The sequence below is a fragment of the Amphiura filiformis genome, chromosome 12, assembly GCF_039555335.1.
Source record: "Amphiura filiformis chromosome 12, Afil_fr2py, whole genome shotgun sequence".
In the NCBI taxonomy this organism is placed as follows: Eukaryota; Metazoa; Echinodermata; class Ophiuroidea; order Amphilepidida; family Amphiuridae; genus Amphiura; species Amphiura filiformis.
In genome coordinates, this window is record NC_092639.1 from 66859128 (window position 1) to 66931216 (window position 72089).

The following is a 72089-nucleotide window of genomic DNA, read 5'->3' on the forward strand; positions in this document are numbered from 1 at the left end:
CAGTGACTCAAGACAAGCGGTTCAGTATAATATGATAGGAAATGAGGTACATCCTAGCGGTACCTTATTTCTTATCATAAATACCGAACCGCTTGTCTCGGGTCACTGAAATTCCAGTGTAGTAATTGGATTCCTTGCCCCCATAATATACTTAACTTTTGTTACCAGTGTGTTATTAGTTTTTGAGAAATATGCAAAAATATACACAAATTTATCGAGGGGTGTAGTACCCCCTTAAGTTATATGGCGATACTGCATATTGTTTCTTAACATCACTAATTTTTTTCTTAATCCTATCTATATAATAAATATCTTTTAATAGCGTATTATTGAATTTCCAAAAGCCTTTCTCACGTTTAATAGGAGACATGTCGAGCGAAAGACTAATAAGAGAGTGGTCTGTTCGATATCCAGGGTCTATTTTAGATTTCACTAAATATGTTGTAAGCTCTTCCGATATCAGAAAAAAATATAATCTGGACTGTTTTAAAGGAGTTGGTTGACGCCAGGTATATCTGCGAGCGTTTGGGTTTTGAAGTCGCCACGGGTCTATCAATCCAAGTTCTTCTTTCATTTCTAAAACAGTTTTCTCGCTTTTGAATTATTTATGCGAATATAATTTGAGGTATCTAATTTTGGATCTTGAACCAAATTCCAGTCACCACATAACACACAATGGGCATTATCAAATGCTTCTATTACTCTTTTGATGTCGTGATAAAAGTTTGGCTTGTCATCATTTGGACCATATATTGATATAAGTGTTATACGAACATTGCTAATAGATACATCTAAAGCTACCCAATTTCCTTCTTCATCATTTTGTGTTGTTTGGACTTTAAAATCTAAATTGTTATTGAGAAAAATGGCAACTCCTCTTGAATTTGAGGCAAAAGAGCTAAAATAAGCTTCACCTCCCCATTCAGCTTTTACCATTACTTCCATATTCTTATCAAAATGAACATCTTGCAAACATAATATTGAAACACTTTTGTTACGCAAATAATGTAAAACATCTCTTCTTTTTTGTTTAGCATTTAAACACCGGCAATTCATTGATAGAATTTTAACATCATTTGCCATACTTAAACATTTTCAATATCTATAATGGTATCATGTGTAAGCTTTATGTATAAGCATATTATTATAATATTCTTCATGGAACACATTTGTACATAGAAAACTCTAGACATATATATATAAATTATACTGTGATAAATATGGCCACTCACCCGCACACACAAACAGAACCATGCAAAAAAGAACATGTAAAAAAACAAAGAAAATTGAAACGAAATCTTGGTAGATACCCAAAAAACAAACATAAAGAAACTAAAAAGTATCTACACACCGCACTCATCTCCGAGCCGACATGGAAACAGCATTATTTTAAGAAAGGCATATTTTTTTGTCTTTTTTTTTGTGTGTGTGTTTTTCAGAAAAGTAAATTGTAGCTTGTCTTGTTTCTATCAATCAAGCTCCAAATATTAATCATTTTGTTCAAATTCATTTTTTTTTGTTTCAAAATCATACATAATTTAAAGTTGCATTTTTGGAATTTGTAAACAGTAGTATTTACATAGGTTTCCTATAATCAAAATTTACCAGCAAAAGTTACCTTTCTGCAGTATCCATGTAAACTATTAATGCATTTAAACCACTAACGTGGTATGAAGCTATAGTATGAAACGGCCAATACATATCATAAAGTGGATAACATTGGAAACTAATTATATTACATAAGTATTTTCCTTTCACCAAAGGCATTCAGACAAGAATGGCCTATGATTTCACATTTTATTTTGTTTACATAATAATCATAGATTGTTATAACATAAACAATACACAATTATCATAAAGTGGATCCATTGGAAGCTATGTGACATAAGTAGTTTCCTTTCACCATTGGCATTCAAACAGAAAATGATTTCACATTTTATTTTGTTTACATATTCATATATAGATTGTTATAACATAAACAATACATATCACAAATTGGATAACATTGGAAACTATGTGACATTAGGTATTTTCATTTCACCATAGGCTTTCGAACACAAAAAGGCCTTTGGTTTCACATTTTGTTTTGTTTACATATATATTTTTTTATAACACAAACAATCCATATCATAAAGTATGTGATGAGTATTTTCCTTTCACCATAGGTATTCAATCAAACACAAAAAGGCCTAGGCTTTCACATTTTATTTTGTTTACATATTTATATACAGATTGTTATAACATAAACGATCCATATCATAAAGTATGTGATGAGTATTTTCCTTTCACCATAGGTATTCAATCAAACACAAAAAGGCCTATGATTTCACATTTCATTTTGTTTACATATTTATATAGATTGTTATAACATAATCCATATCATAAAGTATAAGATGAGTATTTGCCTTTCACCATAGGTATTCAATCAAACACAAAAAGGCCTATGATTTTACATTTTATTTTGTTTTGTTTATATATTTATATATAGATTGTTGTAACATAAACAATCCATATCATAAGGTGTGTGATGAATATTTGCTTTTCTCCATAGGCATCCAAACACAAAAAGGCATATGATTTCACATTTTATTTTGTTTACACATTTATATATAGATTGTTATAAGCTAAACAATACATAGAGTAGATAACATTGGAAACTATGTGACATTAAGTATTTTCCTTTCACCATAGGCTTTCAAACACAAAAAAAGCCCATGATTTCACGTTTTATTTTGTTTATAGATTGTTATAACATGAACAAATATTTTACAATATATCATAAAGTGGATAACATTGAAAACAAGTATTTTCCTTTCACCATAGGCATAAACATCATAAATGGTTTTATATAGAATTGCAAATTCATAAATGGTTTTGTTTGTTTTTGGGTTTTTTTTATATCGTCGTACACATTTTCTGACTTTTCTGGCTTTTATTTTTAAAGTTTATATTTTACAATTTTATGATACGATCCGAACACAGAAAGTGATTTTTTTTTTCAACACACAATGTCATTTTTTCACTAATGTCATTACCTGTACTACCATAACTTTTGAGACTTTCTTTTCCAAACCCAAAGTTGTACATAAAATGTATATGGTGTGCACATTTTATTTGAAACCAATTAAGGAATGGTTCATAATCAGCAATTTTTTTTTTGTTTACTTTCCAGCAAAATGAATATTGTTCGATATAAAGGATGCCGTTGATAATCTATCAATAGCTTGTTAGCAGTGTCAAAAAAAAGACTTGCTATATATATATAGCATAGCTTGTTCAATCATTTGGTGTACATCTTCCAGGCACTGCCTTTTGCTTCCTTGGCACGATATTCTAAGTACACTTTCACCCCATTTACTCTGATCCGTGTTGAATTCCCTTCATTCCGTAGTCTTCTTGCTTCAGTAATGGATTTTATACTAAGTATTGGTAAATAGTAAAACACAGAAAAGGTATTGAAAAAAAGGACAGAAATTTGGAGTTTATATGAATAAAAGATTTGAGAGGAATTCGAAGGAGTTAGATTGTTATGGACATGGTGGGTTAGTAAGCGGAAAATGTTGAAGGTCAGGTCAAGTTCATCCGAGGTGAATTAAGTATAGATTGTCAGATTGTGGATAACAATTCTGCCCGAAATTGTTAAAGGTCATTTGAGGTCGACTAAGTATATATTGTGTTGGATTGTCAGAATGTTCAAAGTGGTGTCAAGCGCATTTGATGTCAACAGAGCATCGATAGTCTGATTTTCATAAAACGTGGTGCATGTAATCACAATTAGGCCCTAAGGGTCAAAACCATCAAGGTCATATCAAGGTTAACAGTTACTGATAATAGATAGTTGGATTATCATGAAATTTGGTTGATATGAAATCCCTTAATTAAGCAGCAAACATTCTTAAGGTTATCTGAATATAGATTGTTGGATTGTTGTAAAACTCAGAGGATGTGATTTCAATTGAGCCGTTTGTTACAAGTATGACTTAAATGTAGACCAATTTCCAATTCAGCTTTCGACATGAAAATTTTGAGTATTTCCTAGTATGTCATTGGTGGTATTTACCAATAAATGCCAATATTTCGCACCCGGTTAGTTGTGCCAAACATTCAAATTTACTAGCTTTCCAAGTACTTGCAATGCAAAATTATGAAACATGATCTTCATCCATGGCGTTGTCTTTTTAAAGACATTTCTTGTTATCTATCAAGATAATTTCTTTAGCCACCAGATAAGCTCTGAATAATTGCCAAGCAACTCCGCCTCATATTGTTTACAAGACGTCTGATGCGTCTCTGGCCTATTTCTGCCCATTCCCGTCTCAGAATTGGTTCCAGTCCAATGAATGTTTTTGTTAGCTTGATCCTCTTTGTCTACTCGGTTCAGGTCTGGAGATTTGGCAGGCCATAACATACGATTGATGCCTTCTTGTTCCATAAACTGGTTGGTTATCCTAGCCCTATATGGAGTTGCATTATCGTCCATCAAGATGAAGTCTCTTGTAACCTTGCATGTTCAAAAGGTGAGATGTTACGAAGATGACCAGCCTAACCTGACGTAACCGTTGAAATGGACAACTTGGCGGGGCATTTAAAATGTGTTAAATCTTCATGTTTCAACTAGGGATTAAGTGAACATTAACCAACGATATGAATAATGAATAAACAATAATGATATCGATGTTCCCGACATTTTGAACCCCAAATGGACGAAACAAAACGAAAATTCCCATGAAAGCAGAGCAGATTTCCTTCCATTATACTGAATACATATCAATAGAATTTACTGCAACTTTCAAATCTTGGGTTACATTGATTAAAATGTACGCTGCGGTGTCAATATTTAGACAATTGCTACAAATGAGGTGTCAAAATGCGCAGAAATACGGAATCTGCTTCCAACGTATTTTAGAGATTTGTAATACAATTGCCCGTTTTTGAATAATGGCCATTATTTAAGGGGGTTAGTTACTTTGTTTGAGATGTTTATAAACATATCGTCGGACGCATCACATACTGGTCTATCTCGAAAAACACGCATTTCGAGAAAATCGCAATTGAAAATCTTCGTATTAAGTCTACCGTTCTATAATTTAATTAGACTATGGATTTGAATGAAAGTGGTTTTAAATTAAAGCATATACTTAACAAATTTATTTAAGTGGAATCTTGAATTATATTTATGTATGCAGTATTGCTTAAAACTACACTAAAGTTGTAGTTCTGTATGTGAAATGGTTAATTTCCTGATATCGTATTTAAAGTGCATTTCATACTGGTCTATCTTGGGGGCTATCTCGATTTCGCGAACAATGATATGACTTTAGACGCATCACATACTGGTCTATCTCGAGATAGACCAGTATGTAATGCGCTTTCAATACGATATCGGGATATTAACGATTTCACATACAGAACTACAACTAAATACATGAAAAATAACAGTTAACAAATAAGTAATATAAAATATAAATATCCAATGTGGTCATATAAACCAGATACAATAAGAATTAATAGTAACTTTGCATAAGATGTTTTTAAATACATGGCGGAATTGATTAATTGATGATGAACTTTTAATGCTGTTATCAACATTATTCCATAACTTAGTAGCTGCATATTTAATAGATTTTTCACAGAAAGCTCTTTTGATAAATGGAAGCCTCAGACGATCTTTATTTCTGGTGTTTAAGTCATGGATCTTAGACTGTTTTACAAACAAATCATCAAAAATACTTGGTAAAAATCCATTATCATGTTTGTACATAAATAAACCAAGTTCAAATGTATACATATCCCTGACACTTAAAGTATTATACCTAATCGGTAAGGGATTAGTGCTACTTCTATAATCACTTGCACTTATAATACGAAGTGCCCTCTTTTGAATTTTAAAAAGATCATTTATGTATTTAAAAATCATACACTAGTTATCACTCACCATTTATACTCCTAGGTAGGGAAAAAGCAGTAAAGTTATAGATGGGAAAGGTAATGTTTTAATTTGGCCTTACAGTGAAATAATGTTTTGACTTTTACTCGGTCACTTGTCACAGATTACAGATAAATTTAATTATACCTGTTTTATACGAGTGGCATTGACTAAAATGTATTGAAATTATTTGATAAGAAATTATGAAAATGTGTTAAAAACATGAAAAGAACTATATTTCTAAAATGTATTAAAAAAATTATTGCCAACCCAGTAATTGAAACCAGATATTTAATTTCAATGTTTTCAAGTATTTCCCAGTAATGTCCGGTATCAGAGATGCTACTTTTCCTTCTCATGCCTGAATTCCTTGTTTTATAAATTAGTCGAAATGTCCGCACAGACCGCACTTTTGATTATCTTCAGCCCATTGTTGGGACTTTTTATCCAAATTTACACACTATTACAATCGGGGTTTTTTCACGAATTTTCAGGGTTTTTGAGTGGCCCAAAGTGGCATTTCTGCGGTATGTTGGTATTTTCAACCCAAGCCGATAAATGAATTTACTAGAATTTGGCAATATATGGACAACCCTGAATTATATTGACCTATTTCCCAACTATAATTAAAATGCTCATTTTGCCAAATGTTATCATTCTTATAACATATGCCCCAATAGCTCCCAATGTTGCACAAAATAATCAAAACCGATGTAGAATCACAGTCGAAAGGTGTAAAAAGTAATGAACAAAAAAATGACATAACAATTATATTGACCTATTTCTTCCTATAATTAAAATGTTTACTTTGCCAATTCTTATATATTAAATTTAATAACATAGGCCCCAATGTTGCACAAAATAAAGACACATGTAGAATCACCGACCTGTGTAAGAAGTAACATGTATTCTTTCAACATTTCTAGTTTAGATTGATTGCCGGGAACCATTTTCAAAATACTATTACCTATTAACCCTAACCGCCTAAGGGCTTTTTGGCGACAGGAAGGGAAAGAAGGAAAGAATAAAGAGAGAAAAGAAAGAAAGAAGTTGTTTGCTCTGGGTGGGATTCGAACCCGAGACCCCTCGCATGCCAAGCACTCGATCGGCGACACTTTGCCACGGGTCTTGGGCTTCGCTGGCCAGTGAAACCGTGCCTATTATAGGGCGATTGCGTCATCACACCACGTGGGATGCACGCACCAACAGCGCATATATCAAGTAGTATTTTGTAGTATACAGGAGGGTTAGGATTAATGCATGCTCAAAGACTTGAAATGAGCAATGTATAATGATGAAGTTTCAAATAATGTTTCAAGTCTTTTAATTAAACACGCCTTATTCAAGAATATCCATATTTATGGGCTCATAAGATTTATTTCAGGTTTTGTGTGGAAATTGCTCTTTCCTATACCATTTTGTATTGTGTGATAAATATTCCTACTCTGAAGTTCATGGTAAATGAATAAATTGGAAATTATTAAGCCACATCACTTTCAATATTCAACATCACTTTCAAAATGCAAGTTCATTTCAAGAGATGCAGGTTGGTACTAGTTTTATGATAATTATTATATATTGCCCAATTTTTTTGGGGAAAATAATTTACTGGGTGAACACTTTTGGGCAATGGGCAAGTTGAATTTACTGGGTGGGCATTTGCCCACCCAGTTAACATGTTATTTACCTCCCTGATTAGCTCAATAATTATGCAAATATGAACAGCTACACTATATAATGCAGTAGAAAAAAATTAGAAACACTGTGACCAAGTTTCAAGGCAAAAGTATTCAAAATAAAAGTACCCTGAACATGAGCCTGTTCAGTAATTTTAGCTTATTAACTATATTGGTTATAAAACAATAAGATACAAAGATAATATGATATATTATGAATCAAAATGTACGTTACCCCACTCAATTTAAGTTTAAAACTTGCTCAGAAAGTACCCCATATTTAACCTTCAAGCCTCAAAAAGTTACCACGGAGTGGAGTAGCAATCTAGACTTTAACAATCGACCCCGGAATTGAGACAACACAAAATAAAACAAAAACAAAAACCCTCTATCAATATATTACAGGGATGGTATATTTTGCTGTTAACATTCAACAATAAAGCTACAATCAAGTGCAAATTTCCCTGGGACACTTGTTTATATTTCGCGCTCTCTGTTCAATAAAACCGGTCATATGAAGTTCACCATATGATATTTTATTTGTATAGTTTCCAACCTATATCGAATCCCCTCCCTCCCCCACCAACCAGTGTTGGAGCAAAAATATAGCCCATTTCAAAAATGAGGCGTTTGCTATACAACATTGAATAAGGGGAGCGGGGAGGGTCATTGAACTATGGAAGTGTCCCAGCAAATTTGCACTTGATTGTAGGTTAAATCGTGATGGGTTTTGTTTCTTCATATAAATTTGACAATATCAATCTTTTTTTCTTAAATATTAGTCATACCTAAACAGCAATTGTCAAGTACCTCGGCTGGATAAAGAGAAACATATTTCGTCAACGGGTGTCTCGTGTCAACGGCCTCCACCAATCAAAGGATCTTGCGATATAGCTCGTCGGGTATTCTTCTCTGAACCAACACCAACATGCTCACACCAAACCACTTACGATATATGTCGAATCAAGGTAATTGACATTATTTATAACTACTAGCACCATATGCGCGTGCCCGTATGTATGACAACACATATTCATCGAACATTTGGTATTTAATGTAATTTAAATTTGGTGTAATTAGTTTAACAAGTTTATTCCCAATTTTGCATGCTTTGACATTTGCCCCTATTATGACCTTCGACCTTGAATGATTCCACTCACCAAGTTTCAGCCCACTTTAAAATGGGACCGTTGACCTCCGCGATTCCCTCATATTTAGTATTCCACTCATCAAGCCCAGTCAAAGTTTAAAATTTGACCTGACTCGGACCTTAGACCTCCGACTTCCCCTTATATCAAAAATTTCACTTACCAAGTTTAAGACCAATCGGACAAAGTTTTAAATTTTACCTTTGACGTCTGATTTTAACAAAATGTAGTTTATAACACTCCTTGTGCTCCTCGATCTCCCATATGAATTTGGCGAAGTTTAAGGCCAATTGGTTCATCGGTTTACGTGACAAACAGTGTAGGTCAGTCAGGGTCGGAGGTCAATGAACTGTGCAACGCCCTCTAGGTAATCAAGGCCTAATAGTCACGTACCGATATGCAGCTGTCAATCAGCATGCGCAACGAGTGAGAATTACTGGATTGAATCGGTAATAAAATGATAAAAACAAGCCTAAATCGGTAACGCTACCACACATTTTGTTTTAAATAATCTATGAAAGAGATAAGTACTTAGAACATCCGAAAAGATAAGAAAAGATGTTTTTATTGCGGCGTCGTTGCCAACTAAAGCCAGCGTAAGAGTGAAAGACTTAAAAAGACCCACTAACTGCTAAATTTGGATATCCAACTAGATTAGCCCGCAGGGCAACAAAGATCCACTAACCGCGAAATATGTATACATCCAAGAAGCTTAAACTATGGGGTAAAAGTTATAAAAAAAAAACACATTAAAACATTTATTCTATGTTGTCAAGGTCACTGGGCTTTACACACATACCACCATACGTACATACATAATCACATAGCAACATTAGCCAAATTATAGTAAGATGAAATGGGTGTCCTGGCCAAATTATAGTAAGATGAAATGGGTGTCCTGATTTGTACCAATCGATTAAAACTTTCACTATCCTGCTTTTGGAAAACTTATTATTTTACAGCGTTATTTAAATTGATAGTAAATAATTAGCCCTATACCTTGCGTACAAAATAATGGCTTTATTCAAATGTCTCTACTTACCTTAAGGGATGGGGTATGAACGTTTGGGCAGTATTTATTGCATTCTGAATACGAAGAATGTCCTTCTGATATTAAATAATTTTGATTTTTTGAAATTCGCAATGTAATACACATTTTATGGCAAATGATTAAAAATTGATATTTTTGATATTTAACTGTACTCGAAGTAAACTTTATAACTCTTATGATTTATACTTAAAGTGTATGTAGGTGGGATGAAAAGGGATGAAAAGCCGATGATCAATTAAAATTTTTGACCTTTTGTATTGAAGATATGGATTTTTTCCCAAAACACACACCAAAAAAAAATTTGGGAAAAAAGGTCCATATCTTCAATATGAAAGGTCAACATTTTCAATTGATCGTCGGCTTTTCCTCCCAGCTACATACACTTTAAGAATATATCATTAGATTTATAAAATTTACTTCGAGGACTGTTATATATCAAAAATATGAAACATATGAAAATTTAATAATTTGTCATAAAATTTGTATTATATCGTGAATTTCAAAAAATGAAAATTATTTGATATCGGAAAGACATTCTTCGTATTCAGAATGTAATTCGATATGTCTGATGTGCTCTCATGTCCCACAAAAAATACTGTCGAAACGCATTCCAGATCCCTTTAAGAATGTTTTCATGAAAGACAAACAAATAAACAAATAAGCAATTTAATTTTTTTTCATGTCATCATTGTGGAGCTCAATTTCTTTAGTGTTGAATGACTTGAACTCGAAGGAGGCTATTACTGTGGTATCTATATTCATTATACTTAATTTTATTATTATCAGTAGGTTTAGAAATATACTTTTTGTATAATTTATCTTTAATTTTGATAGTTTATTAGATCTTTAGTAACCCACGGTTTTTAAGGAGTATTGTGGAAATAAGATTTAGTCACGTCGGGTACAGCAGTATCGCCAGCTATTGATCTTGTTAAAATTAAGGTTCAATGCCTCATTTCAAATATTGAGTTTTAGTTTTGGTTTTGGTTTTGGTCACGTGGTTTTCTATTGTCCTGCCTAACCACTTGAATCACAAGATATCGAACTCATTGTTTCTACCTTTTGTTTAAAACTAAACATTTGTGACAGGTAGTTTCGGTTTTGGTTTCAGTTTCTTATAAGTGGTGTGACGAATAAAATTACAGGATTTTCGAGTTACCTGATCTAAGTATACAAAAGAAATGTTTAAATTTCGCAGTGCAATATTCACGAGCAGAGAAGTCGAACAAAGCAGTCTACATTTGAAAGCATTGATTTAGTTTGAAAGCATTGACTTGAGACTACGAAATAGCCTAAGCTGATTTCACTGTGAAAATATATAGACCATCGAAATATTTGCATTCGACATTACAAAAGGGGCCACTATTGTAATTGTATAGGTGCTATAAACAAACTCGATTCATGTCCTTAATCCCATGTACCAGAATCGATGGAAGGCCATTATATGACCTCTAATAACCTAATGACTTTTACTGAAGCAATTTTTACTGCAAAAAGTAGAAGATAGAGGGGAGAAGAGATTGTGTGATGTGTGTGGGGTGTGTGTGTGTGTGTGTGGGGGGGGGGTTGGAGGGCAAGGGGATATGGGCCGGGAGAGAGAGAAACATATGAGAGAGAGCATTGGAAGTGAAAGAGAAGGGGAGGAGAGCTCGAGATGAAGATATCGAATGTAGGGGAGGAGGAGGGGAAAGGGGTAATTTAGGGAAGATGTGGTTATATAGGGAGGGGGGCCCCCTCTTAAAGAGGTATGGGTTGTGCTTCCCGGGGATAATAAACTAATTCATAATCAAATCATCTCCATGCATCGTTTATGTTTCATACAAACAAACAAATCCCCCACCCCACCCCATCCTTCAATATACGCGCATGTATATGATTTCTAGGCCTAGAACTCGTGAGTGTAATATGCCACCTACCGTCGACAGAGAGCATCAACTGTCGTCCGCGGGATAGATTTACGATATCAATCATGATAATAATTATGTTAGCACAATAGGCTATTGTATACTTCTGGTTATATACCCTATACTGTGTCCTCCCAGCATAATAGTGTTATGATTGCAGACCAGATCAGCTCTACTTTTTAATCCCTTGATTTTTGGTTTCTGAACAAAAGAGAAACCAAAACTATATATTTGAAATGAGGGAGTGTGTCATCAAAGAATTGATTATGAGAAGTTGAATGAAAACACATCATTACAATACAACATTGCAATACAAATTAAACGGTGCTGAATGACCAGTGCAGATGGGTTAACCCATTTCCTCGAAACATATTTATATTGTAAGGATGCGTTGAATCACTAGTACAGTTAAATATATTTCGCTCCTATATGTTATACTCGAACAATCAGTACTATATCTTGTAATGGTTTCACTGAGTTTTATTCTTACTATATTTAGTTCTTTTATTTTTGGTTCTTGCGGGCAGTGCATTCACCATACAACAAAAAAGATAATTCCATAATCCATAATTCACAAAAATTACACAAACATAAATTAAAAAACAAAAATCAATATCACACAATAACAGTTTTTACAAACGAATCAGTTAAGGAAGTCACACCTTTACAAAGAATTGTTAATGCCAACCCCCACCCCCACCCCAAACCCCCCCAAAACAAACTAGAAACACAATGCTTAATAATTAATCACATTTTGAAATAACTTTGTATCACACATTGATAATGTATTCAACAACACGGGTAAAGAAAACAAAATGACTTATATAATGGGTGACTTAAACATATATCTCCTCAAAGATGATAATGGCAGACCTATACTCACTATTACTTGGACCTCATTTATTCTCATTCCTTGATTTCAACTATATAAAAACCAACAAGAATTACAAAAAAGTACAGCTATAACTATTGGTAACATATTAATAAATTGTGATAATATAATAAAATCGACTATTTTGGTTACTGATACTAGTAATCACATGCCAACAGTAGCTGTGAATAATTTGATTGGATAATACAACTATTAATAAAACGTGGAAGACAAATTAACAATATTATTGGCCGAACACAAAAACAAGCTCTTTCATACAGGATGTCCCTGAAAGAACTGAATATTGTACGGGTACTTTAACGCATAAACCAAAAAAAACACAACTAAACAGCTGATATGGTTGAGAAATATATCAGCTATCACATATTTTTTGAATTTTGACAATTGACTGCTCTGTTTTTTAAATAAAAGAATTTTACGAAACTACCTCATTTTCAGCCCGTTCCACGGAGTCAAATATCTGTCAATGACAATAGACGCCTCGTGCACTAATGATACGCAGTGATTAGCAGTCCAAATATTCGTTCATTCATTCATTCATTCATATTTTATTTCCATAAAAATATAGATCATCGATGATCTGTTTTTTTGATATTTGAATCCGTGGAAAGGTTTGAAAATGAGGGACTTTCGTAAAATTCTAATATTTTACGAACGGTGTGGTCAATTGTCAAAATTCAAAAAGTATGTAATAGTTAATTTATTCCTCAGCCACACCAGTTATTTAGTTGTGGCGTTAAAATACCCAAACAATTCCCAGTATAAACGGTGATTCAGGGTTATAATTACAGAGCAGCCATACTAAATGAATTGAATGACTTCTTTGATGATGTATGACTAAAATTAGCGTCACAAATTGTAGGGAGGCAAGTAGTCTGCTATTTTGGTGACAACAGATAACCCAGCAAACACAAAACGTTTTCGACATCATTCGCAAAAGGCTATAAAAGGTTGTCAGAAAATGTTTAAATGTCGGGTTATATAAAGGGTATATTAAGGGTATAAAACCTTTTCATAACATTAAAAAACATTTTTTGATAATCTACTGCCTAACAAACACAAATTTTTTTACATAAAACGTTTAAATGTCGGGTTATATAAAGGGTATAAAAACGTTTTAATAACATTCCAAAACCATTTTTGAAAACTTGGTATAAAACATTCTAAACAGAATGTTATTTTGAGGTAAAAAAAATATTTTGCGACAAATGTTTGCCCAAAATATTTGCAATAACGTTTTAAAAACGTTTTCATGACCTTTATATAACCCGACATTTAAATGTTATTAAAACATTATAAATAAAACATTTTAAGAACATTTCTGTGTTTGCTGAGTGCAAATATATTAACATAATGTTATTTAAGTGTTGACAAAATATTTGGTAAAAAATGTTTGAAAAAAATAGTTTACAATAGCATTTTGAAAACATTGTAAAAATATTGTTGTAGCGTGTTTTCATATAAAACGTTTTAAAACGTTTTCATGACCTTTATATAACCCGACATTTAAATGTTATCAAAACGTTTTTACCTAAACCAAAAGCCAAAATATAACTTATTTAAAACGTTTTGAAAACGTTTTTGTGTTTGCTGGGAAGTGACCTACATTTATCTGAAATCCATACACTTTTTCGCATGACATGACTTTAATCTTCCACACAGAGAGTGTATATTTCAAATGGAGCTACCTATGCACATGCGTGTATTTTTATTAGAGAAAAAAGGTCGGGGCAGAGGGAGTGGCAAGAAGAATTATTATTGAACAAAGGGCGGAAAATTATGGAAAACTAATGTAACTATGCCTTTTTGGTCACCAGCAGTGCCATCGCTCGAGGCGATGAGGGTTAAGGGGGTGTTGTAACACCTCTAATTCTTTAATATTAAAAAAATTGTTAAGATAATCTATTTTTTAATGATACATGTAAGCTGCCCCTTGCCTAATGTTGGCTTTGAAAAGAGCCGTTCACTGAAGACTGTCTCTTGTCAACAGAAAACAAGCATATCTCGCTTATCTGCTTATGTGACCGGTTTGGTAGCTCTGAAAAGAGCCGTTCACTGAAAACTGTCCCTTGTCAACAGGGAACAAGCAGACCTCGCCCTCTCTGCTTATGTAAACGGTTTGATGGCTCTGAAAAGAGCAGTTCACTGAAGACTGTCCCTTGTCAACGGGGAACAAGCAGAATTCGCCTATCTGCTTATGTAAAAGGTTTGATGGCTCTGAAAAGAGCAGTTCACTGAAGACTGCCCCTTGCCAATAGGGAACAAGCAGACCTTGCCTAACGAGTTTTAATATCATGTCATTTTTATGATATGTTTTATATTATGTCAGTTAGCTCATTAAGTATGCAAATATAAAAATTAAAGGACGGCGACACTATTTATAATACAAGCCTATTTGATAATTTTTGACATTTCCCAAATATTTTTTGACGAGAGGCCATAAGGGACATTATTTTTCATAAGGGACATTATTTTACGATGGACAATCAAAACTCTAAATCTCCAACCAAAAGTTAATATCATCTGGAGATTGGAAATTTTATGTGATGCTGGTCTGGGTTATATTAATAAATTAAAAGATCAAGTTTATTTACTTATTACAACACTCAGCGCTGTATTTAGTGATGGTTTCATCGAGTCTTATTCTTACTATGTTAAGTTGTTTTGTTTTGCGTGCAGTGCAAGAAAACAAAAAGCAATATGGGTACTCATACGAGTGTGCAAGTGTTTATAGGTACGCATGTGCACTAGCAAGTGTTTTAGGTATGTAGGCGCACGAGCAAGGGTGTATGGGTATGTACGTGATCGCGCAAGTGTTTGCGGGTACACAGTGTGTATAGGGCGTCAAAGGACATGAAGGGGTCACTTCCGGTCCAAGACGAAATACCCTCAAAATGCATCTTCTGCCACAACACAGCTTGGTGATGCCAATTGCGCCCATGCATTAATATTAGCCAGTGTATATAGTTTGTTCATAGATTTGGGGTACCGAGTCAAAGGTCACTACGGGGTTACTTCTGGTCGACAATAATGAAGGACCTCATGTCCAGTCTATTTTTTATAGAATGGTATTACCTTTGCTCTTTTTGATTTTTGTGACACAATACCGGTTTATTTATTTAAATATTTGTTTATTTATTTATTTTTAAATATTCATTTATTCTCGAAACGTTGAGCAATTTTTAGTCAATCATTTAGACCCCTCTTAATGATGGCATTGTTATAATAACACTGTTCTGTTTTGTTTTCTTAAATCGCAACAGAGTGACAACGGTGGTGACGTCCACGTTAGCTGCTCCAACACTTTATGTAAAAAACCGATTTCCATAGGAATTATCAACAAAACCATAGGATCTGTCTACTGGAATCAAACAAACAGTATTTCACAGTTAGAAAATTATATCAAAAATCTTCTCAAGAAAAATGAAAGCAATGGCAACTACGGTTTTTGTTTCCTCCAGTGCAGTCTGGCGAACAACACCATCGCAAGTCAGTTATTATTATTGCCGCAAAATATCACCAAGAACCCCTGTAAGAATGACGAGATCTGCCGTGATGATTCCGTGAACATCAATGTCATTTGGTTAGATTCTACATCCCATAGCCATTTTTATAGATCTATGCCAAAGACTGTACAGACACTACGTGACATTAAAGAAAGCGGCAGTTTGAATATATTCAACTATAATTTAATGCAATCCCTACTTGGTGGAACCTATGTTAATACCGTAGCTTTCACAGCAGGAAAAATATACTCTCGTAAAGACATAGAGAGGGAAGAACCCGGAATAGGGAATCTTTTCAAATTGTTTCAAGATGGCGGATATCACGTTTCCATGATTGACGATCTTTGTTGGAGTTGGAGTGTTAAAAATTGTGCTTGTGGCACACCTACATTTATGGGAGTTAAAACCCAGTCCTGGATATCGGAAGTGGTATTTGGGAAACAAACTACTCTACCTGAACTATGGGGAAACTTCAGCAAAGAACGAAAATCAAGAGGACTCGATGATATTGGTGCTTCTCTAGCAAATTGTGAAATCATGAAAGCAAATGGTATCACCAACCCATTTTTCACAGCAAAAGTAGCAATATGTTACAATGGTTTGCATCAAAATGACTATCTAATGTCATCCTTAGAGCTCTTACAGTCCCAACTGAAGGCAGCAAATAGACCACACTTCACTTACTTGGATCTTAATCAAGGTCATGAATCCAGTGGACGTCGAATTCAGACTCTTGATGCAAGTCTCGCTAAATTCATGTCATTCCTTAGCCGCCAAGATAATACATTGACTCTTATGTTCGGAGATCATGGGAATTCATACGGACCATTTATCCAGCAATCGAAAGAATCTAAAATTGAGATGGCTCATCCTGTGTTATTTGTACTAGCTTCGAATGATTTGACAACCAAACTAGGTAGAGATTGGATGCATGCTCTAGATATTAACCAAAATAGACTGGTCAATATACTAGATTTACGACAAACAGTTCTATCATTAGCACCAAATGTAGATGTAGAATCCTTCCCGATCGATGCAAAATACGACAACCATCCAAACGGACTATTCCATCCAATCAGCAGGAAAAGATCCTGTGACTCAATGGGAATACCCCCCGAAACTGGCAAATGTATATGTCACCAGGGACGGGTGCTTCAAAAGGTGTCTAATGAGACGGGTGTTCTAGTACTCGCCAATTTTGCACTAGGAGAGCTTAATAACAAGATCCAGAAGCAGTTTTTAGCAGCAAATGGGAATGAATCGTCAGGATTTGGTGAATGTCGTTACCTCATCGGCAGCTGGATAACAAATGTACAGCAAACGGTTTCTCAGGTAAGTGAAGTTTTACTATACTTGAAGACAGAGATAAGAAGACTAAAATGCGTCTGACGTCACTGTCAATCAAATTCCCTACGATCCTTGACTGGTTATCAGCGCGTAAAAGGAAGATCGATTTATATGGTGCCGATCGGAGAAAAGGAATTGCAGAAAAATTACGTACTTTTACAAGGCTAAAAGCAACATTTCTAGGCATTGTCGACATGGTGCCTTCGGGAACGAAAGTTTCCAACTATCAAGACCTATGTTTGAAGGTGCAAAATTAACAATAAGGCGACCGGTTTTACCGCCGCGTTCAGCAAGTCATCATCACGACACACTTGTAAACAAGCTGTGCTCGAGTTTGATTGACAGATGACATCATATACTGCTCCCAAAACATGGAATGCTCTCCCAAAGTCTGTCAGAAACTCTGATTCCATGTCCACTTTAAGAGGTCTCTCAAAACTCATTTATTTATGCACTATTCCTGTTGTTTCTTGTGTTTCCAAGCGCATCGTTCTTGATGTAGATGCGCTATATAAATGCCTGTAATGTATGTATGTATGTATGTATCAGACGCATTTTAGTGAGCTATATTTCATTCGACAATTTAAGCCATATTATAACATTTGCTGAGGAAGACGCCCTTTTTTACACGATTAAATTGTCTCTTTGAAATATTTCTGTGGGGGAAGTTTGCAACCTTTGGTTACGCCTCTCCATCATGCTATCGGATGGATCAATAATTGTAAACCAGCACTGAAAAAAATGACTATCGCGTTGTTAAAAGAATATTTGGCAGCCTTTATTTAAAAAAAAATAAAATAATCATGTATGGCTTTAAGTAGAACCATCTTTCCTCGCTGAAAGTGATAATTTTTTATTATTTACTTGTTTTATTTGCAACTAATTCGCTGTAGAAGTGACGTAATAAATCGGATTAACTACCATATCAACAGATGAACCTGTACTAACTCACTCTGGTTAGCACATTCTGACCCACTTTTTTTTCATCACTTAGGACATTAAAAATGTATGATTTGTACATTCTCCAACTTTTGATTTTTATGTATAAATTTTTATCATGGTCTACTTGATCAAAATTACTTTACTATTAATAGCGATGTGCATAACTATGACACTCGTCAAGCTAATGATATCCATATAGATTAAACCAACACATGTCTTGCGTATAACACCATTAGAATCAAAGGTGCGTTATATTGGAATAATTTACCATCATCTCTGAAAAATGCATCTTCGGTTGCTGTTTTCAAACTTCACATGAAAAACAATCTCCTTGGAAAATATCTTTCAAGTGATTCTTAATTTTCATCATGTTTCTTTAATACAAAATAATAGTCTTTATTTAATCTTTCGTATTTTGCTGTCGTCATGTCAGCATCTGTTGTCGGCACCCTCATTTTCTGGAACATGTTTCTAATATTTTTACGTCATAATAATATTTTGCATCATTTCTCTGTTAATTGTTGCCCAGTGGACATGGACAGCATTTTGGCCATCGCATTTTTGCTTTTCATCTTTTCGTCCATATGCACCGAGTGCACACTTTTCAGTGTGATTTGTACCTTGCATTTTTTTGTCGTTTGTAGTAATTGCCCATATTGTAACGTTTAGCAGTGTCCTCATCCATCATCTCCCAAATGTCTTTCATATGAATATTTGCTCTTTGCGGCAATGTGTTTAAAACTGCATGAAAATGCCACATTGATGTACTCATACACTTTAAAAATGTAAATCAAAATATTTTTCATCATATCTGGCTATGGACTCATAAATTATTCATGAGCTAATTTATATAAAAATCTAATTAGTAAACTAGTTTGTCTATAAAAGCTTAAAGTCCAAGCTTGCCAATGTTATGCCACTTATTGGTTTTTACTAAATGTATAACACTGCAACGCAATAGTTACACCACTCATTTTTGTGGGGGTAATAGAATAGGGATGAGGCAAATGTGCACATCATGTTTATTGAGACTATGAAATTAATCAAATTAACGATGTATACTTATTGTTCTCCCTAACAGAACATTACAATTACAGAAATGGATATCCATATTCCTGCAGGTAGGGGAGCACCACACAGTGAGGATGTCTTCAGCGTAACCATTCAAGTAGGATCCAACATCCCCGCATTATCAACCAATATCAAACTTATAAATTACGACAGGATATCCACCTACGCAGTTTATGACGATTGTCGAGATGAAGGAGTAGACGGCGATTTATGTGTGTGTTCATGGTCTCCTATCTTACAGTCCAGGCATATAGCTCCTCCGACAATATTTGGATACATTAGTAAAGTCATCAGTCTGAACAGGTATCTCTATATCTATGAAAGAAGAACACCCAATGGACTTAACTTAGAATCATCTTGCGATTCAGAGGATACAACCTTCCAAGTCGTTATACGTATAACGAGCAAACTCAATGTTGGATATTCGAAAAAGTATCCGTTGACTTTTAAAGTGAAACATGGGGATATATTCTTTATCGATGTTTTTTATCAACTTAATCCTAAACTGAATTGGGATGTGATATATGATGTACAATTTAAACAACTGTAGCCCAGAGCTGTAGTGAAGAAACAAGAAATCCGTACATTACATGTACACCAGGGTTTTGTATCACCTGTGTAATCAGGGTTCATACCACTGAATATATAGCTTTTCATAATAGGGGTCACGTTTCCGGTCGTAAGTCCTTGAATTTTGAAATACAAATTTTATATTAAGTCTAAATGAGCATATCAATCAGGTCACTGGTGGTTCTTCAGCACATAGTTTTCGACTTGATTTGAACACAATATCCTAATTTACATGGTAAAAATCACGATATCAAAAAGAACAAATCGAGTTTAAGTTGTCTTATTTGAAACTTTGTCAAATACATGGATACACATTGAATGCGCTATTTTGATATATCCATAGAACTCTAATGTGACCTAATGGTTAGGGCGCGAGCTTCATAATCGAAAGGTTGCGGGTTCGAGCCCAACCACGGCCAGTGTGTTGGGGCCTTGCGAAGATAGCTTAATTCCCAATAAATATTGCTTCCTTCCACCCAGGTGTAAAATGAGGAGCTGCTGGGGTAATAAAAATCCATGTCGCTGAGAGTACCAGCGCATCAGTTGCAGACTTAGGGAGGCTGTGTACTCTCAGACATGCATGAAGTAAAAGTGCAATAACTTATTGCAATAATTGTAATTATTCGCGCAAGACATATTTTTATGAAGGCAAGACATCAATAAATCTTAATATAAATACAGATTTGGGGTAAAAACAACAATTATGAAGAAAATCACAAAAAAGTGAACTTTTGGCAATATTTGTTAGGTACATCATAACAAAAAAAAACACTCTTTCCAAAATATTTTATTTTGTTTTTAGCCCAATCTTGAGGCTCCATTCCAAAAACATTTTTTTAAATTTTTTTGATATTGGCCTTATTTTTTGAGATATTGACCATATAAGGCATCAAATTGAACTTTTTAAAATTCACAAACGCCTATTTGCACAAAATGATGCCTAAAATCGGAAATAGACCAAAATATAAAAAAATGAGAAAACTGTTTCTTGAGTCGATCATGCTTTTTACAATGATCATATTTGCTTACCTATAGATGCTGTATTTATTTAGTTATCGTGTACCTAAATCGTCATTTTACCGAGAAAATGAACATTGAAATAATGGCCGTTGAAGTTTAAAGTGGTCACATTTTGCACTTTCATCGAATCTCGCAGGAGAATGCGGCAGATTTTATTTTTCTACCTTACATTACATAAACATTAAATCCACGGCCCCTCGAGAAGTTTGAGCGAAATCCATTCATAACTTGATATTTAAATCGGGGGAAAGAACTTGAAAAACCCACATTTTATCAGCTAAAACGGAGCTATTTGACCACTAGGTTTTTGTGCATCCGTGGTGTGTCCATAAGATGCGCCGCGCATGTAGATAAGCGTCGCGTATGCGTAGCGTATTTGTGCGTTAACAAATTGCGCGATACGCAACGCGATGCGTTGTTGCGCGCGTGTACCATGCTGGTACAACAAAGATTTTCTTTCCTTTTCAATTTCAAACACGAGTGGAATAGTGAAATAAAATCCTTAAAATATTGCAGTTGGAGTTTACAAATCTGGATTTTCATTCCTTGTATTTATAAAAACATAACAAAGTACAAACATATCAAAAACTCAATTTTGCGAAAGAAACAATGTCTAGAGTACACAGCTGCCTTAATTAATGAAGCGAACATGATTCTGATATATCCTAATGGCAGCGGAATAATTGTTGATGTGTGCTGATAATTAGGTCATACTTAGATGAAGCGCACGTTAAATCACCGACATTATTATTATTATTATTATTATCATTATCTTATTGAGTGTTAGTATCATCAGAAAGTGTATCTTAATTCGGTGCATTTTTTGCAATGATAATGATATTTTTGATGTTCTTGCTATTTTGTTTTGTAAAATCTTGAACTTAAACTTGTTTGTTTTATCTACTTCTTAAGCTACATAGTGCAATACTTAGTGTATTGACCACTGGTATAATAGTATAGATATTTGTAAAGTAGTAGATCTTGTGATGTTTGACCTAAAGAAGGCATTCGACACCGTAAACCACATTTTGGTTGGGAAGCCTGTATGTGGACCTTAAGGGGTACTACACCTGGCCAATTTTGTGCCTATTTTTGCATTTTTCTCAAAATCGTAGCGCATTGGTGACAAGTAAGATATGTATATTATAGGGGCAAGGACTACAACTACTGCACTGAAAATTCAGCAACTCAAGGCAAATAGTTTTTGATTTATTGATCAAATATTGGTTTTCCCTCATTTTTGACTGTAACTCCACAACTGTTGTCTGTGCTGAAATAAAATGTCCAGTGCAGTAGTTGTAGTCCTTGCCCCTATAATATACATATCTTACTTGTCACCAATGCGCTATAATTTTTGAGAAAAATGCAAAATAGGCACAAAATTGGGCAGGGGTGTAGTACCCCTTAAATGACTTTAACTAGATACGTTATAAGTAAAGGCCCCACTGCAATCCTTATTTGTATTTTTTTCAACGCACACGCACTTTTCATGGCGTATACGATTAGGTCACGTGGTTTGCCAAGCTAAGGAGATGTCGATATTTCCTGACCTGATTCAGCGAGCCAATGGAACAGGAACCAGTGCCCAAAAAGGGTTCAAACTGGTTCCTTATTAAATTTGGTCTTTTCAGAATGTATAAGTATAAATGGTTGAGATTGAAATTGTATAAAATAATGCACTTTTCTAACCGCTTTTCTGATTGTCTGCTTTGGTATAGGAGTGTGTGAAATTGTTGCTAAAAATTGGTATTTAAAGAACTTAGTGTGTCTGTGATGTGCCCTGAAAAATTTAATTTGATTATTTATCTATGTTTACAAAATTAAGAGATATTTCATGAGTGATGACATGTGTGGGGAATCCTTTTCATTCATCAAGTTGATCAAAAAAAAATTAATCATATCTAATTTAGGATTGTTACTAACGGGGGCGCTCGCCCCCTCCGCTCCCCCCCTGGATCCGCACCTGGTTAGGGGATTCCCCGATATTGTTAAGTGGATATGACATCATGTTGGAAAAACCACATGAAGCGATGTTTATTTTTTTTATTTACCACTAATATGATGTAATGAGAAAGGTTAATGTTTATAAAATAATATTGGGAATTGGGAATTCCCAGATTTCTCATCTAAGTGCATTACCTAATACTGGTTGGAAATTCCCATTTCTAAAATAAGCTGAATGTGACAGAATGGTCTATTAATATATTGTGAGTATAAAGGTGAAAGCAATTTAGTTTACTCTATAAAGAGATATTTTAGACTCTCTCTTTATGTGTGTTGGTCGTCGTTGTGCTTCAAAATGAGGTACATTTGAACCAGTTTGCATAGCCAATAATGTGTTATTTTAATACAGCAACGAAGGAGCTTTTGAGTGCATGAAAGACTTACTGAAAAAAACATCTGTCAATAAAATAGAGCAGTGCAGAAAGAAGTCTGTTTTCTGGAGAAAGAGATGGATTGGTGAAAGAAACACCATTTTTGGATATTGTCATCTGCGCAAGGAGTTAAGTGTTTGGAGAACTGCACAAGCAGTTTTAACTTAAAAGTGTTTGGAGAAAGCAGCATCATTTCGGTGCAAGGATTTTATATGTAACATAAATGCAAGTGTACAATGGACTTCGCTGAAATATAATTTTCCCAGGATAAGGATATGCATCGGCCAGCCAGAACATTGTACCAGAACATCATCAAAAAGAAGACTGCTGGTTAAGTAGTGATAATTTAAAATTGTGATTATATTGTAAATTATGTGCATTTATTGTTCATGGACCAATAATTACATATGCCTTCCCGTCAACAGGTACTATATAACTATGCTAACTATGACATTGATGAGGGACAGGTGCAGTAATTGTTAGTTGTATTAGATATTGGTAGATGATTACAATGTTTCTGAATCAAAACAAAATAACAAGATAGACAAAGAACATTCTCACGTTTGTAGAAAGTCCATGCGTTTTGAGCTCGCCATCCAAAACAAAATGGATATGTCTCATTTATTTGGATTCCTCGTGCAATTTCCTTTCCGAAAATATATACTTTTCAGAATGTTTTATTATTTATTATAGCTTTCTTTATACAGGGTAGCAGTATAGACACTGCTGTATCCAAGTGTACCATGTAGGATAGGGTGAATATGTATAAACTTAATATGTTAAAGACTTCAAACTCGGGAAGATTTTTAAATGGTGCGAGATTCAAAAGGTGGCGAGTTTAACACGCGTGGCCAATATTGTATTTAAATCCTGTGTTTTGATATTTTCAAAGAGCAGTTTAATAAAAACAATTTATCTACTTGCCGAATGTTATTAATAATTGTGTCATTATATGTATTATAATGTGACACAAGAAAATAAGCTTTAAAAGCACAGTGATAAAGTAAGCCATAGTTGCCAGGGTACCCTGTTATCCGTATATTATTGACTGATTATAAATTTGGTAGTTGGGCTGGTATTACTGAAATTTGAATGGATTTATTAGCATGTATTATTGATTGTTGGTTGATTGGTTCCACCATTATTTGTTTTTTATGTATCTGCAGAATCACGTTTTATCTGCAGACTCGTGTTTGTTAATACACACACTGTGCCTGACATATGTGACGTGTCATGTCAAAAGGAGACACTTTTGGGCAGGTTATCAATTTTGAGGTTTTTACATATCTTAAATAAAGAGATATTTTCCTCCACAACGCCGTTTTCCCCAATGAAATTGGACATTCCTAAGCGAAAATATTGAGATTGTAATTGTAAAATTGGAAATTGAGATATCGGCCTTTAAAAATATTATTGACAATATTGAGAGTAGGAATTACCTTGAAAAATGTCTCAAAAAATACAAGATGCCAGTTATATTCCGGTCTGAAACTATCAGACAATATTTTAAACATTAATAACATCACAAATTCGCAACAAACTCAAATTGTGTAAAAAGCACTCCCGGGCAGATTTTTGGCTATTTCTCCATACGATCCTGCCCAAAAGTGTCTCCTTTTGACATGACACGTAACATATGTTCCTGGTTCAGTGTCCATTCTCCGTGTATGTTATATGATAGTTATGTTATTTTTTCAAATCTATACATGTTGATACATGTGCCTGGTTTATGAATCCAAATTGAATCCAATCATTAAACCTGATGTATGTATATATGTTGGTTCCAAATGATATCTTTGTTGTATCTATATAAACATGATAAATTCAAGTGTGTTTAATATTATACAATGTCCATAATCCATGTTGGTCCCTAAAATATCTGTGTTCTTCAAATTCTTGTATGTTGATCAGTCTGTTAAAATTACAAATCACTGATTTATTGTTGGTTCCACAATGATACCTTGTTGCGCATGTATCTGCGGACTCATGTTGTATCTGCAGATTCATGCTGTATCTGCAGACTCATGTTGTATCTGCAGAGTCATGTTGTATCTGCAGATTCATGCTGTATCTGCAGACTCATGTTGTATCTGCAGAGTCATGTTGTATCTAGAGACTCATGTTGTATCTAGAGACTCATGTTGTATATAGAGACTCATATTGTATCTGTAGACTCATGTTGTATCTATAGACTCATGTTGTATCTGCAGACTCATGTTGTATCTGCAGACTCATTGTATCTGCAGACTCATGTTGTATCTGGATACTCATATTGTATTTGGAGACTCATGTTGTATCTGGAGACTCATGCTGTATCTGGAGACTCATGTTGTATCTGCAGACTCATATTGTATTTGGAGACTCTTCTTGTATCTGGAGACTCATATTGTATATGGAGACTCATGTTGTATCTGGAGACTCATGTTGTATCTAGAGACTCATTGTTGTATCTGCAGACTCATGTAGTATCTGGAGACTCATGTTGTACCTGGAAACTCAAGTTGTATCTAGAGACTCGTGTTGTATCTGCAGACTCATGTTGTATCTGCAGACTCATATTGTATCTGGAGACTCATGTTGTATCTGGAGACTCATATTGTATCTGGAGACTCATGTTGTATCTGGAGACTCATATTGTATCTGGAGACTCATGTTGTATCTGGAGACTCATGTTATATCTGGAGACTCATGTTGTATCTGGAGACTCATATTGTATCTGGAGACTCATGTTGTATCTGGAGACTCATGTTGTATCTGGAGACTCATGTTGTATCTGCAGACTCATATTGTATCTGGAGACTCATGTTGTATCTGGAGACTCATATTGTATCTGGAGACTCATGTTGTATCTAGAGACTCATGTTGTATCTGCAGACTCATATTGTATCTGGAGACTCATGTTGTATCTGGAGACTCATGTTGTATCTGGAGACTCGTGTTATATCTGGAGACTCATGTTGTATCTGCAGACTCATGTTTTATCTGCAGACTCATGTTGTATCTGGAGACTCGTGTTGTATCTGCAGACTCATGTTGTATCTACAGACTCATGTTGTATCTGCAGACTCATGTTGTATCTGGAGACTCATGTTGTATCTGCAGAGTCATGTCCAACCAACATTCTATGTTATATGATAATTATGTTGTATCTTATTCATATTGTATTTTTCCAATTCATCTCCAAAGTAACTGATTATATGAATCTATGTATTATGGTTATTCCATAAATTGGTCATGATGTATCGGCAGACTCATGTTGTATCTGCAGACTCCTGTTGTATCTGCAGAGTCATGTTGTATCTGCAGACTCGTGTTGTATCTGCAGACTCATGTTGTATCTGGAGACTCATGCTGTATCTGGAGACTCATATTGTATCTGTAGACTAATGTTGTATCTGCAGGCTCATGTTAACAAACATGACTATGCAGATACAACATGAGTCTGCAGATACAACATGAGTCTCCAGATACAGCATGAGTCTGTAGATACAACATGAGTCTGTAGATACAACATGAGTCTCCAGATACAATATGAGTCTCCAGATACAACATGAGTCTCCAGATACAACATGAGTCTCCAGATACAACATAAGTCTCCAGATACAACATGAGTCTCCAGATGAGTCCCCCCCCCCCTCCCCTTCCCTTGTCTTTTGGTTTCCGTAATCAATTCAAAACAAAACTGATCTCTAAATATAATTAATCTTTTTCGTGAGCACCCCCTCCCCTTCCCAACTCATGTTGTATCTGCAGACTCATGTTGTATCTGCAGACTCATATTGTATCTGCAAACTCATGTTGTATCTAGAGACTCATATTGTATCTGTAGACTCATGTTGTATCTGGAGACTCATATTGTATCTGGAGACTCATGTTGTATCTGGAGACTCATGTTGTATCTGGAGACTCATGTTATATCTGGAGACTCATGCTGTATCTGTAGAGTCATGTTGTATCTATAGACTCATGTTGTATCTGGAGACTCATGTTGTATCTGCAGACTCATGTTGTATCTGCAGACTCATGCTGTATCTGCATAGTCATGTTTGTTAATACACACAATGTACCTGATATATGTTGTTCCATAGTATCCAACATTCTATGTTATATGATAATTATGTTGTATCTTATTCATATTGTATAAAGTAACTGATTATATGAATCTATATATTATGTTTATTCCATAAATTGGTCATTTATGCTCAAAGTCTCCATAATTCAACATCACTATCAATAAACGATTTTACACTTTTCATCCAAATATCGGGAATGTTATAACTAATCATCAGTTAGTGGAGTGCGGCCATAATGTTCTGTTATAAAACAGAATGACGATGTGGTCAATTTGCAAGCGTATTGCGTACGCTAATTGGTGGAAAGTTAAAAAATGTTCGGAAGCAAAACAAGGTCAGTTGAATTACAAGTCGGATTGAATTAGCTCCGGTCTTCTTCGACTTCGACAACATTTTGTAGACAGATAGATGATATTGCGATACATGGGAAGACCATTCAAAACACTCAGACACTATATTGACAAAAATTCAAGATGAAGGATTGACGATCAAACTGTCACAGTCCAAAATGGCATACCAAGAAGTTACGTACTTAGGCCACATCATTGGAAATTATAAAATCAAACCAATGTTGGATAAACAATTCCCAACCCCTACCACAAAGAATAATGTCAGATCGTTCTTAGGTTTAACAGGGTACTAATTTGTACAAGGTTATGATGGAATTGCTGGACCAATGATTGAACTAACGAAAAAGGCAGCGTCTAAAGAAACCAAGTGGACACCACTAGACTGCTGCCCTCAGTCGTCAACCGTCTGGATTGACGACTGAGAAAACTACGTGGAAAAAAAGTGACGGATTTTGCAACAGGATTCCTGTGGCATAGAGCATGCGCAGTTGTGTCCAAATTGACCTTTTGACCGAGTTTGTTGTTTTCAGAAGTTCAGAGCGCGATCTTGTCACAACGGCGCGGTACAGCGACGCGGTACGCGGGCGCCGCTAGTCAGTCGCGCTACGGCGCACAACTGAAGTCGCATTGAATAGTTTTCAGAAGTCCGTCATGATATTGGCTGTAAGATAATCAGTCGTCACTACGAAGCATACACAGTACATGCGAAGTGTAGACGGCTGATTGGAATTAGTCTAGGACACCACAATATCAAACAGCAACTGACACACTAAACACCAAACTTAGTACTGATCCAGTTTAAGTTTTTTATGTTACAAACAGAAGCATCCAAAAATGGGAGTGGGGTTGTGCTCTGTCAGATCAATGATAATTCTGAAGAACAAACAGTATTTTATCTTAGCAGAAAAGTGCTACCAAATGAGCTGAAAAATATGTCTGAAAACGAATGCTTGGCAATTGTGTGCTCTTTCAATAAGTTAAATGAGATGTTATATCCAAGGCCACAAATTCACTGTCATAACAGACCAAAAGACATTAGTATGGCTGGATAAAACCAGGAACTGTTATAACAGAATAATGAGATGGTCGCTAACATTTCAACAATTCACATTCAACATTCAGTATGGGAAAGGTTTCACAATCAACAATGCTGACAGTTTATCTAGGAGAGAATAGATGTTGAACTAATATGTGATGCGATCAAGCCAAATCAGTTGGAACTCGGAAATATTGATTTTGAGATATAGCCAAACAAAGGAAACTTTTCCTTTTGTTTTCCTTTGTTTTGGAAACTCTTTAATTGCTCATATCTTTGGAACTGGTTGTTCAATTTCAATGGAGTTTTCTGCAAAATCTAGCTTTGTAAATGCTTTTTACTATCCTATAGGAAACTGAAAATTTATTATTGCCGAGTTCCGACTGATTTTGCTTGATCGCATCACATATCACATGTTGGACATGTTTGATGGCAAAGTAAATATTTGAAGTACAAAAAAAATCACAAATCACTCATGCAAATGGTACCCAGAAAATCTGTGAAATTTATTTTCAAAGATAATTGTTCCTGTTTAGTGGATATACAAATTGTGCTATAAATGTACATACTACCAAGTTCCTTGGTATCAAATCAAAAATTAAGGAGTGAAAATTATATTTAGTCCAGCCGAGCTACGGCTGGACTCTTATTATTTGGGCAGTTTCTGTTTCTTCTTCTTCTGTCAACATTTGACATAATTTGCTTTCGCTCCTTAATAAATTATTTGACCGATTATAACCATTATTATGTTTTGATGAGTCCAAGTGTGTGAAAATATTGGATCCAAAACATAATAATGATAAAACTGGATGCTCTACGCCCAGTATTGATTGGTCTCGCTATGAGTTAAAAAATATTGGACTCGACTACGTCTCGTAAAACTCATAGCTCGACCAATAAACATGGGCTCAATCTATCAAATTTTATATCAAACTTGGACACAAGCTCCATTACCCAGCCTTTACACTTGACATGACCCATTCGGGGGTCAAACGTCACGCATGACTAATTTTGGCTAAAATGTGATTTTTGCCAAAAATGCTCCTACAGATTACATGGTACAATTATGAAATTTGGACACTGACCTTGGCTATCGTCGGGGCCTATAGGGTAAACACATATTTATGGTAAAAATGTCATTAAGGGTGTTTTTCCTGCACATAACCAAATACCTTCAAATTGAATTATTTTCGTACAGATTACATGGTACAGAGATACGACTGACACATATGCATTCACATTAGCTGGTGTCTCTGGGGTAAACACAAATTTGAAGTTCAAGGTCATGCAGGGGCCAAACAGGGTTGATTACTGAAAATTACTTTAATATTCACTATTTGCTGTGATCATCAGGATAATGCCAAAAGGGCTTTAGCAGTATGTGCTTATAGGGTTATAATTAGATTTGGCTTAAACAGGGGGAGGGGTCTGTTTTGGGGTCAAAAGGGGTAAAATTCTAAAGTTTGTCCAATTTGAACGAAAATTAGTATGTGTGATCCTGATATGATTCAGAATATGATGGCTGTCATTTCAAGGTCACCAGATGTCAACCAAAGGTCAAAAGGGATAAAATTCCGAAGTTTGTCCAATTTAAATGAAAATGGGGTTGTATATGTAATGTTGATATGATTTAAAACATAATGAAGGTCATTTCAAGGTATCAGAGGTCAACAAAGATATTTTAGTAGATATATTGTTATTTGTGTATTGATTGATATAGAATGGTGTACACACAGCTGGGCGCAGCAGCTACGCGAACTACGCGTGCGTAAGTTGGAACTTTTTGACTCGCGCAGTAACAGAAACCGAATAATTCTCGCCTATTAAGAGGTGATCATAGTATAGTTCACATATACTAGATCGAAGTTTTGACATGAGCTTATTGTTTGGAATATCAAGTATTTCGTATGATGTCAGCTCCTTTCTCTCCAATCATTATGCATGGTGCGTTTGTATTACCTGACGTCAGATGAGGCATGATTGACGCATCCACAACACGTAATCCTGATATACCATGCACCCTGAGAATAAAAGGGGAAGATATTAACAAAAATTGTATTTCGCGATTTTAGCATCCTCTTTTCAGGATATAATTCAAAACATATCTACATTTTCAGTTGATTCGGATATTTCGCAATTTCCGTCTGTCGGTAGATAGAACATACAAATCGGATGATGTGTTTGTCAAACGACAGAATCTGCAAGAAACTTTAATGGACACAAACATTATCTAGTCCAAGATTTCTGATGGTATAAAATCATTTTTGTAGTAAATTTGTGTGATGAACACCTAATACTACTACTACTAATAATAATAATATATAATAATAATAATAATAATAATAATAATAATAATAATAATAATAATAATAATAATAATAATAATAATAGTAATAATAATAATAATAATAATAATAATAATAACACCTAATAACGCCTTATTGTTAAATTTGCACCTTCAAACATGCAAACCATCTCAAAAGTTAGGTATTTGTAGTAGGAAACTTTCTTTGGCGAAGGCACAGTCTCAACAATGCCTAGAAAAGCTGCTTTTTGCCTTGTAAAAGTACGTAATTTTTCGCCATTTGCTGCTATTCCTTTTCTCCGATCAGCACCAGATAGATCGGTCTTCCTTTACGCGCTATTAACCTGTGTAAACCAATCAAGGATCGTAATTGACTGTGACATCAGACGCGATAAATTCTTTTGATCTCTGTCTTTAATTATAAAGTGTTGATTCCCTTGTTCGCTAATTCAACAATAATTCATGCGTAATGTTTACCAAATGACGAATTCCGACTCGGCTGCTGCCGAACTCATTACAATATAAGTATAATAAAGTATATAGATCACCTTAATTGAGGATCTACAACTGTAGTCGGGTCTTCCATCTTTCCCATTTTGCACGTACCGACCGGATGGAAAAGGGTGAAAGCAAAATGGCGTACGAAATCCTCTAGATTCTCGTCGGAAAACTCGGCCTTGTGACTGTCTGGCATCTTAAGCGTTAACAGCTTTGTCCTACGTTGTTAAATAAAATAGTTATCAAAAATTGAAATTATAAAAACACTAAAGCGGCTATGGAAATTCCCTATTAATGTAGCACTTTGAAACTTTCTATTTTAAAAGTATTCGACGTAACCACGGCATACATGTACTGACGAATCTAAGATCTATATAATTAGTATAATTTAGTATAATAATAAGTAAAATAATATCATTAGAGGGTCACGTACTGCTCGCACTCTGACAATCATATAAGGAACTTCACAGGTACAGTTTGTCCTCTTTGAAGTACGAAGTAAGGTACGCACATTTTGCGTAAGCGTATCGTACGTCGCGTGTTAAGACGCTCATGCAGTTCTCAGTGTCTAACAGTGTGTTAATTCCTTTTGACAATACGGCGCGCAAAACTGTGTAATTTACTGCGTACTTTACTTCGTACTTCAAAGTGCAGTATCGGGACTGTTTATATTAATCTGGTATTTGTCAGTATCAATTGAAGACCTGAGCGCAAGAAGACCGTAAGTCCACTTGGCCCCTCAAAATGTATACACTCAAGTTGCGTATAGTTTCGTATAGTTTGGTAATGTTTTATACATGTTCAGGGGCCAAAACAAATCTTTCACAACCTTTCATGATGTTTTCACCCTGGATAATGTATTAAACATTATAAAAGCCTGACAAACTATACGTAACTTTAGTGTATACATGTTGAGGGGCCAAGTGGACTTACGGTCTTCTTGCGCTCAGGTCTTCAACTATACTCCCAATAAGCTATAGGCCTATTAACTAATAAAGTGAGAGTTATTAAGCACTCTCTGTGGTAAGATGTTATCATGGTCTGCCTATACTTACCTACATACAGAAACCGAAAAGTGATTAAACATGTGGTGCTTGATTCCGTACATTTTCCGTTCAATATTGATTTTTTTTTAAATGCTCATTTTTATTTCTATAGTTAATATAAAGATTAAAGGTGAACATTTGAACGTACCCGATGGTTTTCATGCTGATAGTCTCTGTACATCTCTTCGCTATTCGAATTCCCTGCAACACAAAGTAACAAGTCGATTAATGCTGGTTTCATACTACCCTGCCGCTTGCCGCTGAGCGGCGTGGCGCACGCGTATTGCAGACAAACGGACACAATCAAGCCTTGTCATTGGTTGAAACGCCCTGCCAATTGCCGCAGCGGCAAGCGGCAGGAAAGTATGCTGGAGGCTTAAGACATCTGTCACTCAATACCGATAAAACGCGGCAACAATAGAGGGCAATAAATATACTAAATTCACCACTCACATTTCAAAGCCACTAATAATTCATCAAGATGACTTTTTGTAATCTTTGCTTATCACGATGATTGAAATAGAACAAATTTTATGAAACTCATTTTTATTTTGCACGAAGAATGTGAAAAGAACGCGTTCATAACGACGGCCATGGGGCGCAACACTTATTCATCGTCCCATAGTAACACGTAAGAATAAGTTTGGCATCAAATTTAAACTCTTTTCCGTAGATTCCACAACTTTTGATGGTATAATTATATCGAATACCATTTTAGTTGTATTAAACCTTTTCAGGACACACGAGATATTGTCACAGAGGTTTGGATGCTATCAAAACATTAACAAGTATTTTCACTTTAAATCACTCAGTATTAGCTCATATGAATTCGACAAGTCATTGATTACATGCAGAAATAAGACAATTTAATCTCAAAAGCGATACTCTGTTGCGGATTAGGACAACTTCTGACTTTGAAATGTGACTAGTGAGTTTAGCACATTTTTGCTCTTGCTTGCACCGCGAAATAAGGGGAAAAAAGCAAATGTTCATCGATTATGTCGTCAAAAGTTTTGGAATCTACGGAAGCTTATTCTTACGTGTTTCTAATAGGACAATGAATAATAGTGTTACGCCCCATGTAACGGCCGTCGTTTGGAAATCGCAAGCTCTCCAACGTCCTTAAGGGCTCTGGTATGATCGTTTGGCCAGTATTATTTTTTTGTGGGACATGAGAGCACGTCAGACATATCAAACTGCATTCTGAATATGAAGAATGTCCTTCTGATATCGAATAATTCTGATAGTAAGTGATTAAAATTTTACATTTTTGATATAAAATAGTCCTCGAAGTAAACTTTATCAACCTTATGATATGCACTCAAAGTGTATATAGCTAAGATAAAAAGCCGACGACTAATTGAAAATTTTGACCTTTCGTATTGAAGATATTTTTTCCCAAAACACCAAAACAATTAGGTCTTTTTGGGAAAAAAATGTATACCTCCAATATGAAAGGTCAAAATTTCCAATTGATCGTCTGCTTTAAGTACATATCATTAGATTTATAAAGCTTACTTCGAGGACTGTTATATATCAAAAATTTTAAATATATTAAATTTTAATAACTTGTCATAAAATTTGTATTACTAGTATATCGCGAATTTAAAAAAAAAAAAAATTATTTGATATCAGGACATTCTTTGTATTCAGAATGCAATTCGATACGTCTGATGTGTTCTCATGTCCCACAAAAATACTATCCAAACGCTCAGAGCCCTTAATGCGACTATCGTTGAACTGGCAAAATTTGACCCATACCCATTATGGGTCAAGTGCCCCCTACCTGTGCCAGTTTTTTACCAAAACCTCAGAAATTCACAACTATAATACTAGAAGGCGGCTTTTTAATTTCCATGTGCCTAAAATCAAAAGTTCAGCTGGCACTACTTTTTATTACAGTGCAATTCGGGATTGGAACATGCTTCCAAATGACATCACAAATATCCCCAATCTTAATCATTTCAAGAGTGCAATCAGGAAACTTTTCAGTAATGGCTAATTTCCAGTGGGGTCTGTTGTCCATTGTGTGCTTTCTTTCTTCTTTTGTTTATACTCTTGCCTTTTTGCCAAAATCTTTCTTTCAAGGACCCCATTGGAAATAAGCCTGAAACATTGGCTTTATGGGTTATCCGGTTCCTAGTGTATTTTTATCTTCACATTGTATATCTTTTAATTTCTTATTTTGTCAAGTGTTATATTTATGTAATGTATTTTAAACTGTGCAATATAATATTTTTATGTATTTTGTATTATGGAACCAAATAAAATCAATCAATCAATCAACTGTGACAGGAATTACAATACATTTTTGGCTAATATGATTAGTTTGAACCAAGCAATTCAATAATTATTAACAATGAAAAAGAGAATTTCTTCATTTTGGGAGCCAATGGTAAATCCGGCCCTGCTTTATTATCAGTTATTCTTGAAACTACACACGGTGATCTACTACTAAAATCACGTATAAATAATACCTCAACAAGTACTTTGACATCAAACGGGTCTTCAAGATATCTGGGGTCTATAAGCGGTGGTTGCATAGGATCCCTGCTAGCCAATGTAATCTCGCCAAAACTTCTTGGGTGAAGGACTATCGGTATAAACGTCATACCGGCCCGACGATATCGGCCTTCTCTGTCCATGTCGTATCCCATGTTAGGATAAAATCTGTAGGAAGACCAAAACTTACATTCGGTTAATGTTTTCTACTTCTTGTTACTTTCTAGACTGTACGTATTGCATGGTTCTTGAAACTGACTCTAAAGCTGAATCTATTCGCCGTAGAAGTACTGATCTAACAGGATTAATTGCCATAGCGATAGGTAAAATCAATTTTTGATTATATTGCTATGCACTAGACGTACGCTGTAAATCTACATCGCACTGTTGATTATCAACAATTGGCATAACAATCTGGATCGTAATTCTATGGAAATTTCACATTATGCCGAGTCCATGAACATTTGACTCGCACCTGCACGATGTAAGTGTCTTTGAAAAGAGCGGTACTGTATTCAATCCATGATTGCATACACAGACATGATAGGTGATGAGTGCAGCCTACTTCTAGTGTAGGGCAATGTAGGCCAATCAAATTAAAAAATCACCCATCACTAATTGCGACAGAATTAAATCACCATTTATTTCAGAAAAGTCCCCAAAAGTCCAAGAAGTGGAACAGTGCCTAATTTGCATCAATCCAAAATGGCCGCTTATGCAGGTGAAATTTCAAATTTGATTAATTGTTGTTAAAAACCATACCAATGTATTCCTTTCGTCATAAGGATTTAGAAAAAGTATAGTTGACATATCTCCGTTATATATTTCTTGAGTTATGGGGAAAAGGTCAAATGTCAACATTTGGATTCCACAGGGGGACAAAAATTGAAAAATGCTCTGATTTTGATAACAAAAATGGTTTCATATTGCTCCGCTTGCAGAAACATTTAAAAAAAATAGTTTGCCATATTTCAGGTGGATTGTTACCTTGGCAAAGAAGATCGAATTCCATTGACACCTGTTGACCATGACCTATTTTGTGATGCTACCTATGTAACAAAACATCCAAAACAATGTAACTTTTCTCATTTTGATTTATTTCTGCCCAAGGAACAATTTGAGACCAAGTGGATTAAAGTTAGCATATTTCCATTGTAAACGACTGTGGACCCAAAAATTTGACCTTTGACTTTTTGCCTATAACTCAAGAACTGTATGTCGGAGACTGGTCAAACAATACCTTATGATGAAAGCAAGACATTGATATGGCTTTAAACAAGATTTGACCAACTTTAACATTTCAGCAATAAGCGGCAATTTTGGATATGCAAATTAGGCACTATTCCACTACTTGGACTTTCGGAGACTTTTGATATTTTCTTTAATAATATACTTTTCTGAAATGTATTGTGATTAAAATGGCTTTGCCCTGACCTCAGACGCAAACTAGTCTTTTTAATTCGGTCTTCAATTAAACGCCTAGCACATAAAGTAAATACTCAGACATTTAATCAAACAAAAATCCAAAATAAAATTTATATGTTATGGTTAAAATAAATATCTTCTTAAAGTTGGTACCTTATTTGTGAAAATTGAACAAAAATGATGTAGATATCGGGACAGAAAGTCCGTTATTGTCCAAATAACATTGATGATTACATGCATGAATGAACTCAAACTTTCTGTGTTGTACTACTTATGCCACTTATTCGCCAGAGAAGTGGTTACATAACTCCCTGGTAACTGGATCACGCACCTTTTGAAATCGTTAGTACATCACATAGACTTTGTGTTGCGATCATTTCGATTGTTGTGCAGAACTCAAAAGCGTGATCCAGTTGACATAGTGATAATCGGATTACACGCAACACTTCGCTGGCGAATTACCGGTAATAGGTCACTATAACCGGTTATAAGTCGCTTAAGGGAACTGGAATGAGCGTTTTGAGCGTTTCGACAGCATGTTTTGTGGGACATGAGATCACATCAGACCTATCGAATTGCATTCTGAATACGAAGAATGTCTTTCTGATATCAAATAATTTTCATTTTATGAAATTCACGATATAATACAAATGTTATGACAAATTATTAAAATTTGATATTTTTCATATTTTGGAGATATAACAGTCCTCGAAGTAAATTTTATAAACTTAATGATATAGTCTTAAAGTGTATGTAGCTGGGAGGAAAAGCCGAAAATCAATTGAAAATTTTGACCTTTCATATTGCAGATATGGATTTTTTCCCCAAAAGACCTAATTTTTTTTGGTGTTTTGGGAAAAAATCCATATCTTCAATACGAAAGGTCAAAATTTTCAATTGATCGTCGGCTTTTCATCCCACCTACATACACTTTAGGTAGAAATCATCAGATTTATAAAGTTTACTTCGAGTACTGTTAAATATCAAAATATCAATTTTAATGATTTGCCATAAAATGTGTATTACATTGCAAATTTAAAAAAATTAAAATTATTTGATATCAGAAGGCCATTCTTCGTATTCAGAATGCAATTCGACATGTCGGATGTGCTCTAATGTCCCACAATAAATACTGTCCAAACGTTCATACCCCTTCCCTTAATACCGGTAATAACTCACTTATGACTTTCGATGTGGATGATAACAGACTTTCTGGCAAACTGGCAATTGAGGTATCAGATACTATAGAGTTTCTACCCGAGATCTCTGTCGTTTCTTGCTCAATTTTCACAAACTGACAAAGAGGTGTCAAATTACAGTAGACATCTTGCATAAGAAAATGTAGTATCTTATTGTGCCTGGTGATGACAATCATCTTTACAAGTCTACTTACTTTTTAGAGTTCAACGGGAAGCCATCTGGTTCATCGATACCAAATGTGTAAAAATTAGAGACGGCTCCAATATGTATATCTGGCCACGAGGTTTCCGGCTACAACGTTGGTTGAATGTGATAAAAGCAGAACATGAAACTAGTGCTGTTAACTAATACAACACATTTGAATATAGTGTGATGTGCCCTGAGTAATTTTATTTGATTATTCATCTTTGTTTACAATTTAAAATCTTTTTCATGAGACATTTTGGGAAACCCCCTATCATTCATCAAAACAAATTGAATCATTTCTAATTTTGAATATTTGGGAAAATCCCTACTATTCCAGAAAGTTCAGTGTATTGCATCATGAGGGGAATTTCTGATAACATTAAGTAAGATGACATCACATGGGATTCCCCTCAGGAAGTGATGTCACGGGACTCCCCTCACGAAGTGATGTCATGTGAAAGGTTAATGTTATAATAAAGACTTGGGACTTCCATTTACATGTTGTTGTGAAAGTAGCAATTGGCTATTAATAAAATGTGTATTTTTCAGTGCTTGGTATATAAGAAAATGTAAACTCAATTTTTCACAGTTGAATGTTGTACTGGGCTAGCTAATGTGCTTACAGTCCATTTCCTTCAAAGAAAGGAAATTGCAAACCAGAAATATTTGATGTAGTCAACGTACTACTGCCTGCCAGTGTTGTCGGAGAGGATCTAGTTTACGTCACAGCGCGTACCTCTTCTAAGAAAGGAAATTATATTCTTCTGTCGACTTGCTGAAGTCTGGTTTTATTTATGAAACAACACATCGGTCAAAGTAAGTGGAAACAGCCTGTTTCAGAAGAAATTGTGTGACAGGTGAAAATAGCACTATTTTGGAGATAGAGAACGGCCCAAGGAGTTAAGCGTTTGGAGAATTGCGCAAGGAGTTAAGTTAACATTTCTGAGCGAGGATTTTATACGCAAAGGATTTTACGCATGGGATTCTAACTGCAAGTCTTCAGTGGACTTCGCTGAACAGTGATCTTCGCAGGTCAAGTGACCCAGGATATACATCAAGAACATTGAGAACAAGAACCTTACAATCAGCTACAAGATGAAGGCTGCCGCATAAGTAACTTTGCTAAATGAGTGTATCTGTACGTATGATTGATTGTATGTGCATTTGCTGTCATATATTGTACCAATCGTAAACAGTGTTTTTTGTTGTGCATTCTGAGGTGAATTTGGGATAAAGGTGCTTTTGGCCTTGAGTCATTAAGCGGCTCGTAACAATAGACATATTATTTTCTTGTTCCGCGTAATCGGGGGCGTAATGTCTAACGCATGACATGCAGAACGGGAGTACCCATAACATGACGGATCGCGCGGAAAAGGCTGATGGCCTCTATTACCACATTTTTCCAAATATCTCGGGCAAAAAAAAAGCACGACATTTGTTGCCGTCTGGATAAAGATAACAAAATAAGCTCTGCTTGGCGCCAACGTTTATTAATTACTACACTGACTATCACCTCTCATGTCTGAAACCCTACCAATCATCATATCTTTCTTTCTTTTATTTTTGAAAAAATGTTGATATGTTTCAATTACTTATCGACGTTGCAGCCAAAAACCAAGGTGAGTATTTCTGGTTGAAATGATTTAATTAATCACATTTCTAGTCAATTTAATGAGATACAAATAGATTTTCCACCTACTTCCGGTATAAAACGAAATACCTTTAAAAATGCCACTGCTCCCACAAATTACGTAGGACGGTGATGCATTGCTATTATCCAGTGTCATACACATATTTGAAGGTCATTAAGGGGTCACTTCCGGTATAAAACCAATTTGGGGTCAAAAGTCATTAAGGGGTCACTTCCGGTCCAAGAGGAAAAAACCTTCACAATGCCCCTACTGACACGTCATGCGACGTGCACACATACATTGACGTTAGCCAATATCTATGGGTTTTTAATAGGTTGTGAGGTTTAAGATCATTAAGGGGTCACAACACGGCTGCAGTTTTATACCTCATCTTTGTCTAGTTTATTTTTTTTAAACTAAAATGAACTTCTGCTATCTGTTTGCACAAACCTAAAACAATTTAAAATCCCCGCTATTCTTTTTGCCTTCCTTTTGATTTTGCAGGGTAAGTCCAGTAGGACTAAAATCCGTTGGAAAAAAATTTGTTGCAATTTTTTTGACGTAACCCCCCTTATTTTCATATATTCCCCCGTCTAGTGTAAGATTATCGAGGTGTCATGCTTATGTTATGACGTAATAAAGGATATCTGAAATTGATTAGTGTGTCATTTAAAAGATAACGGTACATATACTTAAACTAATCATCAATAAATTATACCAAATTCACTCATGCGTGAATTAAAAAAATGTAGAGAAAGCGAAATTATATTATTTTTGAAATTGTCACTGATCGTGAATTTATACTAAATACTAAGGAATTCAATATTATACCTCATGTCCCGTCTTGACAAAGGCTGCCGCTTCATTTCCGTTGTTGCACGAAGCAAAAATCTAAATTGCAAATAAAAAAAAAAAAAAGAGTCGTGTATAAGTAAAATTGCAAGCCTGGGGCCAATTCTTTTAGGCCCCAGTTTTGTTATGTTTTTCCTTTTCACTTTTGTTCGAGTTGGGCATTGTAACGTGGCCATGATTATTTACTGGTCTATCTGTCCGAAGTCTATTTTGACGTGTTCTTAATTTTGCCTACACAGTATGTGTTTAAAAAAATTGGAATTATAAAGAGAATTTATGAAATACATTATTTGTCTGATTAATTGTCATTTGCAAAATTATTTCATGCTATAAAAATGTCACTTAAGGTCCACCGTCTCGATCGGTTGGGTATTAAAATCATGAATATTGCGACACATCTGAATTATATTCCCTAAAAACAATAAATATTGGGCAAATGTTATTTGTTTGTTTATTCACCTAGGTATAGTTCCGGGCTTGGGTCCCTAGAAAATCCAGATTTAAAATTACAATATTATAATCTGGTTGAACTCAATCAACTGAATAATTTGTTGTGTTGATTATGATGCCCAAAAATATTTGGATATTTTCTTCATAACTAAGTATTTTTGTCAAAATTTGACCACAATTTCGTCTTTACCATTATAAGCATATATACTTGTATACTTTAGACCGTTATGGGTCCCAATAGTTTTCATAATTCCAGGTTTAAAACCATCCATAAAGAAATTATAACACATTTTATAATTAATATATCAACGTACCGTTTCCAATGTATGCACACTATCTCGTTTTTCTACATCTGCCTTAAGCTGTACACCTATGTGATCCTAAGTATGTAGAATTGAAATTAATGTTATGTTAAGTATTCATTTATGCCATAATCAAGATAGTAACACAGCTACAAAAATACATTACAGCAAAGATAGTAGCAGATGTTAAGGCCGCTACTTCACGTTGTTATATTTTACAAAATTTAATGTGTTATCAAGTTACCATAAAAAGAAATGCCCTGGGAATGGCCCTTTATAATGCGAGTGGGGCCATATTGTACCTATTTTACCCCCTTTTAACTAAACAGACTGCATCTTTATATTAATAAATTCAAAGTATAGTAGAGACTATTCTGGTTGGCTTGGTTTGTCATTTTTTCGACACCACAGAATGTATATACTTGTATAAACATTTCTGTAAATTTGAAATCATGACAAATTATCCGTCTGATGATCGGTATACCCAGTGATCGTAAGTGAGGGTATTCCGTGAAACTTTTAGTAACGGTTGCCTTGCCAGAGGTCTATACTTTGAATTTGTTCTACAGCTCACCTGTAATGGCCGGGTTTGAGCACTCTAAATTGCAAAGTTAGTCGTTATATTAATACATTGATTTTATAGGAAAATGAGTCAAAGATAAGGGCCATATATACTTCCGTTGATCTTACGGTTCTGATGTAGCATATTGTATATTGGAGAATATCATTGTGATTACTACATAGCATATCAATTTGTAAGCGCTCTTTTTAAAAAGTCATAGTTCGTTGAATTTACAACCGTATGACAAAACAGGCGAAAATAGTAACTTTTTGCACAAGATTTGCAATTTAAAGAAAATTGACCGTTGCTCATTCTAGTGACTCTAGTATATGGACAATATAAGTTTGCTTTTTCATTTAATGACATAAAATTTGAAAAAAAATGTGCATGGATAGGTAGTTTTCAACAGATTTTCCACATTCGCTTTGCTATAACATTGAATTGTGTTATCTGTTGACCTAGTGACGAAAAGTGTTTTTAGGGGGAAGCTTTCGTTTGATATAAAAAAAAAAAAAATTCTGATTGGATGAAGGGAACACTTGAGGTTTCGACAAAAACCAATCAAACCCAATTTTTAGCTAGAAGTTTCACAGCTCTTACATTGCTATGCACTCAACCGTGTAGTGTAATCAAAGACTGTGGTGGAGAATTTCACTGCTTGTTGTTCTCTGCTTGGGACGAAAATGTGTGCTCAGGTGTATCGAGGTGGAAGGGTGCGCATGATGGTTTATAAGAGAATCGTTCTTGTATAGAAACCTTTCCATATGCGACGAAGAGTGAGTATAGACCGCCCACTGCCACACCCCGATGTATTTATATTGACAACAGACCCGTTATGGACTTTTTAAAATATTGCGAATCACTTTTAATGGTTTCAAATTTGGTTGCTTCTATACTCTGATATTCATAAGTATACGCAAATCGAGACAACGTAAGTCTTTACCTGTAAATTCTGTCCGACAGGAAGATCAGCTATGCACGTAATTCCGTGATTCTCTAGATGTGCTCTAGGCCCGATACCAGAAAGCATCAACAACTTAAAAGAAAAACGTATTAATGATGAAAGCGGCAGCCGCGAAGAAAGAAAACACAGACAAAAAGACGAAGCTGTTTAGCCTAAAAAATGCTATATTTTTTGTATTACTTCCAATTAAGGCAAATGGAATGGTGGTACACTGTAAAAACAACGGATCACACTTACTAAACACTAAAACGCGTTTACATTTATTGATGGTTTAGTAGCACTTTAACATGTTATATCAGTGATATAAACGTGTTTATATTTTTATCACAAATACCTCTATAAACGTGTTCTGGTGTTAATCGTATGCAACGCCTCCTAAACCTTTACGTGTAAAATATAAAAAATAAACATGTTTTTAGTACAGTGTTTATTAAGTGTTATTTGTTGTTTTTGCAGTGTAGCCATATTTGTTTCTCGTTGTAGCTATTTAAGTTAATGCAGTGTAACTGTAAGCCTGCCCCGCTAAGGAATATTCTAATATTAATAAAGGTAGGCCCCTACACCAGATTTGATGTAGTTGATGAGATGTGTTACCTGTGGAGACTGAATAGAGCCTCCAGATACGATCACCTCTTTTCTTGCACGACACGTTTTCTCCTTGCCATCTTGAATAAAACGAATGCCAACTGCTCGCTTGTTGACGATGTCAATCTGAAACAAGAGATAAAACCATTTTAAAACTCTTTATACTTTAATATTTTGGTTGAGATATGCAGTATTTACATGTTTACATTATAGATTAAGTCTACAAATCGAACTTTTTTGGTCCTCCCATTGTTTACAGTTTCAAGTTCAAGTTTATTTCACCATCATCATATCATAATTATAGTCGGTAACAAAATATCAAGAAAAGGATGGTAGGACAATCAAAAGAGCAAAGCTCGAAAGATGTGATTGCCCTCAGTGCAAAAACAAAACGACGCCTACAGACAACAGACAAGGACGTGGATGCAAACGGCAGACTGACAGGACTAGTGCAGACGATGTCAATGGCAATGGCATATAAAAAAGTCAATTGAGAAATATATAAGTATGCATTTTGTGCACAAGGGATTTGAAAACGTATTTTGGTGTAATATTCCATGTTTTGCAAAAGTTGCAATAAAATATCTCTTTGGTTTTATGTCTGAAATTTAAAAAAAACATATGTCCCTACGATACGTGTACCAACCTTGGTGACATGGACGCGTGTGAGGACTTGAAAATTAGCACGACTTTTTGCAGGTTTAACATAACCATCACCGCAACCACTTCTCTTCCCATTTTCATCGATGTTTGCTGGATGTTCACCGAAGCCGACCTGTCAAGTTGTTAATAAAATCAGAATATAAGGAAAACATCATGACCCTCACTATGACCCCAGAAATGACCCCATAGGGTTATACAGTGGGTCAAAATTAAACATGCTCCGACCATTCGGCCATCGTGCCAAGGGAGCTTCATGATTAAGCTGGCTAAAACATAAGCCCACATTTAAATTTATCTCCTCCCTGCAAATAGGAAATATTTAGTCAGAGCACTTGTCTTGTTTCGCATAGATTATGTCAAATCCCTCATGTATGGTGCCCGCGAAATGGACCTACACTTTAAAAATATTTTACTCAATGTGTGGAGTAAAGTGGGTTGAATAATAACTTGAGTAAAGATTGAGTCAACAAAGTACAAAACACGAGTTTCCGTAAAACCTCTCACTCGAGTAAAGCCGCGAAAGTCATGTCGAGTAAAGCGGATTGGAAGTCTAGCTCAACGCTGCGTTAACTGCCAAGTTGACGCAATGACGGATGAGGAGCTACTACGCGTCGATTACAGTCGTATGTAACGTCGCGTTGTCGACCCACGTGCGTATATACCAGCGGAGTTGCAAGCATGGCAGACTTGTATGATCGGGGGTTTGGGTGTATATTTGGCCGGTCAAAGGGGGGCAAGCAATTTTTGTTTTCTCATTCTCTCAAGAGTTCTTTTCTCAAAATGAGTTTGTGGTTTTATCCTTTTTGTTACAGGAAGAAAGTTCTGCAACTATAACTTTGATGAGAGAAACTCCAGTTGGACTACCTGTTATCTGAGGGGTAAAGGAACCAAGTGGACTACCTGGTATCTGTGGTGTAAAAGACATTATGAACATTATCAAATGTATGCTTATGTGAAAAGTAAATAACCAGATTGTACAAAGGTCAGAAAATAAAATTGCTCTGATTTGCATAAAATGATGCAAATTGTTCTGCTCTATCACTTTTCTACTTTAATTCTGATATAGACGAAAAATTCGTAGCTATTTGAAAGACAGTTTTGGAGCTATTTTATTTTGAACACTTGACATTTGACAATAACAATATTGTGACAGTGACACACGGGTAGTGACATTAGAGGGCTTCTGATTTTTTAAACATGTTGAGTGACCTTTGGAGCCATACCATACAAAGTGATATCACTTGGATTGGATTCTTCAACAAACCAGAGAACCAAAAGAAGACAAAAACAACTGTGTTTTGTTTGCACAACATATTATGTTCTTGTAGATTGTGTGTTATTTAAATGGTAACAACACCAGAGTTACATGAATCTTGATTGCATTCTTTTAAAGTGTGCCATATAGTAAAAAAATCCGGATCAGAGTTTTATAAAGTACGCAATTTTACTCAACATGGAAGGAGTTCATTCATTCATTCATTTCATTCGGCTGCGAAGCAGGCGACTACAAAGTTTCTCCATGCACTATGATCTGAAGCCAAAGTGGCAATGGCATCTGGCAGTAGAAAGTTGTTGAAATCCCCCAACCGTTTTTGCACGTTAGTCAAGTAGGATGTTCTTTGCCTTCCAGGTCTTCTTTTATCATGTAATGGGGTGTAGAGAGCATATCTTCTGCATGGTTCATCTTCCTGCATACTCAGGATATGTCCCAGGAATCGTAATGGAAGGAGTAACCTGCAGCAACATGATGAGTAAACATTTTGACAAGCATACATCTAACGTATTACTCATCAGATGAGTCAACTTAATGTTGCTCGACAGTTGGGCAAACAGTATGCTCAATATCAGTTGAGTCAAATACATGTCGCTCAACAGTTGAGCCAAAGAATTTACTCAAATGCAGAGAAAAATATTACTCCTTGTAGATTGAGTAAAGTTTTACCAGCCTGTCATGTAAAACAGGTCACAGCTAAACGGTTGAGAACGGTTGAGTAACAGTTAACTCAACAAACGTATTGACTCCTTTACTGAGTAAAATGTTTGCTCAAAGGTAGAGTAAAGTTGCAACTAATTCGTTGAGTCAAGTTTACTCAGCAAATGAGATATGACCTTTTTACTCAGGTTGAGTGAAATATTTTTGGAAGCAGTCGCAGGCTTCATTCACACACCTGACAAAACAAGGCTCTGTACAGTTCGTTCAAATAAAAAAGCCGGGGATTGCTGTTTCACCGTTTTCGGGCCCAAGGTCTGGAACAAGCTCCCTGTTTATGTTAGAAAAGCGTAATCTGTGGCTGCTTTTAAGCAGCTTCAGAAGCCATACCTTTTCCTAATGTGTAATTTATTGTTGTTAACACAGTGTACTTTCATTTTGGAATAATTTAATCCATTTTGTTTTAAAACTAGAAAGTAATTTCACATTGTGTGGCAAATATGATTTTGAATGTCCAATGCATTATCCATTCAAAAGGAGCACCCCTTTCCAAGGCTATATGATTAGGGTTTGGACTAAGGTTAGGAATTGATTTAGGATTAGGGTTTGCCTGTTAAGGGTATGTTAGGGTTAGGGTTGTGATAAGGGTTAGGTTAGGGTTAGGATTAGGGTTAGGATTAGAATTACGGTTAGTGTTATGGCCCAGGTTTAGGGTTTAGGGTTATAGGGTACCGTATGGGAGGACTGGGGTCTGCAATTACCTCGGATAAAATACAGTTGTTTTTTAACAAGAAATGTTGTCATTGGTGGGGGTGTGTGGGGTGTGGTGGTGGTGGTGGTGGGGGGGGGGGTGTGGGTGTGTGTGTGTGTCTGTCTGTACAGGTACATGTTAATATGGCTATTGTAAATATAAGCCTGTGATGAAGAATGTGGTCTTTATAGTACAAGGACAAATTGGCTCATTAGAGGCCCTGCATATGACGTATCATCCCGTAAATATGGCGGACTAATCAAATGCATTCAACAAAAGCATGATTGCAATCTACCGTGACAGTTCGTCTCACACACATAACCCTACACTTCGATCAAATAGGTTGATGACAACATTTGATTGAATGGACTGCACTCCGCCATAACTACGGTGAAGGACACCGGTTCAAATCCTTTGTTTGGAGCCAATCGATAAAAGAATGCAAAGCCTCTATGCCACAGGCTATATGCATACCAATGTATTATAGATGTACATAATTTATGAGAAATTTTTGGTGGGTCTGCTTTTCATTGCAAAATTGCAGTCATGTTAAATTATCGCAGTTTTTTGAATTGCAACTTCCTACGTACAAAATGACGTTTAATTGACTCGCACCATTACGCGTCTGGTAAAGCCGTGAAATTGTGCCTATTTAGAAGATAAACTCTTGATGCAGCTGTAATGTACACTATCACTATACTTGTAATATTACTTATCATGACCAATCCACATTTAGCCAAAATTATGCAAATTTCTGCTCATTTTAATGCTTACTTTTAGCCAGCCATGGTTTTTTCTGATACTAATAATTTATTTGATTTGGTGTGATCCGCCCGTATGCTAAGTAAAGATTTGTTCCAAGTCTACCATGTTATAATACTGATAATAACAATAAAAAACCTTTTTAGACTGCAACAAATCTGTCCTAAAACATTGTATCGATTTGGATAATGATTTGGAAATTCACAATCATATTTGCCACACAAAGTGTATTTCTTTGAAGTTTTTAAAAAAAAAGTAGATATAATTACATCCAAAATAAAAGAATTCAGTGTTTTGTGTTTTTCATATGAATTTTGTTTTGGAGCAAAAGCGCTGTGTTATTTGTAGAGCGCTATTAGATTATAAATAATGACATTGCGCCACAAGTGTGTAAGTTCCAACCGCTGGCTTAAGACAGATTTTGCTTGAAGAGTGGAATCCATCCCTTAGGAGCGTAAGGCCAGGATGATAAGAAGCATTTTGTTACGAGTCGTACTGGACTCAAGGCCAAAATCACCTTTTACCCGAACTCACACGAATGCACAACACAAATACACTCTGTTTGCTTAAGCTAACAAAAATCTAAGTCTTTAATTGAAAGTAAAATATGATTGGTACAATATATGACAATACATGCACATATACAATAATCAAATATAATCACACTTTAACTATTTAGTACTTAGCCAGCATTCTTCTTCTTGATGGTAATATAGTTCTTGCAATGTTCTGGACGGCTGATGTATTTTCCTCATTCACTTGTCCTGCGAAAATCAGCGAAGTCCGTTGTACACCTGCACTTATACATATCCTTGCGTATAAAATCCTCACACAAAAATGATGCTGTTTTCTCAAAACAATGATCTCCTGGCGCTACTTTTTCCAAACGCTTATCTCTTTGCGCTGCTTTCTCCAAATAGTTATCTCCTTGCGCTGCTTTCTCCAAAAATGGTGTTTCTTTTACCAATCACTCTTTCCACAGAGAACAGGCTTTTTCTGCATTGCTCGACTGTATTTGACAGATGTGTTGTTTTAAACTACCAGAATCCAGCAATTTGACAGAAGAACTTTAACTTTTTTGAAGCACGAAGACAACACCTTCATGTAGAGTTTACAATCTCTCATGACATTCTGTAAAGTCCAAACTCAAGCTTCCAGCTTTTATACACCAGAAAACCCAAAATCTATTAATAGACCATTCTGTCATATTACAACACCTCATGTCGGTGATTCCCAAATCTTACCCATTTCACAGTCCAAGGGATTTTCCCAAGATTATTAATAAAGAGAATCGTCTAGAAATGAAGAGGGGTTTCCCCCAACAATCTAAAATTAGATATGATTCAATTTGTTTTGATCACTTGATGAATGAAAGGGAATTCCCCTATAACATGCAAATACAACCCAAACTCTTGCATGATTACTTCCAAGGTGTTTCCCCGTGTCTCACACTTCTCATGACATACTTTCAGCTTGTAAACAAAGCTAAATAATTAAATTAAATTACTCAGGGCAGATCAAAATGAGTAGAAGATGTAATGCTGTTGTAAACACATATAGGTTTTCTACTCGTTACTGATTTTAGGTTCTAAGTGGCGATTGTCTTAATGAAACAGTGTGATATTCATTACTCATGTTTACTGATCCAAATGGCGCAGACAATGGCAGATTTGGCACATTTTGTTTGAGACCGCCTTGTCTTTCAAAGACAGTTACTCAACTATGGAATAAGTTATGGTAAAAATATTTGATTGTCATTTTTGACAGGAAAGTACAATGTTTGTATTGATATGAAACAATATGGAAATAGATTTTAAATACTTCTGATATATAGCCGTTTTGGAGGAGTTTTACCCAGGGGATTTTGACTGGTCACTTTCAGCATATTAAAGTTCCAATAACGAATTTATCTATTAATAACAATATTAAATTGACTTACGTTCTGTCCTCCATTGATATCGATGATGTCGTAACCCAGCTCCGTTCCTATCAATTGTAGAAACAAATATATATAAAAGTATACTATTAAGTTATATTTGGATGCATTAGTCAACCGATAAAGATAGCTTGTATCAAACACAATAACCAGGCAGCAGCGTAATAAGACTTCAAGAATTATCCAAGTCTACTGTAGCAGACCTTAGGCCAAAAAAAGTTTGTTTCCTGTAGCGCGCGCATTTCGTTTTTGACGGCTTATTGTGCGCATTTGAATTTTTTTTACTTACAAAAAAAAAAAAAAAGGAAAAAAAAGGATTTTAGGCGCCAGCGCCCTAAAAGCAACACATTTTAATGCATAGTACCATTTTTTTCAAAAATGTTTATACTTTTAAAATTTTTCCGCCCTTTTTTCTGTACTATTTCTTTTTGCCGCCCCTTCGTTTTTGCCGCCATTGTTTTTGCCGCCCTTCTTCTTCCGCCGCCCCTTGGTTTTGGCCCCCTGCTTTTACCCTGGGGCTCGCGCACCCAAAGCCCCCACCCCCAAAAAAAAATACGCGCATGATAAAACACTACTGGAGTAAACATTTATACATTACACAACAAACGAGCATAGTGAAAAACTACTGCAGGTTGAAAGGGGGTCTTAAATATTTTTAATATGAAACAATATGATTTTTGTTTGTGTGTCGAACAAACCCACTGAAAATTCCCATTCTAATTTGCAGCGAAAAGGGTTTTTTTCCATTTCAAGACATGGATTTAAAAAAAACCGCATTTCGCATTTGACTTTTTGGACCTGCTACAGGAAACAAACATGTTTTTGTTTTTGTGTGTGTTTTTTTGCCTTATCAGTGTTATTTGCCTTGTTTCCCAGCCTGGCTGACCGTGCAAACGCCATCTATCCTTCTGATCCAACAGCTATAAAAACGTTGGTGGCTCACTCCAAAAACCGCGGCCGTCGGCGTGGCGCAGTTTTTGGAGTGAGCCATCGACGTTGAAAATTTAGCTTAGCTGTTGGATCAGAACAGGATATTATGGCGCTTCCATTGTCAGAGGTTGAAGGCATATCAGTGATGATAAATTAAAAAGTAGACCAGTATTGTCCTATGATCATAAAAATAAATATACTTACCGGATTTAACGAAAAGTTTGGAGGCTTCTGATTTGCAATCGGGGTGGTTTGTGATGGTTATTGGTCCACCTTCATTATGAAGCGGGGAATCACAATAAATATCGCTAGTTCATAAACAAAAGTACGAAACAAAATGCAGATGTAAGCATCGGCGGCCAACACTTAATGTTTAACGCAATAGTTTGTAGCCTACAGTTGAAGGGGTGGGTGTAATATAGTCCTAACCCTCCCCCTTTTTTCGGTGCACTTGTTACTGGTTTCGAATCAGTTGCAGTTAAAACATATAGATTGGACAACTACTTAATCCATTTTTATAAAAAGTAATCCTTATATTGTACTTATTAAAATAATGTGTAATCTTTTTTGCACCAATATGAACTTATTGGCATGAATACAGCTATTTTGTGTTCCCTGTTTTTCTTCAAAAAAGAAATGTGGGTTAGCACTATATTGCTACCGACTTTAAACCTGGGGTCCTAGATTTTCTATGAACAACAATTTTGATCTGGAATCATTGAGAATGTGTTTCTTACATCAACAACGACCAGATTCGATTTTTTTTCAAAGAAATATCCATCTCATAAGTAGTTCTAGAAACTTGTGTGGAATTCTTGGGGCAAAAAGGTCCTAACCCTCTAATTTACAAGTGACCGGTTTGTGTGTAAAATTGTACGAATGATTTCAACAAAACAGTTAGTCTGTTGAAGAAATCCTATACTTTATGCTTGTATACCTTACTTATGGAAATTCTCATGTACCAATTGTAAGCAATAATAGGCCAAGTATTATAGAAAATATTAATATTACGAACAAATACCATTTCCAATTTTCCAATTTCAAGAAATACGGCAAGACGCCTTCCCATCCCCATCCATCTGCTCCTAGTCGTTCCCAAGAATCGAAGTCAGCAGCATGGCCTCGTGACCATACCATACTGTTATGAGCACAGCATCCGCCAATTACCTGAAAATAACGTAAGAAACACGATGCGAGATCTATTTTTTTTATATATCAGGGTAAATAGGCTATACTGTTAATGCTCGATGGAAAATAATTGAAATAAATGGATTTTTATAACAAGTATTCTGTTTGGTACCGCATGATATTGGGTCTTATCTAATCACAGTCTACGCTAAGGCCAAAAAAAAATAAAGTTTGTTTCCTGTAGCGCGCATTACGTTTTTGACAGCTTATTTTGCGCATTAGACATTTTTTTCACTTATAAAGAAAAAAAAGCCGGAAAAAAGCACAAAAAATAATACAAAACACTACTGGAGTAAACATTTACACATCACACAACAAAGTACGAGTGTAGTAAAAAACTACTGGAGAAAACATCACACATTTTTTTACAACCTTTTTTAGCTGCAGGTTGAAAGGGAATCATACATATTCTTGAATATGAAGAAATATGATTTGTGTGTGTGTGTGTCGGAGACACCCACTGTAAATTCCCATTCCAATTTGCAGCAAAAAAAGTTGTTGTTTTCATTTGAAGACATGGATTATTAAAAAAAAAAAAAAAACGCATTTCGCATTTGACTTTTTTGACCTGCTACAGGAAACAAACATGTTTTTGTTTTTTGTCCTAATATGCAGTAAGCCTTGCCATATGACGCTACTGTGACGCAAGGAAAGGATTAGGCCTAAGGGTAGACGAGGTATTGTTGGTCGAAGCAACCTAACAATTTATTTTCATTATCTAGATCAATATATTATTGAAAAACAACACCTTGATGTTTTGCAAAAGTTCATTCTACAAATCGTATACTTTGCAAACTTGCTTAATTTATTGTTGTAAATGAGTTATGTACGTTTTACAAAAGTGTTGTTGTTTCAGCCCTCTTTACAACATAGCTCAAGAACCACAGGACCTACAAAGGTATATCTGTGATATTTGAATTCTTCTACATACTCGCTATGAAATGATCAATGCAATTTTTGCCAAAGCTCACTACCATTCGCAAGGTGCTGTGAACTACTAAATCGCAACAGTTTAAAATAGTTGCTAATCTTAATATATTAAGATATTCGTATGAGTTTATAATAAACACAACAGTTTGAATGACCCCCAATTACCAAAAAGAGGCAGAATACCTTTCCTCGCGGCCACGATGACACTTGGTTCTTGAATCCTTTCTGGGACATCTTCTGAGGGACGGTCTTCAATCGTGGTCAGTATGCAAAGCAAAGAATGTTTTAAATGTTAGTGGTTGTGTATCATTTCAACTCATTTATTTTTGTTTCATGTACAAGCATAAGATTTTGGAGGTAATGTTAAATGTTAGTTTTATCCTCGAATACTCAGTGCTATTGATTGGAGTAGACTTTTACAAGTTGTTAACTAGATTAGTAAATTAACACACACAAAAAAAACCCGTATGGGTAAAATTCTTTATTTCATCAAAGCAAAATTTGTATTGTAAATTTGGCAAAGAAAAAGAAATAATAAAAAAAAATGAAAGTTCCTACAATGCTATGTTATTGTATTTTGGTGACATTGTTTGTGACCACTCAAACAGGGGGTCATCGGGTATTATTTAAATTCATAAACTGATACCAGGAATTCTATTAACTGGCACATAATCGTCACTATTGGGAATACATAGGAGTGCCCCTTACCGGGGTGGTTATGCGGGGACGGTGCGGGGGGGGGGGGTTGTATGTAACGGTATAAATCATGAACAAAATTGTCTTGTTACCAAATATTCCTAAAATCACGAAAACTACAGACACGACAAAAATGCTCCATGATTCATGATAATATGGCCATGTCCTGTACAGGACCGACGGATAGTTGTCAATATTTCACGACACAGTTTTTGGGTCACGGTCATTATTGTTTCCTATCATTTCACGCTTATCTGAATTTACTTATCTTTTACAAAGGTTACAAGAACACTTCGATGCAACGTATCAGTGCAGGGCGCCAATTATATTATATTCTTTATATCATGAACAGGATGTAACGATAAAATTTACACAAAATAGAATTACACAAGTATGCCGCTTATTTCATGGTTTGGCATTTTTATCTAAGAGTTTCCCGTCACCGCCCTCACTTCATTTTCTGACCCTCACTTGAATTCATTATTGTGACTATTTTAAATAAACTTTTGAATCTCATTAGGGCTAAACATCCATCTTCAAGTGAGTGAGTGGCAAATAACAATACATTTTACATACGTGTTGGTCATATAATGAAAGGCAGAAAAATAATGAATAATGAAAAAGTTACCTCACTTGTTTTCAGAAATTATGTGACGGGAAACTCAAAATTGACTGTTAGTGGCCTTATAACGTGATTGTAACTACCAGTAAACTATACATTGCGAATAAATATATCTAAAATTAATTACCATGCTTTTAATGGATTTTATACTAAGTATTGGTAAATAGTAAAACACAGAAAAGGTATTGAAAAAAGGACATAAATTTGGAGTTTATATGAATAAAAGATTTGAGAGGAATTCGAAGGAGTTAGATTGTTATGGACATGGTGGGTTAGTAAGCGGAAAATGTTGAAGGTCAGGTCAAGGTCATCCGAGGTGAATTGAGTATAGATTGTCAGATTGTGGATAACAATTCTGCCCAAAATTGTTAAAGGTCATTTGAGGTCGACTAAGTATATATTGTGTTGGATTGTCAGAATGTTCAAAGTGGTGTCAAGCGCATTTGATGTCAACAGAGCATCGATAGTCTGATTTTCATAAAACGTGGTGCATGTAATCACAATTAGGCCCTAAGGGTCAAAACCATCAAGGTCATATCAAGGTTAACAGTTACTGATAATAGATAGTTGGATTATCATGAAATTTGGTTGATATGAAATCCCTTAATTAAGCAGCAAACATTCTTAAGGTTATCTGAATATAGATTGTTGGATTGTTGTAAAACTCAGAGGATGTGATTTCAATTGAGCCGTTTGTTACAAGTATGACTTAAATGTAGACCAATTTCCAATTCAGCTTTCGACATGAAAATGTTGAGTATTTCCTAGTATGTCATTGGTGGTATTTACCAATAAATGCCAATATTTCGCATTCAAATTTACTAGCTTTCCAAGTACTTGCAATGCAAAATTATGAAACATGATCTTCATCCATGGCGTTGTCTTTTTAAAGACATTTCTTGTTATCTATCAAGATAATTTCTTTAGCCACCAGATAAGCTCTGAATAATTGCCAAGCTACTCCGCCTCATATTGTTTACAAGACGTCTGATGCGTCTCTGGTCTATTGCTGCCCATTCCCGTCTCAGAATTGGTTCCAGTCCAATGAATGTTTTTGTTAGCTTGATCCTCTTTGTCTACTCGGTTCAGGTCTGGAGATTTGGCAGGCCATAACATACGATTGATGCCTTCTTGTTCCATAAACTGGTTGGTTATCCTAGCCCTATATGGAGTTGCATTATCGTCCATCAAGATGAAGTCTCTTGTAACCTTGCATGTTCAAAAGGTGAGATGTTACGAAGATGACCAGCCTAACCTGACTTAACCGTTGAAATGGACAACTTAGCGGGGCATTTAAAATGTGTTAAATCTTCATGTTTCAACCAAGGATTAAGTGAACATTAACCTACGATATGAATAATGGACGAAACAAAACGAAAATTCCCATGAAAGCAGAGCAGATTTCCTTCCATTATACTGAATACATATCAATAGAATTTACTGCAACTTTCAAATCTTGGGTTACATTGATTAAAATGTACGCTGCGGTGTCAATATTTAGACAATTGCTACAAATGAGGTGTCAAAATGCGCAGAAATAAAATCTGCTTCCAACGTATTTTAGAGATTTGTAATACAATTGCCCGTTTTTGAATAATGGCCATTATTTAAGGGGGGTTAGTTACTTTTTTTGAGATGTTTATAAACATATAAATATGAGAATAAATTAATTGAATGATTGAAATATATTAAAATGGTTCTAATACAAAATTCTTACAGTTAGGCTATGTATTTTACAGATATCCTACGTATACTACACTTCATACAAAATAAAAGTACCCTGTTCATTTATGTATCATATAATTTAATGGCCAAAAAGATAGATAATGAGCCTTTTCAGTCATTTTAGCTCATTAACTATTATTGATCAGTGTACTTTGCCTTAATCTATTAATTTTAAAAATATGCTCAGACTAGCATTTCATATTTTCCAGAAATATCCTCGTATGGCTAAACGGCCATATGTTTTTCCTAGCAGAAACAAACCAATAAATACGAAGTATAAATTATTTGCCTAATTTACAGTTAGACTATGTATTTTACAGATATACATGCACCACACGATGCTTTTACAGTCTATTTGTTTACCTCGTACTGCCAATCCATTTGTGTTTTCCGTAGTGATGCTTCTTCACTTGGCACAGAAATAGATGGGAATTCTGCATTAGAAGGCCCAGCTTCAAATAAAATCACTTCATTATCAGAATTTTCTGATAATCTCCCAGCTACTACACAACCTGCACTACCAGCACCAACTACTGCAAAGTCGCACATAAAATCAGCCATTTTTTCCTGGTATAATATTGCACAGCTCAGTGGTTTATTTTTAGTGGTGAAACTACTGAAATGCATATAATTATGCAGGCCCTATACTGTACGTGTGCGTGAATGATATTACTAAACTACGAGGGCCGGTCAAAAAGTTCGTAGAACTCGGTATGTTACTTTGTCGCACGGTATTAAATTTGGTCTCATTTGAAAGCTTGTTCCTTCAAAACATGACTGCAAAGATATTATATTTTTGCATCACTGTATATGGGCAGGACACTCTTCAGAGGAAGCCTACCTCCATGAATTCACAGGTACTACCAGAAGTGAATACAGGGTCATCATGGAAATTTCTCCCGACGGTGGTGAAAACTCAAATAAACTTTAACAATGTACAGTTGTTGTAAATGGTAATGAAGTCCTTGGTATTCAACAGCAACGAAATGGCTCTTAGAGTTCAAGAATGGAGTAAGCGTCCTTGAAGATCATCCAAGGTCCAAAAGACTTGCTGACGTCATCACTAATGATATACGCGCTGGTACAGTGGCATTGATAATGAATATAGAGCCAAGATGAGATAGCCACAAAATATGACAACTCTGATGAATGTGTTTTCAATATTAATCCATTAACATTTGGGTATCCCAGAGTGTATTCTAGATGGGGTTCCCGGAATCTTCATGTACAAAATTGATACCAGTTGACATATTCAGGTCCACACCTTCTATACACTTATAATGAGGACCAAGGCAAGTTTAATCTATATGTGGTTAAAGGTGATAAGGCAAACATTAATCACTGCAATTATGAGTGAATTTAGTGGAAGCACCTGGATCTCAAACCCCTAAGAAGATCATCACTCGGTCACCGTAGTGCAAGGTCTTCATCGCTGTTTCTGTGATCCAGGGATAGTCTTGATGACAGATCATTTGCCAAATGAAAGTACAATTATAGGCACATATCATACAATTTTTTATAGCAAAATTGAGGCAAGCCGTCGTGTGAAGAAGGTTGATGGTAGGAATGTGGCTGTTCTCGGATTGTGTCCTGTACGCTATTCTTAGTTTGTCAAGCTGCCATTCACGATAGAGGGGTCAGTTAATTAAACTAACCATATTGTGGTTCAGGCATGGCCTTCAGTTAGTGAAACCTATTTTAGAATTTTAAGTCCTACCTTCATAATACCAGGTTTGCTGGTGATCAATGCTGGTGAGCCTTCACTGAAGAGTGGCTCACGGAGCTATCGGAAGACTTCCATTTTGTTGACATAGAAGGTTTCAAGAAAAATTGCGACGGGTACATTAAGGTATGTATTGACCATGCTAAAGGGAGAGATAGAAAGAAATTGGCTAGTACTCTTTCAAGTACCTTGTTCTACGAACTTATTGACCGCCCCTCGTATATTGGTTTTTCCGTAAATTTGACCTCAGTGAGACCATAACCTTGACCGTGCATGCTGACCAACAGTACAGGAAAAGAACCTATTACAGTTACGCGGTAGCCGTGACCAGCAAGTTTTTTTTATTTTAAAAAGACTGATAAAGAAGACTAATAAACAGATGCTCCCGCGAGACTATATTTATACACGTAACATTAAAACACTTGACTTCTATTGTTCTATGATATTTTTCGCTGGTTACAAATTGTATCTAAAACCATGTTTAATGTTATTTAGAGTCCCAAAAGTAATATCTTGACAACTCATTAATTCAAAAAGGGACACTAATCCTACAGTCAATCATTGTTTGATAATAAACAAATATTTTTGCTTCATTTCACGCGGTATTTCATAGCGAAAATTAGTGGAAAATAATGCTGACCCAGAATTTTGGACAAGGGTACGATACAGCACTAGCGGGCAATCACCTACACACTACTGTTTCAGATTTACTTCCAATTATACCCTAGCATTTTCTGAGATACCCTACACACAAATCCTGAACCCCATTCGCCAAAAAATCATGTTTTTCACAATTCTTTTGTTCTTTACGGACCATGCATCCATTCATATAATAAATGCTGTACTTCGACACAGCAATTTACATTAGAGTCCCCCCGGGGAGAGTCCCGTGGCTCAATGGTTACGGCGTTCGACTCCGGATACGCGGATCCGAGTTCGAAATCCGATGTCCAACTGATTTTTTCAATATTTTATTAAACAAACATTTTATTGCCATTAATCAAGGATAACACAATTTTAATCATCCAGTGCTATTGTGATATTTTTTTTTTTTATCAAAGCAAGATGTTTGATTCTCAGGGATATTATTAATTATATTAAGGGCCTACTAATTAGTGCAGCTAGCCGCTAGCAGAACAAATAATAAAAAAAATCTCTTTATTACAGTACAGGGAAGTGTACTTGCACCACTCCTCTTCAACATCTACACAAACGACCAACCAAGAAGTGAGAACACTGTTCGATTCATCTATGCTGACGATCTGGGTATTGGAGCTCAAGATCCTGATTTCACAGTTGTGGAAGAACGCCTCTCTAAAGCCCTGGATGACCTCACACCATACTATGAAGATAACCACCTGCGAGCCAACCCATCAAAGACACAGGTGTGTGCCTTCCATTTACGCAACCGTGAAGCAAAGCGCCATCTCAAGGTCACCTGGTCTGGTACAGCGCTTGAACACTGTGAACACCCATCTTGGAGTTACTCTGGATAGGTGTCTCTCCTATAAGAATCATGTTGAGAAGACAAAGATGAAAGTCAGTGCAAGAAACAACATCTTGAGTAAGCTCACCGGAACAAGCTGGGGTGCAAGTGCTCACACTCTGAAGACAACGGCCTTGGCTCTATGCTACTCAACAGCAGAGTATGCATGCCCTGTATGGGAGAGATCGCCTCATGCAAAGAAGGTGGATCCAGCCCTGAATGCTAGCTGTCGCCTGATAACAGGATGTCTTCGAGCAACACCAACTGAGAACCTGTACACTCTAGCAGGTATAGCGCCACCAGATGTTAGACGTAACGTAGCAAGCATGAAAGAACGTCAGCACCAAGCCACTGATGTAAGACATCCCCTGTTTGGGCATGTTCCCCCAGAAAGTCGTCTGAAGTCCAGAGATAGCTTCCTGAACAGTGTAACTCCACTTGAAACATCAGCCAACAGTAAAAGAGTAGCAAAATGGGAGGAGAGATCTACAAATCACCCACCAATTTTGAATATTCCTGTTGGCGAAGAACTACCACATGGTGCAGATGCAAGTTGGGTTGAATGGAAATGCCTTAATAGGTTAAGGTCTGGTGTAGGAAGATGTAAAGTCAACCTCAGCAAATGGGGATATCGAAAGAATACAGATGTAACCTGCGATTGTGGAACAGAACCACAAACAATGGATCACTTACTGTGTTGCCCTCAACTGGAGCAAACATGCACAACTGCTGACTTAGTAGTTTACAATGAGAATGCTGAAAAATGTGTGCAGCACTGGCTGAAACACATTTAATCTTGTGCCGTGGACACGCTAAGAAGAAGAAGATTTATTTATTTATTTATTTAAATCTGAATAACACAAGAAACTAGATCCGGTTACCATTATTTTACTCATTTAAATAAAGTTCTGTCATACCACGGGGCGATTCGCATGATAATAGGACAATAAAACATGTAATAATATGTATGAATGGTTTTGAATCGATCTAGAGACATGTCCCTCTGTCATCTTCAGCTATATTAAAAACTTCGGTCGAAGTTTTGCCAAAAGTTAAAAAAAATAACGGTTAGTTCATGAAAAAGAAGAAGTGAAATTTAGCAAAACGCGACGAGGTTTATTTGCCCGTATTAGAGCTCTATTGTTCCGCTATTGTATCCGCTATTGTATCCACTATTGTATTCTATTCATAAAAGCTACTGCAAGAATCGCGGCAATCCCTGATATTGCAGGTGTCTACCGACGGCGTTTCGTATTTATTAACATTCAAAATGATCCGATACTCTTACATTTATAGACTTATTACCGCTTTTTATATCATATTCAGAAATTGCAATTATGAAAACTACAAACTTTGAAAGTGAAATATATTTACCATCGAAAATATATCATACTTAAATTCTATAGATACCCAACCCAGAAGTGCCCATTTCTAAATTGTTGAGTGAACACGATAATGCGATTGATTTTCTTACACGTAAAATACGGCCAATTCAGAGAGCAAATCTTGTTTCACGTATAGGGCCAGCTAAGGGCCTACTATAGACATTTTCTTTTTGTTGGCTGGCCGCTGAGCTACATCTTTTTACTAATTATAGATACGTCAAAACGTGTTCCCATGTTGAAAGTGTACAAGCTATTTCTACTTGCTTTAGAGAGAGCACAATTGAATGAAGACGATTTATTTATGCCAGGATTTCATTTAATATAACTATTTTTTTATTTTAATAATACCCCATACCTAACAAGAACATAAGGAAATATTGTAAAGGCCATAAATATACGCACTCATGCATAGGGAGACAAACATGATAAAGTTAATCTGTTCTTTTCATTCTCGTTCATTAACCTTTGGAACATTTCACAATCCTTCTCGGCAATCTAGGGCCATAGGCCTATAGTAATTTAAATCGTGAAATGGCGCAACACGCAAATTAAAGCAGCGCGAGCGAAAGCAGTCGCAGACAAACTCTAGATATTAAATGAAATGCAAAGAAAGAGGAAGAGAGACTGATGAAAATAAAGGAACAAAGTCAAGAATGAACAAGAAAGAGAAAATAGAAAGAAAGAAAGAAAGAAAGAAAGAAAGAAAGAAAGAAAGAAAGAAAGAAAGAAAAAAAAAGAAAGAAAGAAAGAAAAAAAGAAAGGAGGAAAGAAAGAAAGGAAGGAAAAAGAAATGAGAAGAAAGAAATAAAGAAATGAAAAAGGAAAGGAAATAATGAAAGTAGGCCTATGAAAGAAAGAAAATAAGAAAGAAAGAAAGAAAGAAAGAAAGAAAGAAAGAAAAAAGAGGAAGAAAGAAAGAAAGAAAGAAAGAAGGAGAGAAAGAAAGGAAGGAAGAAAGAAAGAATGAAAAAAGAAAAAAATCAAGAAAGGAAAATGAAAAGAGAAGAAAGAAATAAAAGAAAAGAAAAAAAGAACTAAAAAGGAAAGGAATAATGAAAGTAGGCCTATGATAGAAAGAAAGAAAAACGAAAGAAAGGAAGTAAGAAAGAAAGAGAGAAAGAAAGAAGAAGGGGAGAAAGAAAGAAAGAGAGAAAGAAAGAAAGAGAGAAAGAAATTAATACAAAAAACTGCTATAATGGAGAGAATGAAGATCTACCAAATGGGCAGGGCGTGACCAAAAGGAAATTAAAGTTTGAATGCAGAAAATTGGACATTAAGTCCGATGCTATCAGGGCCAGCAAGGGTGCCGTAATGGCATATAGTATGTATATGAATGGATGAAATAAATTGATTGATTGATTGTATGTTGTTCCTTCAACCAACGCTAGTGATCTGAACCAGAGGTTTGGAGAAGGCCAGTGACTTTAAGATCAGACGGAATATGGGGAATCTCGTTGTAGTGGCGCGTGATGGGAGTGTCACCGTTGTTTTTGCTCACTTTGATAAAGTACTTTTGTACGAAAGTCAGTGTATAATTTTATATTAAAACATCGTTGAACAACACCATTTTGTTCAATTACTTTTCACTTTTTACCATGCGATGTTACGTGGGATTCTTAATTTTTTTCTGCACCAAATAATGAGATTTATATATTTTCTAAGACATTAGATCGGTTTAATAATTTATTTGATTCAAAAAGAAAAACGTCAAGTGTTCAAACTTTAAAGCTCTTTTTCTCGAAACAGCGATTTTAATTTCAAGTTAGATCATTTTACCAAATCAGGGCCGAATTAGGCTGTTTAGCTTATAATAATCATGTGAAGTGACCTCTTGAAATGATATCACACTGATCAGACTGATCTTTATGTTATTACAGTGAGGCCCACATACAAAGTTCAACAAAAAGTGAACGATGTTATAGCTTGGAGGGCTAACAAACCAACACCGCCAAATTCGACTGACGTGTGTACAACGTGGGAAGCTATGGGGAAATTGAACACTCGTTGTCTGATCATGCATGTGTTTATGGTTATGGATAACGGTTACTTAGCAGCTCTCGTTCTGCTTGGGTTTATTGAATACACTCTATATATAGTCATCAATATGTCGTTTCCAGTCCCTCGCTGAACTATTGGGTTCAGCTATTAATTTTTAAATAATTCTTACCCCATGCAGCTGATGGGGTGATTACGGGTCGTCAAAACCACTAACCGCGAAATGAGGATATCGAACTAGTTTGCCCCGCAGGGCTAAAAAGAACCACAAACCGCGAAATATGGATATCCAACTAGTTTGACCCTCGAAGCTTCAAAAAACCACTCATCCAGAAATATGGATATCCAACTAGTTTGCCCCGCAGGGCTGCAAAGAACCATTAACCGCGAAATATGGATATCCAACTAGTTCGCCTCGCATGGCTACAAAGAACCCACTTACTGCGGAATATTTTTTACCTCAAAAAAGAATTAATATCTACCAAAAAACGTTTCAAAACGTAAAAAGGGGCCAAAGTTTAAAAAATCTGTCCTGTGTGGCTTTTCACCCTTTTTTAAACTTGGTCCCATTTATGAAAGTTTCTAAAGACCCATATGAAGTCATCTTTAGGCTACTTGTTTGTTTTCTTAGTTGTCATTGTTCATTTTGTAGAGTAAATGAATTAATGTTCGTGCGTGATTGAAGTTTTTCCGTAAAGACGTTATAATGTATTTTGATTTAAGCAAAAGTAGCAAATACTCACTTTGTTAAATTCTTCATCGTCTTGTGCGATTCTGCGCCTCATGTACAGATGTAGGGCCTATATGCAAGTTGACAGACAGTCAATTTGCTAAGTATATATAATACTCTACTACTCTCTATGAACACGCAATATAATGAAACATAAACCTTCAAATGATTTTGATAATACATAGCCTATGCTTTTGAACAGTCTTAAACCTAATTGTAGAAATTACTACTATACTGAATGGGACCAAGTTTAAAAAAGGGTGAAAAGCCACACAGGAAAGATTTTTTAAACTTTGGCCCCTTTTTACGTTTTGAAACGTTTTTTGGTAGATAGAACTGTATTCCAACATGACTGTCATTTAAATTGTTATACCGTTCCGGTTGGTTTATTGCATACATACTATAGGTGTGAAAAATTGTTCCACTAGTATGTATGGAAGGCCAGCAGGGACAAAAACGTATCCAAAAAGAGACAACCAAATATGGAAGGCCATTAAAGTCATACGTTAAGACAAAATAGCAAAGCGGCAAAATTACCCAAAGGGACTGTCCCCACCACAGACACACGGAACAACTTGGCACAGCCTATAGGAATGTGCAACAAGATTTTCCACAGGGCTACAAAGAATCACAAGCCGTGAAATTTGGATAGCCAACAACCTTAAGCTATATATAAATTAACCCTCGATAGAGAGCAGGGTTTGAAGAATGAAGGAAATTAAAACCACAAACCGCGAAAGACCGCCAACAACCGCCGCTCAATAGGGATGTCGAACGAGATTGTCCCACATTTACAAAGAACCACAAACCGCGAATTTTGGATATCCACCTAAATTGCCCCACGGGGCTACAAAGAAGTATGGTTATCCAACAAGCTTAAGCTATAAATTACACCCCCCCCCCCTAAAGATCAGGGCTTGAAGAATGAAGGAAATTAAAAACCACAAATCGCGAAAGACCGCCAACAACCGCCGCTCAATAGTGATTGCCCCGCAGGGCTACAAAGAAACACAAACCGCGAAATATGGATATCCAACCAGTTTAAAAGACAAATTAGCCACCGATAGAGGCCAGGGCCTGAAAAATTAGAGAAATGAAAACCACAAACCGCGAAGGAACGTCAAAAACCGCCGCTCACTAGGGATATCCAAATAGAATAGAAAGGAAATCCACCAAACAAAACGTTGACGACGTAAAGAAAGCAGCAAGTTTAAAAAGCCCCCACCTCGGCTCACTTTTTGAAACTTGGTCCCATTTTGAATATCAACAGCAAATCGGTGTTTTTAACGTTTTAATAATAGCATCATTGCCATTTACATGCCTACTTGTAGGGATAACCATCAAAATTTCATGTTGCCCCTATTGCTACAAAAGATTGTTTTCTTGATAGAACTCATCAATAGAAGTATTTTGGGGTTAAATGGTCAAAATCGGTCAAAAACTTTTCGAATTATGAATTTTCAAAGTTTCCCATTCTGACCGGTCATTGGAACGAAATAAAATGACAAGGTCCAAAAATATCAATTGGGAGCAAAATTGGCATAAGCATTATGTACCTTTATATATTTCTTTATTTTAACATATATGCAAACATGAAACAAGCATATTGTGAAAGTATCAAAGGGTTTCTTATGAAATGGCACTTTACTAGTCAATGGCATAAATTATTTTTTCAAACCGAGGCATTGAAATCATGCATTTAGCGAACATTTGCCAAAAATCATCCAAGATGGCCGATATGGCACAAAATCAAAATTGCACTAAGTCCAGGTAAACTTTTTTTTTTCATAACCAAAAATTTCGATGTTATTGGGTTTAATATGACCAATTAGTAGGTGTATGCAAATTAAATCTTAAGGGCGCACACCACCAAATCAATGCGCCATTTGTGTAACCCTAATGAGTTCCGGTAAAACAGAATAATTTTTGAGGTAGTTTGAGCCTCTCTGTGGATTTGTAATCAAAAAGAGAAGCATGTTATAGCTTAAATAAAAGATTAAGACCTATACATGAACTTGGATCGCCCAAAAAGTTGCAAAACACAAATTTTAAATAAAGTAGGCCCGCGGATTGAAAAATGGGCAGAAACGGGTTTTCAGGGTATAGAAGGGGTCGAAAATGGTCATGGTGCTGTTTGAGCGCCCATATCTCGAAAATTAATCAGAAGACTACCCGTACATTGAAACATATATTAAAATTTCATCGATTTGCAATCGATTGGTAGTATTTTTATGGTCAATTTGTTGCCGAAAAGGTCTGAAATCGCGCAGAGAAAAGGCGTGTTTTCACGTGTGTTTCAATGGGACGCTGTATTGGTGGTGTGCGCCCTTAAGTGTCATTGAAGGTCATTGACTCATTCACAACAATAGAGGTTATCCACTTCACTCATCATGCTCATGTGTGACTTCTAACAAAAGGTGCTGATTCCCGCAGTATTCTTCATTCAAAACAATTCAATACATGACCTCGGAGTTACCTGCATGACTTTCGCGGGCTATTTTGAAACAGTTATGGTTGCACATTCAGGTACTTCTTTTGAAAGTTCTAAACAAGGTATAGCCAGCAGCAAGTTGTAGATGGTATGGGCCTAAATATAAGAAAACGTTCAGGGTTGAAATCAGGTGAAAAATACATCAAATGAGCACAAAACTTCACATTAATGTTCAGAAAGGTGTCTTCTTAGCATGATTCGAAAGGAGTATGGAAATTCCAAAGGGAAGCTGGTGATTTAATTTGTAACTCGAGATCTACTTGTTCAATATTTTAACCTTTTTACAGGGGGTATGATAGAGGTATTACTGGCAACTCTGCCAAATTACAGCTCAGAAGGCCACGTTTTTTACCTGAAATTATTGACATGAATATATTGTGCCATTCTTGAGCAGTGCTGAACTCAGCCACTGGCAATTAAGCGCACTGTGGCGATGGACCAATTTTGACTCGCACTTACAGGAAAATGAAATAAGTTATGTTGCTGTAATTTACAAGATAGTTACAAAATATAATTGGCATTAACTTCCCCAATTTTTACAGAACAATATTGAAAAATAAAAGAATGAGATCAATTTAGAAATGTCTGTGCAAGCAGTGCACAGTTGAGCTCCCTGCATGTCTATGGGAGTGTTCTGATCAAGTTGATGGTTCATTGGTCATCCCTACTACTTGTTATTCGTTTAATTCAATCATTGATCATGAACTTAATATTATAAAACAAAACATATATAGGATATTGGCAAAGAACAACATAATAACCTTTCTGATCGTTCCAGAATGCTAACAACTTTATATCGCATCGGCACATTAAAGATACATAACACTTCTGGAAATGTTTTAAGTTGATAATTATGACAAAGTTTATATCAGTATCTTTTACAAATGGGACCAAGTTTCAAAAAGTGAGCCGAGGTGGGGCTTTTTAAACTTGCTGCTTTCTTTACGTTGTCAACGTTTTTTGGTGGATTATAATTATACGTTTCCCTATATACTTAGGGGTGGTGCAATAATTATGTGTACCCCTGGTCTGGTGAATTATAGCGGGGGGAAATATTTTTGGCAGGCCAAAAGGGGGGGACAAGCATGTTTTGGCAGGTCGAAAGGGGGGGTCAAGCGATTTTTGGCAGATCGAAAGGGGGGGGCAAGCGATTTTTGACACAGATATTTTGGGCACCTTTTATATATTACGCCCTAAAAAGATGTAGGAAAACGTTAGGAACACATTCAAATATGCAAAATTTCCTGCTCGCTGCGCTCGTATTATATGATAATACAATTTAAGGTTTTAATTTCGGGTTCCCAAAAATCTTGCATGTGTAAGGGGGGGCAAAGAGGGGAGCGATTTTTGGCAGACCATTTTGAAAATTCACCACCCCGGGGGTACACATAATTATTGCACAGCCTGATATATTGTGGAGCAGGCGAATGTGCTTCTTCGATTTCTTTCGTCAAACCATCTTTTAAAATGCTACTTCTGCCAGACGCTTGTGCCAATCGCAACCAAACTTGGCCACAAGAAGCACCGACCCAAACTCCTTCAAAGTTATACACAGGGATGAAAGGCAATGTAGGGGTTATTAGAGGTCATTATGTGAAAATCTTTAAAATGCTACTAGTGCCAGGTGCTTGACCCGATTTCGACCAAACGTGGCCATAAGAACCGACAAACCAAGCTTAATATCAGTTATACACAGATAGGGGTCAAAGGTAATATAAGGGTTATCAGGGGTAATTTTGCACGGCATGCTATGACCACCAAATTTGGTCAGGTCAAAAAAACCGCTGGCCCAAGCTTAATATAAATTGTACCTCAGCTTGGAAGTCAGCCTGAGGTCAAAGGTCAAACGAGGTCACATGGTTTAATTAGGCTTAATTTTGGTGCAAAGCATCCTTGATATGAGGGGAACATGAATGTCAACCCGAGGTCACCCAAGGTCAAAGGTCAAATGCTACAATGGGCCAATTTGGGCTTAAACTTGGTGCAAATTCGGTCAGTCTATCCAAGTAAACATGGTACGAGCTGTCATTGAAACTCTCTGTGATCCCACTTGTTCTAAGCCAATTATATCTCATGGAATAGTGGGTTATAAGATCAGGGGGATTCCCATTTTATGCATGTAGTATTTCCATAATCGCACAATTTGAAACAATACATACAAATGGCTAATTCAACCAAGAAAACTCATCTGAGAAATTATTGCCAAACCTGGAGAGCATTACTTAAAGTTCTCTTTGAAGCAACTTGTACATGGCTTGAAAAGAAAACTGAAATCAACATACAGGCAAATCCAGCTTATAGCGAATTTCAGATAAAAATTCCTTTAAAAGGAATAGGGCGAGCCAATGAATTGTCAAGATAAAGGTGTAGTTCCATATTGATAAGTCCAAGTAAAATAAAAAACATGTTTCACGTCAGGTTTTTGAAAAAAAGGAGGAGGAGTGGCCTTTTTATTTTGTATCGCAGAATCGATGTAAATACCCATATTTAGAGCTATTTTAGCGTGCACAATAATGCATGCAAAAAGAGGGGCTCTTTAAAAACATGTTTCACGTCCAGGTTTTTGAAAAAAAGGAGGAGGGGCCTTTTTATTTTGTATCGCAGAATCGATGTAAATACCCATATTGAGAGCTATTTTAGCATGCACAATAATGCCTGCAAAAAGAGGGTCTCTTTTTATTTGTTGTTCTGAGGGGTAGGCTCCCTCTACTGATCTCAAAACTTTCCAAATTGTTTCTTGTATATTGGGAAGGCTAAAGAAAGCATCTCAACTTCCTAGACATAATTTAAAAAAAGTTATAACTGAATTTCAAAATATAAAAATTTAATTGAAGAAACCTCCAAAAAGGAAGCGGGAGGGGACGTGAAAATTGTTTATTTTTTTATTTGGCCTAATGCAGTATTACTTCGATTTTCACTTGTCATCATTACAATTTTTTAAAAGTTATAACTGAATTTCAAAATAAAAAAATATAATTGAAGAAACCTCCAAAAAGGAAGCGGGAGTGGACGTGAAACATGTTTATATTTTTATTTGGCCTAATGCAGTATTCGATTTTCACTTGTCATCATTAGCAGAGGAGTAAAATTTTGATTGAAAGAATTAAACTAAGGGACGCACCATTTGATACGGGGGGGTAGGAAGTTGGGGTCGGGGAAAGGGTTTTTTTTTAGAGTTGGTGGGGAAAGTTGTTTTTTTGCTCATGTAGTGGGTGAAGTTTTTTTTTTTTTATTATTATTTTGAAAAACTTCCTACCACCACCCTGAGAATCTAATGGTGCGTCCCTAAGATGGTTTGTGTTGGAAGTTATATAAATGACGAAGAGACCAAGGAGAGCAATCAAATTAGGACAACAAAATAAAAAATAAAATAAAAAACCCTACACCATAGGACTGTACGGTAAAACATGTACCAACAGGCTACTTTTTAGTCACCCACCTTTGTAGGACTAAACAACAAAATAGCCCTCCACCATAGGACTTTACGGCAAAATATTTAGAGGGAGTATGTTAAGGCCAAGTAAAAAAATAGCATGTATATCGTCCGGACTTTCTCAACAATTGGTGAGGGAGGTCCTTATTATTTGTTATTGTGTTATTTTTTTTACCATTCATTTCTGTGTAAAATTGCAATTGCAAATATTTGTCAACACATCATAAAATCGGGGAGGCCCCCTAATATTTTTGTTATTTCCCCCAAAGCCCTACCCCTAACTTGAAGAAAGTGTTTGCAATGTGTTTATAAATGATAACCAAGAACTTCTAAACATGTCATTTCATCACAACAATTTTAGAAACAAAGTAAGGAAGCAAATGGGAAAAATAACAAAAATATTTGAAAATCTCCAAATATCGGTGAGGGCGGGGACGATATACGCGTTATTTATTTTACTTGACCTAATTAAACAATGAATCACCACTCATGACTCGATGTCAAAACCATTATGTAAATAAGATAATGACCACTAAAATGGGCTCACAAACATGAGTTCATTATTATGTAAATGAGATGTCATTGTTCAACGTTTGTTCAATGTTTGCAAAAAAGGACATGTTGACATAAATTAACTGACTGTGTGGTTATAGTATCATTAACAAATTTTATACGCTATAGTAGAACATCAAGCACATACAAGCAAGTATTTTGCCAGTATTAATAAAACTATAATGAGGCTATTAATGTAGCCCAACTGTACGTAAAATCTGGCAATACCGCTAAATCTTAAAGAAATAAAAATATCTGTTGCAATTTTCGGATTTGCATAAAAGTAATTCTAGTTCATCCAAGTTGTAAAACAATTATTTCTTTTAATACAAACACATTCCTTGGTAAGACAACTTTATAGCACTGTTTGAATATCAACATGAAGTAGTAATGACAAATTTAAATGTACACTATCGCCTTTGTAGTTTCCTGATTACATAGACAGTACGATTATTTTCTGCAACGCTGTGAGGAATAAGTAGGCCAAAACCCATCGCAATAGTGCGAGAAATGCTGCGCATTTCTCGCCCAAAAATGCTGATACACTAATTGAACCATATTGATAATTACCTCCAGGCCGTGTTCACAATGTCATTATTGATTGTTGTAATCAGGAGTACAAAGTTCATTATATTCATCTCTCTTACTATAATAGGCCCTACTGGCTTTCACCCTCCTGGGAATAATTAACCGCGTTTTCTTTTTTAAAGACAGTTCTTATTATTTCTATTTGTAGCTTTATTTAAGTTTAATTTTTATAGTTTACCTTATATTAATTTTTATTGATATTAATATTTTGTTATTTTAACAATTGTTATTTTTCATTATGTAGGCCTACATTTTATTCCACAATTATTGAGTCAGTTTAGTCATATTTTATTTCGGAGCCGGGAGGGTTGCACCGCGGAAGGGATTCTATGGAAAAAATGTGTGAAACATAGAGTGTCTTTCAGGGGAAAAATAAGTTTTGTTAGTCACAAAAGTGGATATACTGATATAGTTGTTACAATTAAGGCCGATTTTATAGCAGCTCTGTGAGAAACTGATTTAGTGATATATTATGGATAATAAAATGGCAACCCAGACAGAGACTAGACAGGGAACTTCTATTATTATCGGGAATTGCCTGTCACACATGAATGCACACAAGGTCGTAGGCAATTGAATACCTGAGTGGAAGAAGGGCCCAACTCCAATTTTTTACAAAAATGAGTTAGACCCAGCATTTTATTGCCTGCAGACTGTTCTTCCTTGTGTGTGACCGATGAGCCAAAATCCACTTCCTAAATAGTTTTCCACATACACTTAATCATGGTTTTTATGGAAGAAAGGCCCAACTCCATGGAGTTGGGCCTTCTTCCACAAATATAGTGTTACAGAGGGATTCTGTTCATCCATGAAATCTGCTTTTCACAACAATACATTTTCTTGCTAACATATTACATGCTTCTATTTAGATAATTACCAAATTTCTGTAGCTATTTATAAGACACCTGCTTACGGAACTGGCACTTGCAGTATATTAGTTGAAGAAGGGCCCAACTCCAGCTCGTATTAAGACCTGTACCATTACCATGGAAACATCATATATAATTTTGAATGTATGCAATATTGTATGAAGGTAAAAACATTCTGCCTATAAAACTTTTCCAAATATTAAGTTTTTTCTTAATATCTCAAAAACAGTTTTGATGGAGTTGGGCCCTTCTTCCACTCAGGTATTCAATTGGTCGGACCTCATCTGCCCAGAACATATTGACCCCTACCGCCATATCCTTCCCGACATGCTTAGTAGCCAAGTTCGTAGAAGAGTGGATCCACACACTATGTACACAAATATACATTTGGCCATATTTTATTATACGATTAATACGAATTTATTAAACATGGTAACAAATATTCTCTAGCAAATCGGTTATATGGAACTGGTAGGCATATTAAAAATTCGGGATATTAAATATCTTCCTGACCAGCCAGATCTGCGCATGGTCAAAGACGAGTATCAGACCGACGCAAACTGGCTTAGTCTCCACATTAGCCAGTTTGGTTCCGCCCCTCCACAGGGAGCGTAACCTGTGTAGGAGACTCGGTCGGACCTGGTCGGACCTCATCTCTCCCCATCGATTGTGACCTATAATCCCCGACATTGCCCTTATGAACTCACATCCGCCTGGACTAGAACAAGCAGCCAGGATGGCAACTTTAGCCACTACGTAGTGTTTCACAATAAATAAATGTTAGATTATAACCTTGAAAAACTTAGAATACAATAACATAGGATTGTAGGAACTTATCATGTGTATTGAGTACGGAGTAGCATGAGCCGTACTGTATAAATAACATTTTTAGATTGTAAAGCTTAGTCCAGTCTGTGCCTATCAGTCCCTTCGGGAGGAGCGACGCAACGACTGTGACACCTACTAGTGTACGCTTATGCCTTCACTTCAGGCCTAAGTAAGCTTAAAGTTAAAGCTGAAATAAAGTACAGAAAGACAAGTCAACGGTGGTTAGACAAATGGTGGTTAGACCAAGACATTAATAGCTTAGACCAAGCCTTTATGTAAAAAGCCGTAACCTAGGTCTAGTGTTCATGGTGTTTAATACAGAAAGCATTTGAAACCAATCCATAAATCCTAAAAAGACTAGAGCTAGGCCCAGCCATTCTGAAGCGCATAATTGTGTAACCAAGCCTTGTGTATAACCAGCCTTTTGTAGTCTCATTCAGTAGGCCCAGCCCAACCTTGTGAGATGAGTCTTAAAGAAAAA

At 35.7% G+C, this 72089-nt stretch overlaps 2 protein-coding genes across 2 annotated transcripts; one reads left to right on the forward strand and one right to left on the reverse strand.

Annotated features, from left to right (window-relative positions):
• Positions 1 to 4484: 4484 nt before the first annotated feature.
• Positions 4485 to 20013, forward strand: LOC140167038 (uncharacterized). Its single transcript, XM_072190517.1, has 4 exons — positions 4485 to 4517; positions 8385 to 8570; positions 15861 to 17435; positions 19474 to 20013. The coding sequence occupies exons 1-4, from the start codon at positions 4485 to 4487 to the stop codon at positions 20011 to 20013; spliced, it is 2334 nt and encodes a 777-aa protein (XP_072046618.1).
• A 9354-nt stretch (positions 20014 to 29367) lies between these two features.
• LOC140167039 (uncharacterized GMC-type oxidoreductase Mb1310-like) lies at positions 29368 to 56089 on the reverse strand. The gene is made up of 15 exons (XM_072190518.1): positions 55892 to 56089; positions 52669 to 52734; positions 51389 to 51534; positions 50572 to 50675; positions 49441 to 49487; positions 44042 to 44170; positions 43405 to 43521; positions 42790 to 42882; positions 41297 to 41362; positions 40512 to 40571; positions 38057 to 38154; positions 35214 to 35406; positions 32885 to 32937; positions 31741 to 31908; positions 29368 to 30908 (listed from the first exon to the last, which is right to left on the reverse strand). The coding sequence occupies exons 1-15, from the start codon at positions 56087 to 56089 to the stop codon at positions 30782 to 30784; spliced, it is 1665 nt and encodes a 554-aa protein (XP_072046619.1). The 3' UTR covers positions 29368 to 30781.
• Between the last annotated feature and the right edge of the window lie 16000 nt (positions 56090 to 72089).

Bases quoted from the DNA above. Each gene is read 5' to 3' on its own strand.
- LOC140167038 (XM_072190517.1), top strand. From the start codon at position 4,485: ATGAAGTCTCTTGTAACCTTGCATGTTCAAAAG. The intron at 8,571-15,860 runs GTAATTGACATT...AAATCGCAACAG, and splicing joins ACGATATATGTCGAATCAAG to AGTGACAACGGTGGTGACGT. The intron at 17,436-19,473 runs GTAAGTGAAGTT...TCTCCCTAACAG, and splicing joins TACAGCAAACGGTTTCTCAG to AACATTACAATTACAGAAAT.
- LOC140167039 (XM_072190518.1), bottom strand. From the start codon at position 56,089: ATGGCTGATTTTATGTGCGACTTTGCAGTAGTTGGTGCTGGTAGTGCA. The intron at 52,735-55,891 runs GTAAACAAATAG...CCACGATTGAAG, and splicing joins AAATGGATTGGCAGTACGAG to ACCGTCCCTCAGAAGATGTC. The intron at 35,407-38,056 runs GTAAGTAGACTT...GTCTTCCTACAG, and splicing joins TTCCCGTTGAACTCTAAAAA to ATTTTATCCTAACATGGGAT.